General features: G+C 36.3%; 1 protein-coding gene across 1 annotated transcript; it reads right to left on the bottom strand.

Moving 5' to 3' along the window:
* Window positions 1-37,633: 37,633 nt before the first annotated feature.
* rab11fip2 (RAB11 family interacting protein 2 (class I)) lies at window positions 37,634-66,458 on the bottom strand. Its single transcript, XM_030156325.1, has 6 exons — window positions 66,301-66,458; window positions 64,011-64,583; window positions 55,447-55,856; window positions 50,223-50,580; window positions 48,255-48,327; window positions 37,634-38,421 (listed from the first exon to the last, which is right to left on the bottom strand). Exons 2-6 carry the CDS (start codon window positions 64,361-64,363, stop codon window positions 38,197-38,199), a joined length of 1,419 nt encoding a protein of 472 aa, XP_030012185.1. The 5' UTR covers window positions 64,364-64,583; window positions 66,301-66,458; the 3' UTR covers window positions 37,634-38,196.
* Between the last annotated feature and the right edge of the window lie 5,631 nt (window positions 66,459-72,089).

The following is a 72,089-nucleotide window of genomic DNA, read 5'->3' as shown; positions in this document are numbered from 1 at the left end:
CCCTGTTTGAATTCCAGGCGACCCCAAGCTTGAAAAACACCGGTCTAAATGGTGACACATTTCACATGGGATTAGGGATGTAACGACTGCTGATATAACGATAAAGTGTGTGTGTGTGTGTGTGTGTGTGTGTGTGTGTGTGTGTGTGTGTGGGGGGGGGTATTTGATGTTTACATGTTAATATTTTAATATTTCTGCCAACAGCAAGTACATTGTGCATGTTATTTATTTATTTTTATTTCTTTAAATACAACTTGGTTACATTATTTCAGTGTGTAATAAGTACTTTTTGAACATTTTGTGCCCATTTCAACAATACTGTGATAATAATGATAACCATGATAATTTTGGTCACAATAACCGTGATATGATATGTTCATATCGTTACACCCCTACATAGAATCAAAAAAATGTTTGTGTTTCACTGTTGTTCACCACTCATATTTTTTTCTCATAGTAGCAGGGGTGGGATTTTACCTCTATATATGGTGTTAATATAAAACAAAAACGTGCCATCAATAACCTGAGAAACAAACTGATGATCCCTAATGAGGCGTCTATCACTGACGACAGGTTTTAGTTTATGTTACGTAGTCATTGTAGTACAATCACTACTGCGATACTTCCAGAAGAAACTCCTTTTGCCGCTCACTTAAGTAAAACACGTGCTTCTTCAGTTCCAGAAGAATAAAACAGACATGTATTTATATGAAAATGTCATCCATTACAACTTAAGTAACTCATTTGTTTGCATTTGCACAGACTTAAATCCACCACTTGCAGGTTCTGAGATGTCAGGGTCTCTGTTTTCATGTTTTTACAGTTTATTAAAGTACTGTCTTGCCGATGCTATGATCTACGTTTCATCAAACAGGTCTGACCATCCTTCTCTCTTGCTGTTGGCTCAAAGAGTAACAGACAGCAAGTGATTACCTCTAAGGGATAAAGACATCAATGTCATCCATCTGAGGGAGTGACGGCATAATGTTATGTGTGTCAAAACTCAGGCGACATAATTAATAGCAGCACTCCCTGAACTCACAGAGACTCGCAGAGCTTTACCCACACTTTTTGCCAATACTCACTGCCACAGCTATATCAAAACAGGGAGACAAATTGAGCTGCACAAGTCTCCAAAGCCTGACAACTCATCTCACTTGCAAATTGAAGCGTTTTACCCCCCTACAAAGACGTCTGCAGAGGCTAGCCGGGTTCTCACCAGCCAAGCCTTGATCGGTCTTCATGCAGCTACGTGACACTCTGAAAACAGTGGAGACATTCCATAATAGTGCAGGCTGGAAAAAGATCATGCAAAGGCCTAATGATGATAGTCCATATGGCAGAGAGCACAGGGCTGGACACACACTCCGAGCTGTTTGGAGAAGTGCTGCTCAATTATTAGCAGTGAACTTATACATGAAAAACAAACCAGGAATAGTATGGCCAGAGGCGTACAGTGCGGATCATGACTCAGGGATGTTGGTGTTCCCTGTGTAAGGCTCATATGTGACAAAACATACACAAGCACAAGATTTCACCTCAAAAAAATGGATTTTAGAGGAAGAAGAAGGCAAGATCTCCATCACTGGCTGCAACAGTATGGACAATGTAATTAAAGAAGAATGCGGAAATATTAAAATGCACTTCATTCACTGTTGACAGTATAAACACCACTTATTTCATGACTCGTGGTATTTAATTTGTAAATACTAATCTGTTGTTGACATTTAGGCAATGGCTATAACAGATTCAAGACTAGAAGAGCACTCGGAGAGCACAGACCTCCGCCAAGGCAGATCAGCCCCCCGCCCCCCAATCAATACCAAAATTTAAGCATTTGTTCCTTATTTCCTGAAGATTTCATCAAAATCTGTCCATAACTTTTTGAGTTATCTTGCTAACAAACAAACAGACAAACAAACCCAGATGAAAACATAACCTCCGCCGTCCATGGCAGCGGTAAAAACAGTTGTAACAGTAAAGTATTGATAATATTGCCTGTTCTTTTTTGCAACACTTAAAAAAAAAAATTCATGGAGTGAAAACATCAAGTGATTATATGTTATTATTTTGACTAGGGCTGGGTAAAAATATGTATTTGATTTCAATTTTGCATTATCGATTAGTAACAGTGGATGAGATCAAGTTTTCGGAGCAGAATTGTGAGTACCTGACCCAGGTACCCCCGACGCGTTGCTGGCTCCATCCCAGGTCCTCCCAGCCTCAAACTCAAACCCACAGTGTGGACGAACTGGCCGCCTGGACCGTCTGGTCAGCGAAGGCTCTCTGAGGCAGGTCGCGGAAGCCGGTCGTTCTGGGAATATCAACTTGGATCCACACTCAGCCATAGGTGAGTGTGGAGATGGAGGAAGAGTAAAGTGTCTTCAGTTTCACTTTCTCCTGCACCGCTCTGGCAACAATGGACCGCTGGTATTACTAAATGAATCTGAATCAATCAATTAATACTGAATCAAAATCAAATCAGAATGAATTGTGAGCATTTGATTCAGAACCTTATAAATCAAAAATCAAATCAATTAAGGAAAGTGGCCATGATACCCAGCCCTAATTTTGACTCATTCCTAAGGTGTGTAAAATATTATATTAAAAGTAAATTTTAATGTTGCTGCACTCTCTTTTAATTAGCATTTTTCTTACTGTTCCATTAATTTAACTAATAGCTGAGGTTGTACACATTCATAGGATAAGGTTAGTATCATTTGATCTACTTCACAAACTGTTCATTTCGGACAAAAAGTATTGAGACTAAGAGCCACAATGAAATAGTTGTAGACAGTTGTAGACATCTTTCTTTTTTTGGTTAACTTACTGCCTTCAGTATTCTAGTGTTCCCTTTAAATTTGTAATTTCTCTTTGCATTTTGTTCACCTTTACATTTTATTTCTATTAATGTTCTAAACCATGGTCCCCCTTTACTACATCAGTACCATAAATATCTAGAAACCTTGTTAAATAGAAAACTGCCCTACAAACTCATGCTACACCCCCCCCCCCCCCCCCCCCCCATCTGCTTCTCCTCTTAAAGCAGATTGAATCATTACAATCCTCTACACTGTCCACATTGGATTACAGAGATATCCTGTATGCTAGAAGGCATCAGCGTGTATTTTCATCTTTAAGCCGCTGATATCTAAAACTGCCAAGATATTTAACATCTTTAGTTGAGTTCAGAGCTCGTCGTCATGATAGGAGATTGCAAAAGAGACTGGGTTCCCTATACAGGTGTATTATATGTCATCCATACGGATCCATGGCCAAGCATATGAGTGTTTAATCATCATAGTGTGAAATATAGTTTTACTGCAGCTGTTAGCTTTTAAGGTACAGTCACTGCAACTACGAATAAGTCACTAAATTTGCAGTGAAAAGACACAGATGCAGTTGAATGCAATGAAACAGAAGAGGAAGTTGAAAAAGCTTCTGCACAGGAGCACTTTGGCTTCATGATGATGGAAAAAAGAGAGGAGGGACAAAACTAATACAGTAAGGCGAGCAAAAAGTCATATGAGAGCATTAGTACATCAGTGTCATGGATGCATATCTCACACTTAGGCCTTTAGTGGTGTTCTACCTGACTTAATCCACCTTTTAATATCAATATTGTACCATCACTACTATATAAAATAGAGACTGAATGTCATTATTAACCCTTTCATGCATGAATTATGAGAACCTTAGTCAATATTTTTTTTCTTGAGTGTTTTTATTCCTTTTTAGGCATGAAAAAAACAACACAATTGAAAAATTTTTTTTTATGAATCTATTTTTCGTGGAGTTACAAAAATGTCCACTCAGCTGGACACCATGTGTTTAATTTTTGAAGCAAAGAAACATGTATTTAAAACTCATCAGAAAGTGATTTACTATGTGAAAACTATGAAATAAAAACCTTTTTAATGCCACTAATCTGACTTTTTCACACATTTTATCATATTCTAATACTAGTCATTACTCATTTCATGAAGATAATATGCTCCTGAGACCCGAGAAATTGACAATTTTAGCTTTTTTACATTAAAAAATTGTCTTGTTTGGAATCTGCATAATGCAAGTTTTTTCAGATATATTTTAAAACTCATTTTTATTTATTTATTGATTTTTTTAATGGAATGTCCTTTGCAATGGACAGCATTTAAGTTAAATTGTCAAACTTTTGTCCCCTATAGAGGACAAAATGCATTGCTGGGTCTAAGGAGGATATGCAAAAAAAAAAAAAATTGTTTCAGAAAACTGTTGATTACAGCCTAATAACAATTAGCAACTGATTTCCACTAAACCATGTTACTGCAGATCAGGTTTATCATGAGCAGCAAAGTTACAATAATTGTATGAACTGCAGTGTTTGGGATGGTGCATAAGCGTCCACTGTGTCAGCTGATATGGAACTAAAACAACAAAACCCATGAATATACAATAGAACAGCTGCAGAATAACTGTCCACTGTAGCGACCACTATGCATGAAAGGGTTAAAGCCAGAAACCCAGGGTTGTTAATGTTTTTCACTTTTTTTTTTAAAGGACAGTTTGTCGATGTAAACTGTGGTCTTTTTTTTTTAATCACTGTATTATCTCCTATTGTTTTATGCATATTTATGGTACTTGACTAACCTGTTTCTATCTAATAATTTAATCATGCTTTTAGAGGTAAAGCACTTTGGTCTTTTTCATGTTGTAAAGTGCTATATAAATAAACTTTGATTGACTGATTGTAAACATTTTAATACTGTAATTTACCTTTTTTTCACACTAAAACATTAGATAAAAGTTTGGAATTGTTATTATTGTTATGTTATTATTTTACTGGTCCGACCTGTTTAAGATCATATAGGGCTGAATGTGGCCCCTGAACTACCCCCACCCCTGTTCTAATACGTTCTACTTTCACTACTACTGGTAACTCTTTTAGGATATGTTGTTTGTGTGTGAATGAATTGTGTTATTATCAGCGTGTATATGTCGCTACACATTTGTATTTGTCAAATTGCCAGTGACATGCTTTGACGTAGTGTGTGTTTTCAGAGTATTTATGGCCTGTAGCCGAGCTGTCACCAAAAACTGCAAAGTTATTATCATTATCTGTTCTCTTACTGAAATGCTGCCTCCACGGTTCTTGTTTTCGCTTAATAGAAACGACACAAACTTCTAAAGATCATGAATCATGACGCTGACAAAACCGCAAAAATCTTATCGCGCGCTGCCTGCAGCAAAATGAACGAGTTAGGTGTCACTGCGATATAATTTAATGCGTGTTCTGTATCGAGAAGGAAACATAAATCACTCATTCATTCAGTCATTGACAGTATCCGTAAGGCTATTAAAGAACATCTGCAATGTTGGGAATACTAAGATATGTGATTTTGAAACCCCACGGTGTACTGTAGTTAATGATACAGTCTAGAAAATGGATCAAGGTGAGATTCCAGACGACTACACCAGAGTATGGAATACTCTGATTACTACCTTTATAGCACTTTGTAACAGTAATCCATGCCTTTGTGACCACTCGGCTGGATTACTGTAATGCACTTTATGTGGGGGTTAGTGGGTCCTCCATCGCACGCCTTCAGAACGCAGCTGCACGATATTGGAAAAAAATTATATTGCAAATTTTTTTAACCATGCGATATATATTGCAATATGAAAAAATACTCAGTAACAGTTGTTGTAACTGCAACAGATTCAAAAGAAGAGCTGTACCAGTAAAATACTGATAATATTGCCAGTTCCATTTATAATAGTTAAAATGTTCACGAAGTGATGACATCAAGTGAGTAAATGGTTCAAGTGTTAATTTGTCCCATTCTTAACTCTTTCAGTGCCATGGGCCGATTAAATCGGCTTTACGAAAACAACCTGTAAAGTGCCACGGGCCGATCAGATCGGCTTTGGAGAACATGCCACATTTGTGGACAAACAAACCATCCACCCCCATTTCTTTCTCACATTTCGATGACGTTCTTTCTGTGTCCCCCTTTTGAGACCAAGCAGACGGGAATTTGAGGTCACGCGACCGAATAATATTTTTATATCTTTTTAATGTTTCTTATTCTCCGGTGTTTCATCAGAGGGAGCCCTCCATGCCGGGGGGCGGCTGTGGACTCCGGGGGCTGTGGCGTCTTCTCTCACTGGGGTCCGCTCCTTTCTGGTGGGTGGGGGTCCCAGTTGGCCCTCTCCCACTAGTTGGGATGCGGGGCTGTGTTGCTGGTGCCTGGTCGCCGGGGTCGGCGGCTGCCTCCTGGTGCGGATGGCTCCCTGAGACAGCGCCTCCTAAATTGATGTTTTACTTTTACTTGTACATTTTTGTTCTGGTCTACCCGTGCTCAGTCAGTCTTCTTAAGTATGTGTGAGCTTGTGGGTTTGCATGTATATGTGGGTTTGCATGTGTATGTGTGTGTGTGCGGGTGAGTGGGTGGGTGGGTGTGGGTGGGGGGCGGTACTGATTTTTAAACTGATATGTAAAGCACTTTGTGCTACAGTTTTTAATGTATGAAAAGTGCTATATAAATAAAGATTATTATTATTATTATTATTATTATTATTATTATTATTATTATTATAAATTATGCAAATTACAATCAATAATGAATCGGCTGCGTCCGGTGCATTTTGGATCTAATCAGCAATCGGTCGGATGTTACTGAGCGGTTTCCTGCAGGATTCTTCAAATATTATAAAAACGACACGAAATACTGAAAAACGGCCAAATTTTGTGGCACTTTTAAGGCTTATTAGCCCCTTAACTGTCTGGCACTTAAAGAGTTAAGGTATACAAAAGTACAAAATTTTTGTCATTTAATATTGAATGTAAATTTTAAGAGTGTTGTGTTGTCTTTAAATGAGCATTTCCAGACTGTTCCAGCTATTTCTCATTTGGGGTTGTATTTATGTAATTAATTAACCAATATCCAAAGTCATATACATTCATCAGACTCATCTGTTGTAAACCAGGCTTTCATTCTAACCTCTGAACTGCAAAACAACAAAATGAGTTCATTTCACAAGAGCTCAATTTTTTACTTAAATCAATAAATCAGCACCATAAATATCTAACAATCCTGTCTAGAGCTGCAACCGATTAATTGACTCAAAGTGATCTAAAAAAAATCATTCAAACACAGTTCTCCTGAATCAAAGCTTTGTTTCCTTCATTTCTCTGCTGTTAAACATTGGTTCCACTGTTGTGTTTCACACGGACACTTATTGTGACGCACAAAGAAGCTTCAATGCAGGAAAACTGTGATAGAATATTTCCCTTCAATCAATTCGAGTCGATTACTCAAATCCAGAATTTTTCCATTCACTTCAAGCCCCAAATCGATTAATCAGCTGCAGTTCTAATCCTGTCATACATTTCAACTGGGATTTTATCTGGTTAAATAAAGATTAATAAAAAAAAAAAAAAAAAAAAAATTAAAAAACTTATATAATTGAAGGAGAAAGTTTTACATCAAAACATAGTGATGATGATAAAAACCAGACAGTGCACAGACAGTATAGTGATATCCTGCTGTGAAGACAGACTTCAACTGGACTGAAATAAAACCTTTTTGGCCGAGACCAGACTAAAACCTTCTAAAAAAGTGTTCTTGAGACTGATCTGAAAACCAAGACAGCGTCACACCTGTCAAACTAAACTAAACCAGTAGACTGAATCCTACTCCACAGAGCAGTAACAGTGTCTAATCGTACCACGGTGATGTCACATCCTTCAGGTGGCGTCGCCTCCTGTAAACTGTCAGTTGCCACCGTTTGTGCGATGACCGGAGCACGAAGCTCAACAAGGAGCTGTGTATGACCGACGGTGAAGCCAGACACTCAAAGGCATTGGCAGACATCGCTGAGCTCAGCCCAAATGTACCACAGTCTGCCCTCAAACCTGGGCCTGTTGAGCTGCTGGCACCCGAAGGCGTCAGTCAGATGTACGCCAGCTGAGCTGAAGTGGGCCTGCAGAGTACACACTAGTACACACTGCAGCATCACCAGCAGCGCTCCGGCTCTCACCTTGTCTACCTTGGCACTTTCTGAATTCGATGGAAAAACATGGCCCGTTGCAAACGACCAGTCAAGTGCCAGACAGCATATTTATACATCAAATTAGCAATAATGGAGCCGATAGCTGCCAGCGATCTGATGGCAGCGCTTACATGTCTGCTCGACTAGACTGTATGTCTGTTGTTTGCCTGCTACTTACATGAGAACCGCACAAATAAAAGACATGAAAGGATTCTGTGTGTAGCTAAGACCATTAGATCTGATGACAAACATGTAATGATGACACATCCTCAGAGGCTGGAAGAGGATTCAGCCTGAGTGGGTCTGTTACAGAATATAATGGGAAGGAAAACCCTGCAGACGGCAACACACTACTATTGTACTACTATTATTATTATTTTATACTGCTAGTATTTTATCATAGTTTGATTTTTGCACTATATTTATGCATCCACATTTTTTCTTGCACTTTATTCTGTCTAATCTAATGTAATCTAATACAATCTAATCTAATATCTGAGCCTGTATTCACCAACAGTCTGACAATCCTCTCAGAGCTCCCACTTAGACCCTGTTCACCCTAAGATGTTCTTATTTTACAACACATATCTTTTATTCTATTTGCTTGGCACTCAGCCCTAATTCATGGACTCCTACATGTTATATTTATCTGATAATATTTTGGTTATTAACTGGATATATCAACTTGTGTGCTTCCAGGTAGTTAAGAAACATTTTCCCTCTAAGACTGAATTTGTTTCATTACCTCCGCCAAAGAGGTTATGTTTTTGCCAGGGTTTGTCTGTCTGTCTGTCTGTCTGTTTGTTTGTCTGTCCGTTAGTGTGCAACATAACTCAAAAAGTTACGGACAGATTTTGATGAAATTTTCAGGGTTTGTTGGAAATGGGATAAGGAAGAAATGATTAAATTTTGGTGGTGATCGGGGGTGGGGGGGCCCACGGGGGGGGTGGGGCACTGATCAGCCTTGGCGGAGGTCTGCGCTCTCCGAGTGCTTCTAGTTAAGTAGTGTAATAGGGTGTTTTTAATGCCTTGGTTTTTAACTGTCCGACAGCTGTGAGAAAAGAGAAATTTCTATTTTTACTTGAAACAGACTATCTATCTATATCTATCCCCCTCTCTCTCGTGGTTCTTCCACCTTAAGAGCTTCCCTCAGGGCTAAATAAACAAATAGCATGTCTTCACTATGACCAGGTCTTTAATTTTTTTTATATAAACTTCATAATTCTATTAATTTTCTTACAATTGCATCGCTGCAAGCTGCTCTTTGTACAAGGAAACTCCTGATATTTACAGAAAATAATGAATACCCACATGTTGATTGCTATCTACTTAAAACAGTTTGTCATGTCAGAGATCATTCATCTCAGTTAGACGTGCCAGAACACGGGCAGGCACTAAAGCGGATTCTCATGATGTTTTGTCGAAGTCTGTGTGATTCAAGGCCATGTTTAGATGCCAGCGTGTTTAGATCTGTCCATAGTGATAGGTTGGAGACATTCTTTATGGAGGTAATGGAAACAAGTTGGATGGATTTGAAATAGGCTACAGCCATCCTCCTGACGTCGGGATTTATGGCCTGTAATTCCCCTCTGGAGTAATTTGGCTGGTACATCTGCAGCTTAACAGCATTCCAGCAGAGCTCTCCTGTGCTGTGAAGTCAGGAGATGACTGATTGATTGATTGTATTACTCCAGTTTTAGCATGGCTTTACGGAGCTATGGCACTGAAGTTCTAATGTGATCTATCCACTGCAAACTACTACCGGAGGCTGTAAGCAGAGAGCAGCCCGCTGTGACGATCACAAAAAAATAAATGTGATACAATAATCCACTGGAACAACAGATGCACAGATACCTGACCTTCTTTCACACGGCAAAAAATATGCAGCTTCATTAAAATGTACTGTCATAGTTCATTCCAAAGCCTCCCCACGAAATCTTGTAAAAGTTAACTTTAACGGTGTAACGCCAATCATTTCTTTGTCATGTTTATGTGTTGTTTTTTCCACTGTTCATAATAAGATGAGATTAGCAGCTACAGTTTCTCACGGTGTTCACACTACAGCGATGTCTCCACAAGCTCATTGTGGTGCCAATTACAGGCTAAAAATGACTAAATGCAAACCTATGGTCTGCTGACAGCTCATGTTTCCTAGCTTTTAGGTGATAAGTCCCAGTCAGACGCTGCACAGACAGTGATAATGAGACCAGACGCTCACCAAGCTGAAGACAGACTGTGGTCCTGGAAGAGCTGGGCTGGACCTGATCCTCCAAAGACCCTGAAGAAGACAAACAAAGAAAGACTCTCTCCAAAATACTAGTTTATATGAACAGGTAGGGAAATAACAAGACATAAAAGTCACTGGGGAAAGTTTGCAGGTTTGTCATGTGAATGTGGAGCTTGAATTAAAGTCTTTGGGCACATCAATTTTATTATTTCAATTACCTCAGCCAGTAAAAGGGACAAAACAATTCACACAGTTTTTTAAAAATCAAATTAACAGGTAATATTTTGCTGATCTATTAAGGTTCAAGGATTCTTTATCATTCCATCATTAAGCCATGAAGAAAAGAATATTGTAATATTGTACTCAGGGCTTAGAAAAGAAAATCACTGTAATTTTATATTTATTAAATTGCTACATTTTTACAAGTTTTATCAAAATTAAAGTGCATAGAAGTTTTATAAAAATTGCAGCAGAGGAATATCCATTTAACAATTCAGAAAATAAATGTTAGTTACTAGGAAATACATAATGCAAACATTACTCTCCTGTTTTACATTAAGGTATTTTAACTACAGAATGTATATTAAAAGTTTTTAACCTTTTTCAATTACTTGTTAAATCTCTTGACATTAGATGTGTTTTAACACAGCTAGCCAAAATTAGCTAACATGTTGGTTTAGCTTACATGCTAGCAAACCATGCTAGGTAGTTATATCATAATAAACTTATCATTATTAAAAGGAATAGTGTGTCAAGACATTGGGCATAAAATATAACAGTAGGTATTGACAGTATTTTTTACATTCGTTGTATAAAATAGTTATTTTTCAATTTTAACAAGACATAAAAGCCACTGGGGAAAGTTTGCAGGTTTGTCATGTGAATGTGGAGCTTGAATTGAAAGTCTTTGGCCACATTAATTTTATTATTTCAATTACCTCAGCCAATAAAAGGGGCAAAACTATTCACACAATTTTTTAAAAATGAAATTAACAGGTAATATTTTATAGATTATCAAGATTCAAGGATTCTTTATCATTCCATCACTGAGCCATGAAGAAAAGAATATTGTAATATTGTACTCAGGTCTTAGAAAAGAAAAACACTATAATTTTATATTACATAAATGTTCAAAAGTTTTATCAAAATTAAAGTCCATAGAAGTTAAGCTAATTAAAATTGCAGCAGAGGAATATCTATTTAGCATTTCAGAAAATAAATCTTAGGCACTAAGAAATACATAATGCAAACATTATTCTCCCGTTTGATATTAAGGTGTTTTATAAGCTGTATTATTATTTACTATATATTAAAATAGTTTTTAACCTTTTCAATTAATGTTAAATCTCTTAACGTTAGACATTTGTCTGAACACAGCTAGCTAAGATTAGCTAACATGTTGGTTTAGCTTACACGCTAGCAAACCATGCAAGGTAGTTATATCATAATAAACTTACCATTATTAAAAGGAATGGTGTTGGACATAAAATATAATAGTAGGTATTGACAGTATTTTTTTTTTTTTTTTTACATACGTTGTCTAAAATAGTTATTTTCCAATTTTAAGGAACGGCGTAACGCTAACTAAAAGTCATAGCCAATTACTAGCTTGTTTCGCTAATGCTATGCTAATAAACTGTTGCATTTCAGACTCAAAAGCTGCTTCAGCAGGAAAATAACAAAATACAACCCAGACAAATTAAACTGAACGCACTGTACCTTAAGAAGAAGCGGCAGAGCTTCTCACAGGAAACATCCTGGGTCTTTATGGCAGAAAATGAACAGGTGTAATTACTTTAAATCCAAATGGCTGCATTCATCCCGTGCAGGTGAATCAGTTCCAGGGTTTTGGTTTGTACATTTTGGCTCAATGACACACAGCTCTGGGACATTAAATGGAACAGATCCATCATTAATGATGGTAGAATCACCTGTGTTTTTTCAGCACAGACAGCCAGTGTGTTTGTAGTCAAAGCTCTAATAGTTCCATGGTTTAAAGGCAGTAAATGGAGGTTTGGGCTGATGACATGTCAGCTCTGGATCCTCTAATTTCACTGGAATAAAACCTGCATCTGCAGCTATATTTGACTTATTCTGTTACAAATATACACTATAAGCTGAGGTGGATTTATTTAATTCCATCAGGGTTGTTGAAGGCAGTTTTCACTCTGAAAGAGCTGGAAAAATAGAAAAACTACAATTTAAGAAACAAAAAATAGAATAAATAATGTTCACATTTTATGAAACTATAATAAAATTCAAGAAAAATCACATATAACAGGAAGTTACTTTAGTATCATTATTACTATTTATTGTCATTTTTGTCAATTTGACAAATTTTCATATTTTTAATTTTTTTTATTGTATTTAATACAATTGATGATATTTAATACAATTGTGCTGCTGTACATTTGAATTTCCCCCGTGAGAATCAGTAAAGTATATCTTATCTTATTAGTTTAGCTCGCAGGTGTCAAACATGCGGCCTGGGGGCCAAAACCAGCCCACCAAAGGGTCCAATCCGGCCCCTGGGATGAATTTGTGAAATGCAAAATTACACTGAAGACAGGTCAATTCAATCTGAAGTGGATCAGACCAGTAAAATCCCATCCTAACAACCTATAAATAATGAAAAAAAGTGTCAAAAAAAAAAAAAAAAAGAAAAAGTGAAATTACACAAAAATGTTTATATTTACAGACTATCCTTTTACAAAAAATGTGAATAACCTGAACAAATATGAACAATATGAAATTTCTTAAGAGACGCATGTAGAATTTTAACAATCTTCTGCCTGTTACTAAATATTTTGGGTATTTGTAGATCCACTGAGATCTGCAAGTTGTGATGCACATGTATAAATGATAAAATAAGGCGTAATATAGTTAAAATTGCACTTATTTTTCTTCAGAATTTTCCGGTTGTTCATATTTGTTCATGTTATGTTCAAGTACAGTTTGTAGACGTAAACATTTTCACTACGGAATTTAACTTTTTTCACTTTTCACACAGAGAAAACTTTGGTGTGGACATTTTTTTATCAGTTCTTATCCTATTATTTATATTATTTTACAGGTCCGGCCCACTTTAGATCATATTAGGCTGAATGTGGCCCCTGAACTAAAATGAGTTTAACACCTGTGGTTTAGCTTATGAAAGTGTTGTTAATCTTAGTGGACAATGAAAATGGTGGAAAACATACAATGTGTGATGACATGGTTGGATATGCAATGATGCAGTTTCTACCAAACTGACTGTATTTATTATGTATTATATGTATGTATTATTTTATTTAATGTGGGGGTTGGTGGTTCTTCATCGGACTGGACAAATGTTGTAAATGCACGTCCAACAGATCCAAAACTCCATCAGATAGTGTCACATGCTGAGTGTATAAATAAAAACATTTTACCTGTTCATCACAATACAGGCAGTTTTTTTTTTTTAGAAGTATTTATTGCACATTTATATTAGGTTGATGATGACATGTAGTATTATTTGCAGTCTATGGTATTAATATTTCCTGTACCCTCATTGTACTGACGGACTGAATGGTACTCCAGATAATACCTTAGCCTGTTTGTTTATTTATTTAGATCCCTTTAAGCATTTGCATTGCAGGATCTATTCTTCCATCCCATTTACATGGAGACCAAACACAATACATTAATGCATATTAATACTAGAGCTACACAACAAACCAACACTCAGTTGTAATTGCAATATCAGCCCATGAAATTATATTACTGTAAAAGGCTTTCAGATTTAGGTGAGATTTATGTATTCAGATTTTATTTTTTTATATTAAGTAAATAAATAACATTGTTATTTAATCAATTAATAACTCATGATAACCCCCAAAGACCTAAACAGCCACCAGCGACCAAAAACATCTACTGATCTGAGATGTTTAATACCTGTTGATCCACTAATCCTAAAAATCCATGAAAATATTTGGTGTAAAATACAGTTATTCGTCTTTTCATGGTCATCAGATACGACCCATTTGGACATCCAGAAGAAAATATTAGATTTTCACTGAAAAACCCAAAATGCAGAGGATAATATTCTAAAACACTGTAAGCCTGGGTAAGTTGAGTTTACATTAAAAAACTGAGAAAAGTGGTTGCCAGGAAAAAAATTAAGTAATGATTAATTAACTTTTTAAGTACATTTGCATAGTTATTATTTCTAAATATTTTTACTAAATATTTTTAGTTAAATCAGCTTGGAATTTAGTGCATTAGACTTAATGATTTAAGTGTAATAACTATGCAAAGCAGTTGATATTACAAAAGATTTTAAGTTAAATGTACTTGAAAAGCTCAATTAATTTTTTTAAGGCAACCACTTTTAAGTAAGCTCAACTTATCTGGGTTTACAGTGTAAATAGTGATAAATTATGTTGGAAAGGGTAAATGTAGACAAGTCTAGTTGCAGGTCTGTAAGGGTTAATACTTACCATAATACAATAATATTACACACCATTATGCACATCAGTGGAATTTAAACACTAAAATCAATAATCAGGCTTTGAATCTATTACGATCAAACAGTTTAACCCATAAAGACCCAGTGCAACTTTTGTGGCCATTCCTAAATACATTTTTCTCAATATTTGACCTTTTTTAAATGATTTATCACTGTTTATTGAAATATTATCCTCTTTATTTTGCATTTCTTCAGTAAAAATCTGGCATTTTTCTATGTTTCATTTACTGATCATGTAGATGTTCAGAAAATCTCAGAGTAAATTCAAACATCATTTTATCAGAAACAAGGAAAATGGAAGATTAAGTGACTTTTTCAGCAAAATGTATCACTAACTGAACATAAACCCAGTGTGTCCATCCACTTTCATTGATCCAACTCCATGAGTTTTACTAGTGAATCAATGTTGTAGAAGATGACGGTGTTTCCACGGTAACTACAGAGCCTCTGAACGTCTAAATGGGTCATATCTGATGACCATGAAAAGATGACAAACTGCATTTTAAACCAATTATTTACATGTATTGATAGGATTAATGTCAGGATCAGAAGGTATTAAATATTTTAGATCAGTAGATAGTTCTGGAAGATCATGGATGTTTGGGTTTTTATGGGTTAATGTCATTGAAAACCTACTTCAATTTCCCTCAGGATTAATAAAGTATCTATCTATCTGTCTGTCTGTCTGTCTGTCTGTCTGTCTGTCTGTCTGTCTGTCTGTCTGTCTATCTAACCATAAAGCCCAGTGCTACTTTTCCATCAGTTCCCAAATAAATTTCTTCTCTCTATTTAACCTTTCTTAAGTGATTTATCCCTGCTTATTATAATATTATTATCTGTATTTTGTGTTTCTTCGATAAAAATCAGGTATTTTCCCATACTTAATTCAAGATCATGTAGATGTTCATAAAAATGTAGATTAAAGTTGATTGTCATAATATCAGAAACAGAAAAATTTTAAAAATGTGACTTTTTCAACAAAAGTTGTCATTAACTGAACATAAACCCAGTGTGTCCATCCACTGTCACTGATCCAACTCCATGGGTTTTACTGGTGAATCAATGTTGGGGAAGATGATGGCGTTTCCATGGCAACTACGGAGACTCCGAATGTCCAAATGGGTCATATCTGATGACCAGGCCAGAAATCTGGGTGTAATGATGGACTCAGACCTAAATTTTGAAAAACACATCAAGGCAGTCACAAAATCAGCCTACTATCACCTTAAGAACATCTCAAGGATAAAAGATCTGATGTCTCAGCAGGACCTGGAAAAACTAGTCCATGCATTCATCTTCAGTCGGCTCGATTATTGGAACAGTGTCTTTACAGGTCTACTTAAAAAATCTATTAGACAACTGCAGCTCATTCAGAACTCTGCTGCTAGAGTCCTCACTAAGACCAGAAAAGTGGACCACATTAGTCCAGCTCTGAGGTCCTTCCACTGGCTGCCTGTCCGTCAGAGGATAGACTTTACAGTTCTGTTGCTGGTCTATAAAGCTCTGAATGGTTTAGGACCAAAATCCATCAATGACCTCCTGACCCAGTATGAACCCACCAGACCCCTCAGGTCATCTGGATCCAGTCTGTTGTCAGTTCCCAGAGTCAGAACCAGACACGGAGAAGCTGCGTTCAGCTTCTATGCTCCACATGTCTGGAACAAACTCCCAGAAAACCTCGGATCAGCTGAAACACTCAGTTTATTTAAATCCAGGTTAAAGACCCACCTGTTCTCAGCTGCATTTGAATAGTTCAGATTCATCGGTTCAGATCTGCACTGTTCCTTTTAAGACAAAAGTTTTTATCTGTTTAATCTGCTTGTCTCTTTTATCTGTTTATCTGTTTTACCTATTTATCTGATTTTTGTTTGTTTTTCTCATGCCTTCTGCTGTAATGCTTTTAATGTTTTATGTAAAGCACTTTGAATTGTCTTGTACATGAAATGTGCTACAGAAATAAAGCTGCCTTGCCTTGCCTGCCATGAAAAGATGACAAACTGCATTTTACACCAAATATTTTCATGGATTGTTAGGATTAGTGGATCAACAGGTATTAAACCGTTTCTATTGGTAGTTGATTTTGCTTGCCAGTGATTGTTTGGGTTTTTATAAATTAGGGTGAAGCCAAAGTGGAGGGCATCAGTACTGACTAAACCTTTTCTGTCTTTTTGCAGATCCAGTCGTTCAAACCGTCCCCAGATGACTTTTATTTTTAAGCCTTTTGTCATTCATTCCCACATTTGTACACAGATATGGAAATGATGGTTATACTCGTCTAAAATACGACCCACAAACCACCGGGCTGTGTGTCTACGTCGGCCACTAACACACTGTGTGATATTTTAAAACTGTGATTTCACAAACTGAGGGTTGGAGCTGTTTTTATCAGGTCGTGAGGAAAATATACGGCAACACTGTGACATGTGAATGACTAAAAAAGAAGAAAAGTTTTCTCTGGAGGGGTTTAATAACTATCACATTGATAATACAGTGCTTCTCAAAGTTTTTACAGTGGGGTACCCCCTGAAATATATGTTTTTTAGCCGTATCTAATACGTACAGTCGTGGAAAAAAATATTAGACGATCAAAAACAATGGTTATGCAATCCAGTACTAACTCCTGTGTGTATCATGTGACTGAAACAGACAGAAAATAAACCATGGAATGTCTAAAAGCACTGTTTTTGTCAGTACAACGCCATAGCTATTGACGAAAGAACTGAAGTGATTTTGGTTATTATCAAGAAAACATGTTAAATGGATAGATATCAGCTCTGAAATTAAACTACTATGAGCTGTTTTTGTTGTTATCATTATATTTGTCCAAACAAATGTACCTTTAGTTGGACCAGGCATTAAAATGAACAAGAAACTGAAGAAAGCAAGGGTGCGCTGCAAAAATCTAAATCTGACCAAGTGCATTGTTCTCATTTCTAGTCCAAATATCTCATCACACTTAAAATAAGACATAATCACCGAAAGAGTAACTTTTCAGTGAGATATAAAAAGTTATTTTTAGACAATAGATCTGGAAAATCTTATTTCAAGACTTTTTTTTAGCTTGAATTAAGCAAAAAAAATCTTGAATTAAGCAAAAAAATTTGCCAATGGAACAGGGGAAAATTAATTTGTTAACATTTCTTGAAATAAGATTTTCAAGATCTATTGTCTTAAAAATAAGTTCTTATAGCTCACTGAAAACTTACTCTTTAAGTGATTGTCTCTTATTTTAAGTGTGATGAGATATTTGGACTAGAAATGAGAAAAATACACTTGTTCAGATTTAGATTTTTGCAGTGTGATCTAATAATTTTTTCCCCCGTCTGTATATTAAGAACAACAATCATACAGACCAGTGCCATCTCAAGTCAAATAATGTCATAATAACCTAGATATAATGACAAGTCCAAATTGTTCTCTTTTAGTGTGAAAAAGTAAAATTACATGAAAGCCATTTTTCATTAGAGAGATGTTTGTATATTTAGAGCAAACCCAAAATATATTTGGAACTGTTTTAATGCATGTGGTTCACTATTGACTGGAAAAACACTTTTATATGAACAGAATCTGCCACATTGAAGCTTTATTTTTCTGTTTTTTTGTTTTTTTTTTACATCTCTTTCTTCTTTTTCTTTGCCACTTGTTCAGCCATATTTGAAGGTATTTGCTGTCTCATACATAGTATCCCATGATGTATTGTGGTTCTAATTTTGAACATATTGTTTATATTAATGCCCTGATGAAGACTCTGTGGCTGAAAAGCATTGGTAATGGTGTTCCTTTAGATCACTGGTGTCAAACATGCGGCCCGGGGGCCAAAACTGGCCTGCCAAAGGTTCCAATCTGGCCCGTGGGAGGAAAGTGCAAGTTAGGGCATCAAATTAAAAAATAACATCATTATAACCTATAAATAATGACAACACAAATTTTTCTTTTTGATTTAGCGCAAAAAACATAAACCCTTTCATGCATAGTGGTCACTACAGTGGACAGTTACTCTACAGCTTTACTCTTGTATATTCATGGGTTTTGTTGTTTTAGTTCCATATCAGCCAACACAGTGGACACTTATGCATCATCTCATAAACTGCAATTCATACCATTATTGTAACTTTGCTGTTCTTGATTGGTTCTTGAGTGGAAATCAATTGTTAATATTTATTTTTTGCATATTATCTCCATGAAGTGAGTAATAACTAGTATTAGAATATGTTAAAATGTGAGAAAACATCAGATTAGCTCCATTAAACATGGTTTCATTTCACTGTTTTCATATCACTTTATGATATTGAGTTTTAAATACACGTTTCTTTGCTTCAAGAATAAAATTCATGGTGTCGCTGAGTGGACATTTTTGTAACTCCATGAAAAACAGGTTGATTTAAAAAAAAAAAAAAAAATCTGTATTTGTTTTAGTTTAATATATTCCCTGCACTGGTAACATAGTAAAACTCTGTCAGTGTAACCGGGCAAAATGTGTGGTGGAATGGATAGAACCACGAAGTCCCGGGCATAATTTTATTTGTGTACTTGGAAAGGAATGGTCATTCCCTAATTTGATTTAAAGTAAAAGAATGAGGATGTCTTTATCTCTCTCTCTTTTTTTTTTTTTCTATATTTTCTATTGTTTTTTTTGATTGTCATGTTTAATTTAAAGGTATTACATTTGGAGGAGAGTGGAGAGAGATGGAAAAAAAAAAAAAAAAAACTCAGCCATTATGTACCAGCTGTATGTGGAATGTATTTTATAATGTTCAATAAAAAGATAATTAAAAAAAAAAAAAAAAATTCAATCACAGTTTTTTTTTCATGCCTAAAGAGGAATAAAAACACTCAGGAAAAAAAAATCTTGATTAAGGTTCTAATAATTCATGCATTAAAGGGTTAAATTATGAAAATGTTTACATTAACAAACTATCCTTTAACAATAAAACGTGAATAACCTGAACAAATATAAACAACCTGAAATGTCTAAAGAAAATTAAGCGCAGTTTTAACAATATTCTGCCTGTGACTAAAAGTTTTGTGCCTTTGTAGATCTGAGCTGTAATGTATGTGTAGAAATGATAAGTTGAGGCACAATATTGATAAAATTGTACTTGTATTTTTTAACAAATGTCATTTTTTCAGGTTATTCACATCCTTTTTGTTTGGATAGTTTGTAAACGTAAATATTGGCATAAATGAGTGTCATTTTTTGCTCTAAAACCATTTGGAGTTGTTATTATTTACTGGCTATCATGCTATTATTGTACTGGTCCGGTCCACTTCAGATTAAATTGGGTTGAATGTGGCTGCCGGAAGAAAATGAGAAAATTGACACGCCTGTTTTAGATCTTTCAGAACTCTCATTTTTGGATCAGAGGACCTTGGATTTGTTTCCGGCTGATACTTATTGAACACTGATGATTGATATTTTGTAAAAGGTGATTTTTTCCCCCTTTGGTTTTCAGATCTGTTGGAGGTCTGGCCTCCAGCTCGGTCCCCGTCGGCTCCGCGTTGACAGATTCTCGTCGGTCTGTTCGTCATCTGGCTTCGTTCACCTGATACCAGACGCGTGGCAGCTATCAAAGCCAGACAATGACATCCATCCAGAGCACAAAGCCTGGACCTGCAGCACGTTTGACACCTGATTTATCTCAAGCACCTATTCAGATTAGATATGCAATAAAGAGTGGGGCTTTAGAGGAGAGGGTGTGGTCCCGGCCTCTGGGGACTTCGCAGGGTTAACCTTGACATCTGGCCCGCGATCGTCCAGACAAGTTGAGGCCAGCTGCCCCGAACAGGCCTGCTTTTCCCCTAAAAACACCTCATCCATCTGCAGGTTTCGGCGTGGTTGCCCCAGGCGCTTCCATTGAGACGCGTGCGTGGTGACACTGATCCCCGATAGGACGCCCATCCATATTTAAAGGCGGTGCAGATGACCTGTGGGTGGCCCCCTTCACTGGCACCGGCGCCCTCCTCTGCGCCCACACACCCTTACAGAACACATTTGGTGGAAATTTCCTCAAATTACAGCAATATGATATAATGCGCAGTGAGCTAATGGGCCACTCAGGTGACACGTGCCGAAGCCGGACAAAAGCTGCGACCTGTGACATTTAATCTGTCCGTGAATGTGTGAGGATGACAATTAGCTTATGAATACAACAGGTGACACCTACATAAAGCCCAATTACACACTTATTTGTGTTCAGCGTCGTCCACGGCAGACTAGAAGTTAACACTGGGAGATAAAAAATTCATGGTGACGCGTGCTGCTAATCCCCAAACCACAAACAACAGTAACTTTATGAGCACGGCTGCACACACGTATTAAAGACACTTCAATGGACCCGAGTGTGAAGGAAACCAGGTGTGTGTGGATCAATACTCAGGTACCGATGCTTCAGACCGCAGCAAATACACAGGGTGTTTGGTTTTTATCCAAATAAAAATTACCAGACTTTTTCAAAACTGCTATTTTTTTCCCCAAGAGCTTGACTTTAGCTGCGTTCAGACTGCGCCAAATCCAAAGTTTTTTGCCCATACTAGAGGCATTGTACCCATGGAGCCATTGTGTGAAAAGTGCCTATGCATTATTGTGAATGGACACAGCAAGAGCAGCAGCAATTTTGTAAAAAATTGTCAAGATGTTATTTGTTTACATTATTTGGGTGTGGATATTTAAGGAATATGTTCAAGACACAATTATGCATTTAGGCAGTTTGCTTAGTTCAGTACCATCAGTTTATAGTATATGCAGTGAAATACTGCTTATTTGCATTCTTCAACATGGAGTATGGCGGCAGGGATGAAGAATTCAAAGTAGAGAGAGGCTGAAATGGCCCAGCATACCTCACAACATTTGAATATGGACATGAAATTGCGCCTCGTAGATAGTCAGGTAATGTTTCTATTCATTTGGCGAGTTTGGCGGCGATCAGGCCTGTGAAGGCTGAGGAAAATCTGTACTTTGTATCTGTTTACCCGTTGGATGTATGTTTGTCCCTTGGTTGTTTTTTGTAAAGCGTCTTTGAGTACTTAGAAAAGCGCTATATAAAACTGATGTATTATTATTATTATTATTGTTATTACAAACGCTCTCCTGTGCTGCAACATCGATCGATGGGACACAGAACGTGTATTATATAGTAGGATGGGACCTGTATCCGATCTGTTAAAGACAGTTTGAACTGCACAAATCTGACCCAGACCACTTTCATATGTGGTCCTAAATCTGATACGTATCTGATATTTCCCTCCGCCAAGGAACGGCAAAGGTTATGTTTTCATCGGGGTTTGTCTGTTAGCAAGATAACTCAAAAAGTTATGGATGGATTTGGATGAAATTATCAGGAAATGTTGATACTGACACAAGGAATAAATGATTAAATTCTGGTGGTGATTCAGGGGCGACTGATCTGCCTTTGTGGAGGTCTGTACTTTCTAAGTGCTTTTCTAGTTTGCAATGCAACTTCAGTCTGAATGGCCAGGTCGCATTTATCCGACCTTTACGCCATTGAAATGCGACAAACGTCACAATTCTGCATCCCAGGAGGAGGGGCAGCCGGAAAAAAATATTTACTTCCATAAACATAGTGTGTCTGCGTGGTCACGTATTACCTCAGGACCACTTTTGCATATGCGGGTCACTTCAGGGTCACATTCAGTTCATATTCAAAACTGATAGAAGTCGCATTTAATGTGTGACATGAACGAGCACACACAAAAAATCTGAATAGTGCATTGAGACCTGCTGTCTGAACAGCCTTTATGTACTTTTATACCTGCCTTCCTACTTTTTTGGTTGATTGTACCTGTTGTGTGTAGTAGAAAAGTTCATTTTAATCAATGTATGAATGAATGAATGAATGTATAATTAGCAGTAAATTATGTTTTACTGACACAAACATTTTCAAAATATATGAAAAATCACAAAAGTGCATAGATATCACATAAACAAGCCTCACTAGAATCATTCCATTACCGACCGGTTTGTGAAATCAGATCCACATTTTTAGATGCTTTCCACATGTATTTCCTATTTTACAAGATTATGCGCCTTTGATCATACCCAAAAATTCCACTATGAGAGAAACTTTTTTACATACTTATTAAGACTTTCACACAAAATTTCAGACTTTTCAAGGTCTGGAAAACAGCATTTCAAAATTCCATACTTTTTAAGACCTGCGTAAGCACCCTGTGTACAGCAGGGGTGTCAAACATGCATTTACTAATGAAATAAATAAACACCAATGCTGTAAAAAGTCAGACTGGGGTGAATTAATATTTCATAAACAAAACAGTTACTTAATAAATCAGGCTGAAGGTTTAACTGCTTTAAATCATTTATTGGTTAAATAGAACCAATTTCAGTAGAAAAAAAAAATCTAATTATAGAGTTAGTGACCTTTAATAAAACTAGTCTTAATTATTTTCCATCTCCACCCTCTGTTTGTTCATGTAAAAAAATAAATCTGTGAATTTTATATTAGTGAAAATAAATAAAATATGACAAAATTACATTAAATGTTATTAATATAAAAGGAATATAACACATGAAACTTGTGTTTTTCTGTTCATTTGTGATTTTTTAAATTTTTTGGTGATTGTTTTTTGATCATTTTTTTCATCCTTTTAATTATTTTTGTTCATTTTTGCACTTTTTCTTCATTGTATTGCCTATTTTGTTCTTTTAGATTTATTTACTGTTAATTTCGTTGAATTAATGATCATTTGGTTTATTTTCAGACCATGTTAGAGTTCAATGTTCATCTCTATTGAACTTTTTTTGGCATCAGGAGAAAATACTTATTCATGTGAAAATGCCTGATCAATGATATTGTGTATATTTATTGTATAACTCATAAAAGTATGTCTGTGACTATGTATGTTTCACACATCACTCAAGAAACATTTATGTAAATTACAATTCCACTCTGTTGTAATTAAGTATATAGTCTGTATGGTTGTTATTATTATTATTTTATATTGTTTCTTTTATGCATGCACACTTTGTCTTGCACTTTATTCTGTTGCTGCATTGACTGTTGAATTTCCTCGTTGTGGGATCAACAAAGTCTAATCTAATCTAATCTAATCCAAATATTCCGTCAGTCCCAGTGGTTTGTTTCTTATTTTACTCTTAGTTGTGACTGTCGGCATCCTCCTGGTGTCCTTGGATATGCTGCGTTGCGTCTCTTCAGGAACTAGACTGAGGTCACGGTTTAACCTGCGACGTGGCAGGGGTGACGGGGAGGTAACCCCCCCCACACACACACACACAAATTATCCGCCGGTAAACAACACAAGTGTTTCTTGTCCCAAAAGGTTTCACACAGCCCGTCTGCACACATAAGCAAATGAGAGTGGAGTTTTAACAAGCGATCTGCTCCTCAGTTGTCAAACGATGCCTCTCGTCTTTTTGTCAGAAAGCCATGGGAATTTCTCCTGTTGAAAAGGAAGAGCCGCTTCAAGAGGCTGGAAAACAATAAACCCAGGTCTAATCAGCCGGAGTTAATTGAGAAAAGCTTTTTAATTTAGCCATAAGGACGATAGGACAGGTGTTCCAGCTGAATAGAGATCCACTTTACGCCAGATTTGCATCAAATTTACAAGATTATCTGCGACAAGATGTGAAAACCGGCTATTTTTCTGAGGTGAAAATCACGCTTCAGCTTCACAGGAAAAACAATGCAACGCTTTAATTTACAGTGAGTTTATTGAAAAGTACAATACAGTCTTACTTGTGCCTTTCATCCAGTGGTGGATTGAAATCTGATTATGACGGCGATGGGTTCAGAGAAACATTCAGGGGGAAATGATGGAATCTGTTTTTTTCTGAGCTTCTGTTTTTGCGTTTGTTGGCACATTGTTGGCGTACAGTCGCTGTGTTTCACATCCTGTTCCACATATGGCATCGTCCAGACCCCACTTGGTTTCCGCATGTACAATATTATAAAAAGAAGTCACTCATTCTGCAACATCCACATTCCACAGATTTCTTGCATACTGGCTGCGTCGGGGGGGGGGGAAATACTTAAAAACGACCACTTTCCGGTCTTTGAAAGTACACTTGTTAACAACTTTTACACTGTACAAAAGGATCATGAGATGAGGAGAATCCGATCCAGAGCAGGATACGAGGCTTCGAGAAAAGTATCAAAACAGCTGATTGACATGCAGTAAGAAGAACCCAAACGCTCCTGGTTAAAGCGGAACTATGCAAGATTTTTACTGTCATTAAACAGCTTTCAAGTAATCGTGATGGTTTAATGTCCTGTTAGGGGGAGGATGGAAGCATGCCCCCCCCCCCCCAAAAAAAAAAAACAAACTGCTTTTATTTGTATGTTTGTAGTAGATTTTATATATGATGTACAGATTGGATGGCACATGTAAATTTTGTTGGACTTGTTACAATGACAATAAAAATCTATTCTATTCTATTTGTTGGAGCCAAAATACATTTTTGTTTGTTTATTTCTCTTTTTTATTTTTGACCTTAATTTAATTATTGTTTAGTGGGTGTGGCTGTGATGATCGCCACAGATGCATCTCATCATGGGTGTTGGTTTGGGTGTGGCAAACGTACATATACCTGCTGTGTGAGGTGGGCGGTGCATGAGGACAGCCCCAAACAATTTTCAGACCGTGAAACTGTGAGATAGAGTTGGTCGGCGTTTTCAGTGTTTTCTTTTGTGTTAAAGAGCCTATTTTGTTTATTTGTTGAAAGAATGTGGAAAGACAGTTGTGACTTATTATGAACTCTTGGACTTAATATCGCTGAATAAATGGATTGGCATATCCAAAGAAGACAAAGAAACCCAACCGGACAGTCATTTATGCATGCGCCGAAAACACAACAGGTTGAACCCTTCCACACCGTAGCAGTGGCTAAAGGTAAAGCTGTTACACTGTTTTATTCAGATGGCCTAGATCTCTTCTCTTGCTCGAAACGGCACAGCCTCTGCCTGTATTTAATCATTTTATGAACCATGCTAGCTAGTGGAGATGTTAGCATACTCACTAGTAGTCCCGGTAGTTTGTGTCACGTAGGTGTGTGTTTGTTTCGTGCCTTTTCGTTTGTTTGTTTCATGCCTTTTTGTTTGTTTGTTTCGTGCCTTTTCGTTTGTTTCGTGCCTTTTCGTTTGTTGCCCCAAAGCTGTGGAACCAGTGGCCTTTAGATGTTCGACAGGCTCAGTCTCTGCCTGTTTTCAAATCACGTCTAAAACCGCACTTTTTATCGTTGGCTTTTAACCTCCTAAGACCCAGGAAATGTCAACAAAGTACACGCTTTTTTTGTTTTTTATTAAATCAGTGCCTATATTGGAAACATCATGATGCAACAGTTTTTTCAGATGCAGTTTTTAAAGTTTTTATGGAATGTCCTTTGTGGTGGACAGTTTTCTTTTCTTTTTTTTTGTATAAAGTCGTGAAACTCACACACAAATTTGGACAGAAAACCCATAGCTGGGTCTGAGGAGGTTAAACAATGAGTGAGATGTTTTTTTCAGATTTTCTATGTTGTTTTTACCAGATTTTAATTTGTCTTTGTTTTTATTGGTTGGTTTATCTATTGGTTTATTTTATGGCTGTATTTTGTTGTTCTTAGCTCGCTTTGCACCCTGTGTCATCACTGTTTTTACTTATTTATTCCCTTGTTTTATGATTCGTGTACTGCACTCTGGCCAGCTGTAAAGTTCTTAAAGTGCTTTATAAATAAAGTTGGTATGGGTATGGGTATGGTTTACTAGATGGCCCTTTGTCTGCCTCAGGAGTGCGTTTTTTTATTACTAGATGCAGAATTTTGTCAGTTGAATCTAGTTTTTGTGAGATGTACGTAGTTCATTAAATCGTTGCTGTCAGGTGGAAACCTCGTGAGTCCATTTTTGGTCTTTTTTTTTGGTCATAAGATGATTCTATTGGTCAGTCTTCACGTTGATGTGACTGCTTTGGAAATATTTAACCAATGAAAAGTGTTGCAAACAGCTTGTGACTACATCTCGTAACTCCGTTCATTTATTTAGAATGTACAGTTTTTCCAGTTTCCTGAAAAATAACTGTTTTGGACATAAGAGGTTTCCACCCGACGGCGACAATATGACTCATGTTTATAAGGATTGCCTTCAATGTAAACAAATGCACATGCTGTGGGTTTTACAACAGTGAATATGTACTTTGAAACTGTAGGGGGCGCTCCACAGAGAAAAATGTGGCAAAAACAGCAAAAAAGAATAAAAACGGTAAAATCGCTGGAAAAACATCATAAGATTTTTTGTCACACCCATTCAGAAGCGACACCGAGGCAGCGGGGACACTTGTTGCAGATTGTGGGTCTAATGGAGCCAACCACTTCCATACTTTTTGGGACTGTCCAGTTATAAGACCTTACTGGGAAGAGATTCACAAACATATACAAAATGTATTTAATGTCAACATTCTGTTGAAATGTGAAACCATGTATTTGGGTAATCTATCGTTTAAGTCATGGAACATTAAAGACAAAAAATTATTGGCTTATACTGTTGGCAGCCGGTAAGAAATCAGTTCCAAGGAAATGGTTAAAAGTAGACCCGCCCACCACTGATGAATGGATTGGAACCGTCTATGAGATCTATGTTATGGAGAAGATATCGTTTTCCCTCAAAGTTGAAATTTTTTTTTGTATAACATCTAGTCTAAATGGACTGAGTACGTAAAACCAACCAGTGCTGATTCCATTTGATTGTATTCATGCTTTGTGTTAATCTACCCGCTTTTATGTGAGGTTATGATCGTATGAGGTGGTGCGTTCCCCTGTTCTGTGTTGTTGTATTAATGTTTCAACTAAAATTAAGGTTCCGTAAAAAAGAAATTACAGAAGGGCAATATGGATATAATGACCTAAACTTTCCGTATCCATCCTATTGTATTTTTTTTTGAATGATTATGTAATTAATATATGTGACGGACATTTGCCTTTCTAATAAAAACATAATTAAAAAAAACAAAAAAAACGGTCAAATCTTGCATATTTCCTCTTTAAGCGCAGAACATGATGATGCATGTGTGACGATAAACTGGGAAGACGCTCGTTAGTATCAAAATGTTGTGTTTGTTCTGGGCCCTGATGGGACACTAGACCTCAGATGGTCTCCTCTGGAACGCCGTCAGCCTCTGTGAGCTCAATGAAGCTTTACTAACCGGCCAGATCTTTTATAAACAGAGTCATCATTTCCTTCAAAACTGTGCGCCACATTACAAGCACCGTCGGGGGATTTAACCGCAGCTTAAGTCTGGCTGTCTGGCAGCTGGATGTGGCCTATGGCGAAGCAGCGTCGTATTATCAGCACAAGACTTCCAACACCGCCAGAGGAGGACGGGGAGATCCGAGAGAGAGGAGCTCCACGCTGCTGTCTGCGAAAGGCTCCACGTTTATTTGGAATAAATGAAAAAAAAAAAAAAAAAAAGGCCATGTGTTCTGTACTGGTTCATTCAGACTGTGGCTCCGTCTCAGATTCATGTGCAAAACAACCCACACATGGACTGAAATTATAACCCAGGCCACGGACAAGTTCTACAGGAGCCCTCCGCCTCAGTGCATACTTACATTTTGCATATTTATACACTGGCATTAACGTGATGAGAAAATTATGCAAAAGAGGCAAAAGGAGGAAGCTGTTTTTGTGCGACGCAACAATTTACACTGATGTGCTGGAAAATGATTTGAAAATGCTTTTCATTCAGGTCCCATCCACACTGGAACTGATATTTACTTCTGTCACTTTTTTAAAAAATTCACCTAAAGAAAAAAATAATAAATAAAATTCTGTCCACACAACATTCTCATTATTAAATATCTCTGTCCTCAGGAAAAACTAGAGTTGTTGTCCAACCTGTGGACACCATGGATAATACTGGACGCATCAGACGCAGAGGCTTTAATCTGTCATGAAGGTGTAGTTCAATTATATGAGGAATAATGGACAGCTTTAACCCTTTCATGCATACTGGTCACTACAGTGGACATCTATTCTACACCTGTTCTCTTGTATATTCATGGGTTTTGTTGTTTTAGTTCCATATCAGCCAACACTCTGGGCGATTACACTGGGTTACAAAAAAATGTTTTTTGTAAGTTGTCTAGGTTTTTTCAACTGAATTAGGACCATTTTGCACCGCTAAATCCAAAAATGACATCTGTTTTTCTCAATCAGGTCAGGTTTTTTTGCTAATTTGATTTTGAAAAATTTGATCTTCTCACAAAATTGATTACATTTTTGTGACTTTATCAGTTGATTTTTTATATAGTTCTCATCCAAAATAGGTTTTAAGAGAAAAAAAAATCATTTTCTAACAGGATGTATTTATTATTTATTACGTATTCACCGCAGATGTAGCAGAATAGGTCAGGCTTATTTTTGCAAGATCTTCTAGTCGAAGCCATTTCATTCACCTGTAATATTAAAAAAAACATTAATCATAAATTGGCAAAAGTAAAATCTTCAGAACTCGTTTATTGCAAGAAATATGAAAGAATTTTGTATCATATGATGTGAAAATGCCCATAAATGTAAGCAAAAATGTTAAAAAGCCAATATGTAGCATAGTTCAGAAAGTTGACCTGATTGAGCAAAATTAATGTGAGTTTTGGATTCAGCACACCAAAATTATCCTAAATCAGCTCAAAAAACTTCAACAATAAATTTGTTGTTGACCAGTGTTATGCATCATCCCATACACTGCAATTCATTCCATTACTGTAACTTTGCTGTTCTAGATAAACCTGATCTGCACTAACATGTTTGAGTGTAAAAATGTTATTGTTATTAGGTTGCAATGAACAACCAAAAGTTTGGTTTTTTTTGGATATTATCTCCATAAATTGAGTAATAACTAGTATTAGAATATGTTAAAATGTGACAAAACATCCAATTAGCAATGTTAAAAAAAAAAAAGTATATATTTCATAGTTTTCACACAGTATATCAGTAAATACATATTTCTTTGCTTCAAAAACTATATGCATGGTAACCAGCTGAGTGGACATTTTTGCAACTCCATGGTAATGTAAACATTTTCATGTAATTTTACTTTTTTACACCAAAAAAAAGAGAAAATTTGGGATTTTCATTATTTATAGATTATTATGACAATACTTTAATGACCTGACCCACTTGTAATCTAACTGTACAACTGTAACTATAACTGGACTGTATGTTGAACCTGAATTCATATGATTTCGACACCACTGATTGTTAATATCTTCAGTGTAATTTTTGCATTTCACAAATTCATCCCATGGGCCGGATTGGAGCCTTTGACGGGCCGGATTTGGCCCCCAGGCCGCATGTTTGACACCTGTGTTTTAGTGTATGTAATACTGTGTTTCATAAAGTTGCACAGACGGTGATTTCCCAAGTACATCTGAGGAATATATTGAACATATTTATCCCTCGTCAAATGAAAAATGAAGTTAATTCCCACATTTATTTTCTGCTTTCTTGTAATTGGCTGCTTTTCCTACACTAATACATTGTCCACTTTAATATGGATACATTTCTAAGTAGATTTTCATCTTAGTTTTGTTCTCATCTGTCCACACGACAACACAAAACCGACTCCAATTGTGTCCAAATGCTCAGACAAACCATAGTAGCTGTCGTCCAAGCTGTGGACAAAACCACACAAAGGTTTTAATCTTGTAAAAAGTTGTGATACTTTAAGTGTTGGTTGATGAAGTATATTCTTTACATGATGTGGATTCGTCCATAACACCGGTCCAGTCTATCTCCCAAAGGTATCGGTGCTGACCTCCATCTACTGCAGGTCATACACTGATGTATACACCTGGATTTGATGTTTCAGGTGCAGCTTCACTACGTCCACTATTATCCACAGGTTGGACAACGACACCGATGGTTTGTCTGAGCATTTGGACATATTTGGAATTGATTTTGTGTTGTCATGTGGACAGATGAGGACAAAACAAGAATGAAAATCTGTTGAAAACAAGTCAATTAAAGCCAATAAAAACAAAGCAGAAAGTAAATGTGGGAATTAACTTCCGTTTTTCATTTGAAGACACACTATATGGACAAAAGTATGTGGACATGTTGAATACAGGTGTTTCTTTTCTAACAGGGGTCTGGGATACAAAACAATAATGACAAATATCATAACATAGTTTTATATTGGGATAAATATAATTGGATTGTATAAGGAAATATTGATGTTTATAAACTATGTGGACAAAAATACTGGGACACACCATGTCTACAGCTATAAATGTGCTGTTCATGCAGATTTGAGACATAAATGTCAATATTTCCCTAAAGTTTAATGGGAGATTTAAGAAAGTAGATGGTTAGTTGTGGTAGAAAATTATTATTTACAGTCAGAGCATGAAAAATATTTTAGAAAATTAAAATCATAGTCATGGATTTAAAAAAAAAATCAATGTTGAGACAAATTTTGAGGCATTTCGGAAGCAAAGATAAAAATTTAAAACAAAACTAACCTATGCAATGATTATTTTTAATTTACTGAAGCTATATTTAACCAGGAAATATGACAATATAAAACTATAATATGATATTAGTTATTACTGTTTTGTATCCCAGACCCCTGTTAGACAAAAAACACCTGATTTCAACGTGTCCACATACTTTTGTCCATGTAGTGTTCGATATATTCCTCAGATGCACTCAGTAAATCGGCGTCTGTGTAACTTTATAAAACACAATATTACACACACACATTTAAACACTGGCAGTAAAAGAAACTGTGATTATTAGATCTCAGTCAGATGAACTAAAGTAAACTAAAATAAGGTGAATATATTTCTTTATTTGCGTTTCCTCTTAAATTTCAATCGGTCGCATTTTCAAACCTTTTCCAGCGCAGCGAGTGATATTCCAAAGTGCCTGTACAGTATTTACAATGGAAGCAGTGAGAGTCTGAAAAGGTCCATAAACAAGCGTCTAACTACTAATACAGACTAGTTAAAGCAGTCGCTAAAGCCCGTAACACGAGGAGACGGAGAGTTTACACTTCAACACATGTAGAAGGCAATCAGTGAGAGGCTTTTCCGTAATGAAAAACAGATCCTTCTCCACACGTCGGCTTAATAATACTCACATTTGAAAAAAAAAAAAAAAAACTGTTTCGATTCGGTTTTGGCTTCGCAGAACAAGTGCTGTCAGAAAACAAAAGCAAATAACACGAGCACAAAGAAATTCATCCCCAGGTCTGCGTTATATCATCACACAAAACTATGCACCAACAACAACTGTGTATCCATAATGGACTTATCTGTTTTTAATGCGCTTTAATAGAAAGAAGGAAAAGGGGGGAAAACAGTCACACAGATGAAACGATCTCTTTGGAAACGCCAAATACTTTAAAGGCAAGCGAGGTTCAGCGGCCTTGGTAGAACATGTTCTTAAACGCAGGAGAACGGTGGGTTTCAAAGCCGACCAGAATACATTCAGTTAGAGGAAAATTTTGGCTTCGAATCCCCCAAAAAACAGATCATGAACCTTCAGGAAATCACATTAAAGCGGCAGAAAACAAATAAAAATGTAGATGGAGACTGTGTTTGTGAGTGAAGCGACGTCGGTGAAATCAGATCGGGTGAGTGTTTGACGGGTGACATTCCACAGATGCACAATAGCACTTTGTCTCACCTGTGATTTGGTTTCATACAGTGTCAAGGTCAACTAGTCTGAAGGAACGGGAATGAAAGGTAGTGACAAAGAAAAACAACATTTACATAGCACAAAAAAAAAATAATCCAGTTACAAGGTGACACTGTGGTTAAAGATGTTAAAGATAAATCATAAACGTGTTGTGTGACGTTGACTATAAGACAGTTGGACCCCGTTTACATCTGGTGTTAAAATGTGATCAAGGAAAACTGGTTAATGTAAGGTACAGCTGGGGGGGGGTATGGCCATACTTTCAATGTTATGGACAGTTTACGGCACAGGTGTCAAACATGCAGCCCGGGGCCCAAATCCGGTCTGCCAAAGGGTCCAGTCCGGCCCGTGGGATTAATTTGTGAAATGTAAAAATTGCACTGAAGATATTAATCATTTTAGTTCAGGTTCCACATACAGACCGATTTAATCTCAAGTGGGTCGGATCAATAAAATACTATAATAATAACTTAGAAATACTCATAACTCCAAATGTTTCTCTTCTAAATGTAAACATTTTTATGTCATTTTACTGTATTTACACTAAAAAAAATCATTTCCCAAAAAAACACGAATAACCTGAACAAATATGAAAAATTTGAAATACCTGAAGTGTAAGTTTACCAATATTCTGCCTCTTTATTAAATGTTCTGTGTGTTAGTTGATCCGCTGTGATCTGTAAGTTGTAATTTACATGCGTAAATGATAAACTGAGACCTAATATTGTTGAAATTGCGCTTAGTTTTCTTAAGAATTTCAGTTTGTTCATGTTATTCATATTGTTTTAAAGGATAGTTGTCATCGCATAATTTTACTTTTTTCACTTTAAAACACAGAAGAAAATTTGGAGTTGACATTATTTATATATTATTATTTCACTGGTCCGGCCTATTTCAGATCAAATTTGGCTTGATGAGGCCCCAGAACTAAAATGAGTTTGACACCCCTGATTTACGGTTTTCTGGCTGTAAAAACTGATAAAAAACACATGATCAAAACACATTCCTTCTTTACTAAATCTATTTTCAGTAAATAACTGGAGAAACACTATCACAGTTAACCCATAAAGACCCAGTGGTACTTTTTTGTTAGTTTCTAAATGAATTTTTCTCTGTATTTAACATTTCTTAAGTGATTTTAGGGCTGGACGATAAAACAATATCGCAACATAACTTTTCCTCGATAGAAATATGAGACATGCTCGATACAATTTTGGTAGAATTCATTCGTATATGTACCTGTTTTATTATCTGAAACAGCTGTATAATGTTCTTCGGTTCAACCTCTGACAGAAAATAAATCATTTAATTCAAAAATAACCTTCTGATGTCTTCACAACTAATTTATGAGTAACGGAAAATTTAAGCTTGACAAAAATAGTGATTTGATTTATATCGTGATACATAGATACTGTCTGATATGAAAAAAATTATCATGATATGATTTTTGTCCATATTGCCCAGCCCTAAGTGATTTATCACCATTAATTATAATATTACCCTCTGAATTTTGGATTTTTCACTGTAAAATGATGTATCTAATTTAGATGTTCATGAAAACTTAGTAAATTCCAAGGTTATTGTATCAGAAACAGAGAAAACAGTAGAAAAAGTGACTTTTTGGGCAAATATGTCATAAACCCAGTGTGTCCATCCACTGCCACTGATCCAACTCCATGGGTTTTACTGGTGAATCAATGTTGTAGAAGATGACAGTGTTTCCACGGTAATTTCAGAGCCTCTGAACGTCCAAATGGGTCATCTCTGATGACCATGAAAAGATGACAAACTGTATTTTACACAAATTATTTACATGGATTGATAGGATTAGCGGACTACCAGGTATTAAACAGTTTACACCAGTAGATGTTTAGGTCACTGGTGGATGTTTTGGGTCTTTATGGGTTAAAATATTAAACAAAGCAAACAAGTTGTATTGTGAATAATCTCAATTTTACACTTTTGATGTTTTTTACAAGTTTCTGAAATCAAAACCTAAATAAATCAATCTAAAACGCTGTATGTGTGAATGTGAGTGGATGGTTGTTCGTCTGTTTCTGTCAGTCTTGTGATGAACTGGTGACACATCCAGGGTGAACCCCACCTTCACCTGCTGAAGGGCCAAGAAAAAATGCCATTTTTTTCAAGTTATTCAGATCTTTTTTGTTTGGATAGTTTGCAAATGTTAATATTTCCATAATTTAATGGGGGTTTTTTGCAGTAAAACAAAAGTAAATAATTTGGAGTCATTTACAGTTGTCATTATTTATAGGTTGTTATGCTATTATTTTACTGCTCCGGCCCGCTGGAGGTCAAATTGAGGTGAACGTGGAAACTGAACTAAAATGAGTTTGACACCCCTGGTCTAATCTGACAGGGAATCGAACACAGAAGTTGAGTTGTGAAGTGTAAGTGTTACTTATATAACCTCTATGTACCTGTTTTTGTTGGCCGGGAAAAGCCCAAGAGAACAGGTAGTCAAACAGAAAGGGAATGGGACCTGCCTGGGAATCAAACCGAGAACCTTCTACCTGTGAGATGGAAGCGCTACACTTCTTCTGTTAATACATTCATATCTCATAGTCATTATTCTTTTCTGACATAACACTTAGCACCATTATGTGGTGAGAGCAAAGCAAAACTGGATGGTTTCTACAACAACAGGTGCATTTATGGAAACGTTATGAAACTAATGTGGACTCATGTGGCTGCGACGCTGACAGAATGCACATCTGAAATAAGGCTGATCATAAGAATAAAAAAAACAATAAATAAAGTCCATATTTTATGACATAATCTGACCATCCAACACCTATGGACAGAGGAAAGACTCTGAACCACAGGTGTCAAACATGCGGCCCAGGGGCTAAAACCAGCCCGCTAAAGGGTCCAATCCGGCCCCTGGGATGAATTTGTGAAATGTAAAAATTATAATGAAGATATTAACAATCAAGGATGTTAAAATTATTTTAGGTCAATTCAATTTAAAGTGGGTTAGACCAGTAAAACACTATCACAATCATAATAATCTATAAACAATAATGAAAAGTACAAATTTTTCTCTTTGTTGTGTAAAAAAAAAAAAAAAAGGAAAATTACACAAAAATGTTTACATTTAGAGACTAGCCTTTTGCAAAAAATGTGAATAACCTGAAATTTCTTAAGAGAAGTATATGGAATTTTACCAATATTCTGCCTCTCTTACTAAATGTTTTGGGTATTTGTAGAACCATTGTGATGCATATGTATAAATGATAAACTAAGACATAATATTGTTCAAATTACACTTATTTTTTTAAAGAATTTTCAGGTTCATATTTGTTCATGTTATGTTCAGGTACGGTTTGTAGATGTAAACATTTTCATTACAGAATCTGACTTTTTTCACTCAAAAACATAGAAAAAACTTTGGAGTTGACATTATTTATAAGTTCTTATCCTTTTATTTATATTATTTTACTGGTCCGGCCCACTTTGGATCATATTAGGCTGAATGAGACCCCTGAACTAAAATGAGTTTGACATTCCTGCCTTATACCAAATAAAGGTCCTCTTGAATGGACCTGTGCATTTACAGACTATCCTTTTATAAAAAATGTGAATGACCTGAAATGTCTTAAGAGACGTATGTAGAATTTTACTAATATTCTGCCTGTTACTAAATATTTTGTGTATCTGTAGATCCACTGTGATCTATAAGCTGTGATGCGCATGTATAAATGATAAACTAAAGGGTAATATTGTTAAAATTGCACTTATTTTTCTTAAGAATTTTCAGGTAGTTCGTATTTGTTCATGTTACGTTCATGTACGGTTCGTAATGTAAACATTTTCAGTACTAAATTTTACTTTTTTCACTCAAAAACAGAGAAAACTTTGGAGTTGACATTATTTATCAGTTCTTACCCTATTATTTATATTATTTTACAGGTCCGGCCCACTTTAGATCATATTAGGCTGAATGTGACCCCTAAACTAAAATGAGTTTGACACCCCTGCTCGAAATGATAAATGCTAATGCTAAGGCTAAAATGCCACCACTTCAGACGACGTGCAAACTACCAGATGAAATCCCACACTGTTACTTTTCCAAACACGTCACATTTTTATCACCAGGGGTAAACCAGGGGTCTTAGTCACCGTCAGTTCAAAACACGTTCTAACACTGTACATACACGAAGCTGCTTCCCATCGACAGGAAATAATCACAAAATGTAAACTAAACAGTAGTGTTCTATCTAACACAAGTCAAACCCTTCTCTTGTTGAGCCTAAAAGCGTTACATGTCATACTTCGTCGTGTCGGTGCCGGCGGTACAGCTGCCCGGTAGCGCTCTCAGCATTCAGTTACATCCAAAGAAACACATAAATTAACAGAATAAAAAGAGCTTTTTCATTCAATCAACATGTGCTGTTGTGACACTGGCTTCGCAGATTCAGACGCCAGTTAGCTTCTGACAGAAAATATTGTTTGTGAAAAATGTTATTTGTGACCTGAATAACACCCGCTGGCTGTTTACCTTGAGCAAATATAAGCTGATTTTCACACACACGACATATTAACAATATGAGAATTAGAATTTGGAATGAGCGATGATACAGAAACAAGGTAAAGATGAAATATACTGAGGCACAGTACATAATGCATTTGTGATTGGAAGTACATTAAAGGTAAACATATTAATAACGATGGGACTTACATATAAAAGGCATTAGTATTAGTCCTAAATACATGAATACCTTCAGTTGTTGAGTAAAAAAAGCGAGTTTGTATCTTTAACTGTACAGTGTGAATACAGCAGGTGGTGGGAGAGGGGAGTGGGATACAGTAGAGTTAAACATTAGTGTACCTTACAAATACATTAAATTAATATTATGCAAATGAGCCATGAGAGCCATATAAATAGAGATTGTTCAGCAAACGCCCACATGTGCAGCTCGGTACCGCAATACGATCATACTCACAGCAAAGAAGGCTGTAAAGACACCTCCCAGCTTCACTAACACAAAAAAAAAAAAAAAAAAATCAACATTAAGAGATGAAGGATGCGATTAAAATGTAAACAAGATTACCAGCAGAATAAAGCAAGATGCTTAACTTATGATTATTGCACTTAAAGTCAGAGAAATGATAGTCTTCACATGTAAAATATATTTGAAAAAAAAAATAAGGGTAAACCAAAACCAGTAACTGATAAAAGAAATGTGTATTTGTTCTTTGTTTTTTTTTCTGAAAGATACATGACTCAATAAGTTTGAGATTCACCAGACTTCCAGATACTGTCCAGTGACGTCTAGTTATTAAGTGTACCTATGAATCATGTAGATGGGGGAGCACGGTTCACCCACATCTGCCTCTGCTAAACGTGTTTTACAGCTTAAGACTTGTGCTCCAGTGTAAACGCAATAATTACAGCTTCATCTCATCGACTACTTCGGCGCGCAAAAAACATGACTACAGCGTGTGGTAAACGTTTGGCTACATTTCCCACCTTTACCTTCGCGTGGACAGAGGCAGCAGTTGGACCTCCGCCGGTTCACAAGTGCATTCTTATCGTCTTATTTAGTTTCAGTACCCAAAAAAAGTCATAAGGAATGTCAATCTTGCCAAATAAAGAGGCTGGAAGTTATGTTCGGTGAAATAACTAAAGTATTTTTAAAAAATGACTATGAAACTACAAATAATTAAATCATAAATTTGGCTTCCATTGATCCCATTTGTTCCTGCTTATTTCAACCGTGGGTTACCGACACGACAGCTACCTAAACCTAAACCTTCGTCGTCTACTTTTTACCAAGTTTACCCGCCTTCTTTTTTGGCTCGTAGGGCGTCCGTAAAATGCTCGGCGTCTCCTCCATGACGCGCACCAGCAGGTTGTCGATGTAGTCCTCCAGCTCCCTGATGTGGGCGTCCTTCTTCTTCACCACCTCCTTCTGCTTGATGAGCTCCTGCACCACTTCCTCGAAGGATAAGTTCCTGTACGCCGCCACGCTTTCCTGCGTCACCTCCTGAAAATGGAAAACAAGAACATCATGCTCTGTTCAACCGCAGCTCCACTTTGCGATTACAACACAGGTAGGGGGTGAAATCTTAACCCGGGGAATCGGAAACCGCTCCTCGGACTCTTACGGCATCATAATACTGGGGTGTGATGCAGATTAGATTACCGACATTAGCATCTCCGTAGGTTTGTACAGGCTTAGGTGGTGTGATGGCTTTTTTGTTGTTGTTAATTGGCTGAAAGTATTGGATTACACACATCATTTTGGAGTGTTCCTATTACAGTATGTAGAAAACAGCTCAACACAATGTTAACACTGATGAAGTCAATGCAAAATTACAGTTTTACAAATAAATAAATAATAAAAAAGCCCCACTTTTACAAGACTTTGCCCCAGGACAAAAAAATAGTTTTTAGCTTAACCCCTTCATGCATGAATTATGAGAACCTTAGTTGAGTTTTTTTTTCCTGAGTGTTTTTATTCCTCTTTAGGCATAAAAAAAAACAATGCGATAGACATTTTTTATGAACCTATTTTTCATGGCGTTACAAAAATGTCCACTCAGCTGGACACCAATTTTTGAAGCAAAAAAACATATGTTTAAAACCCATCATCAGAAAGTGATAAACTGTGTGAAAACTATGAAATAAAAACATTTTTCATGCAGCTAATCTGATGTTTTCTCACATTTTAACATACTCTAATACCAGTTATTACTAACTTCATGCAGACAACATGCAAAAAAAAAAAAAACCTTTTTGATTAAGAAAACTGTTGATTACAGTCTAATAACAATTAGCAATTGATTTAACACACGTTACTGCAGATCAGGTTTATCAACCTGATCTGCAAAGTTACAATAATGGTATGAATTACAACGTATTATGGGATGATTCATAAGCGTCCACTGTGTCGGCTGATGTGGAACTAAAACAACAAAACCCATGAATATATAAGAGAAGAGCTGGAGAATAACTGTCCACTGTAGTGACCAGTATGCAGGAAAGGGTTAATATACACTATATGGCCAAAAGTATTGGGACATGTTGAATTCAGGTATTGTCATAAATATCATTGCATTGCTTAATTTTGTTTATGGGTCAAAACACGGTGTTTGAAATCTCTAACAGGACATTTTAGAGACAATTTGACAGATTAGTGTTGCTAAATGACCCATATTTTGTACTTTTAAATTAATTTTAAGGGATTATCCAAAACAAGGAGCTATTTTATATTGAAATAAATCTTGGAATGGCAATCAATTAAAGTTTGCTCTCTGACAGGACATTACTGCGTTTTGACCCTTATCAAAACCAGAATCAGAATGTCTTTATTGTCACTGCACCAAGTACAATGAAATGAAGGTAGAGCTCTCAGGTTAAGTGCAAAGAATTAAAAGGCAAACAACAAAACATTGCAAACTATGAATATTTGTAAAAAAAAAAAAAAAAAAAAAATAGAATTTAAATAGTGCACATAACATGAGAAATAGTGCAATTGTGATGAGAAGATAAAGAGTGTGAGATAAATAGTTTACATGATGTTTCAATTTCTAAAGTATTTTTCAAATCAGTATGAACAGGACATCTTACAGCTGTAGCCATGATGTGTCCCAATATTTTTCTCCATATAGTTTATAAACATCAATATTTCCTTAAAATTTAATGGGAGATTTTTCTTCTTAAGTGAGATGTGAAGAAAGTAGATGGTTAGTTGTGGTAGAAAATTATTATTTACAGTCCAAACGTGAAAAATATTTTAGAAATTTCCAGGTCGAACATTTAAAATCATCCATAAAGTCCATATATGACTTCCTATCAGTGCTCAATAGTAACTATATTGATATCTCTAACCGTCGACATGTTATAAACCATCAAAATATGGACCATTATGAGCAAAGGCAATTATTTTAACATTTCAAAAACTTGTAAAACATTTCTCAAAACTGTGAACAAAGTTTGTAGACAATGTCCAAAGGAAATTACAAATAAAATCTGAAATTAATCTAACTAGTAGCTTTGTTGGAGGAGATGGGTTTTTTTTATATATTGTTTGTAACTGTTTTTTAAAATAGCCAACTTACAGGAATACAAAGGAGAAAAGAAATTGATAAATACAAAAGACGGAAAGAAAAATAAAAATTAAATGGGTGTACAACTCAAGATGATAAGGTACAGGATGTTGCATCACTAGTAAACAGGCTGGATTCCACACAGATTCCTCCAAAAACAGAGAGGTGAGTGGCATGTTATGGACCACTTCCCTGGCCAAGGTCTTCATTGGTTTGAGCCATAAGGTCCAAAAAAAGCTGCCAAATTTTACAGAATGTCTTCAGATTATTACTCATGTTGTATCTGATCTTCCATTGGAGAAGATGTTTGAAGAAATTGCTAACGACGATGCAAGACGCAGCTCGTTTCCTATTGGGTGGTGAGATAAAAAAGACTAAGGCCCAATCCCAAATCACCCCTTAGCCCCTCCCCCTTACCCCTCCCCCTTGGCCCTTGCACTTGACACTACTCCTTGAAATGGAGCTGCAAGGGGTAGGGGTTGAAACATTCTCCTATTCTCCGACCTGTTACGTCATCATCAGTCATCGATGCCGCTATTAACAGCTGCGACAACCAAGGTTCTAATAGTTTTAGATTTTTCATTATAGTTTAGTTTTATTTAGTTTTGACTTTTTTTCTCTAATTCAGTTAGTTTTAATTAGTTTTTAGAGCAGGTTTGGTAGTTTTTATTAGTTTTCATTTTTTTCTAAATGCTTAGTTATAGTATTCATTTTAGTTTTGTCGAATCTTTTATCTTCCTCTCCGTTACATTCCCATAAATCCCAGACTTTCTCCCAACATTAGTCTCCATGTTTCCAGGTAGAGTGGGGACCAGAAGACGACTGTAAACCACCAGTGATGACAAGTGATGGACCATTAAATATCATATGGTGCCAGCAGCTAAAATTGCTAGAGCAAATTAAATCGATTTCATATCAATCCGACACTGACAAAGACAAAAACGAAGGGAATTTTATCCATAATTTTCATACGTTTTAGTTAGTTCTGTAAGCACACAATACAGTTTCAGTTAGGTATTGTTTTTTCTTTAAATTATAGTTTTCATTTATTTCAGCTAACGAAAATGTTTTTACAATTCTAGCTTTCGTCATTTCGTTAGTTTTCGTTAATGATAATAACCTTGGTGACAACTTTGTTTCCGACAGTATTCCCCATGCCGTCAGCAGCTGGAACCGTCTCTGTTCCATGGGCTTTGGTCCTCGTTTTATGGCTATCAACTATAAACTGCAGAAATGCCATCTATAACACAATGAAATAGCAATAAACGGTTGATCAAATGATTAAGTTGTTTACAAAGAAAATACGAACATTTGTGTGTTTCTTTCATCACACTGCTGCACTTTTTTGGCTGTGTTTACCTCCATTTTGTCAATGACTCAAAGAGAATTAAGGGAAATTTCTCCTACCCCTCTGTTCGTAATGTGGTCCTGGAAAATCTGTGTTTCGAGGGTTATGCTGCCCTCCGCCTTAGCCCTTCCCCTCTCTTTTTTTTTTTTTTTTTTTTTTTTTTTTCACTTGTCTTGTCCAGCATCAAAACAGCAGAATGGTAGTCTGGCTCCTTTTGGTGCTGAACAAATTTGCTTTGCCAAGGGAAACTTCACAAAGTATATGAAGCTCCATCAGTCAACACTCATTGACTTTGGATTTTTTTTTTTTTTGCTTTCAATCATTTATTTATATGGGGGAATATGTTGCTTATTGTTTGATTTATGTAGAGTATATTCTTAATTATTGTGTAATATAAGGTTCAATAAAGATATTGTTTTTTAAAAAAAAGTATACGAAGCTCCCCTTGATATTCTACCATCTTTATTATTACTTTATTATTATTTATTATTACATTTTGATGCCGGACCTGACATGGGGGGGGGGGGGTGAGTGAAGGGGGGAGAACAAGAAAGGAGAAGGTGGTGAAGACCTTCACAAGAAAGAAAGATAAGTGCAAAAATAAAATTATTCTGCCTCAGCATATCATTTCTACATGTGCATTATGGATCAGATCTACAAAGACACTAAGCGCTTAGTAAGAGGCAAAAAATTGTTAAAATTGTGCTTAATTTTCTGAAGACATTTCAGGTTATTCACATTTTATTGTTACAGGATAGTTTGCAAATGTAAATATTTTCATAATTTAATGTTATTTTTTGGACTAAAACAAAGACAAAAATTTGAAGTTGTCATTATTTATAGACATAATGTTATATTTTTTTCACATCAAACCCACAAGAAAATATAGTCTTTTTTTTTTTGGAGGATATTTTACTTGAGATCATATTGGTCTGTATGTGGAACCTGAACTAAAATGAATCTGTGGAATTTTTGCACTTTGCAAATTCATCCCACGGGCCGGATTGGAACCTTTGGCGGGCCACATGTTTGAGACCCCTGTATTAACCCTTTCATGCATAGGTCACTACAGTGGACAGTTATTCTACAGCTGTTCTCTTGTACATTAATGGATTTTGTTGTTTTAGTTCCATATCAGCCAACACAGTGGATACTTATGCATCATCCCATACACTGACATTCAGACCATTACTGTAACTGTGCTGTTCTGGATAAACCTGATCTGCACTAACATGTTTGAGTGTAAATCAATTGTTATTTGTCTAGACAAAAAGGCTTTTTTTGCATATTATCTCCATGAAGTGAGTAATTACTAGCATTAGAATATGTTGAAATGTGAGAAGACATCAGATTAGCAGAATTAAAAATGTTTTTATTTCATTGTTTTCATATCACTTTCTGATATTTGTTTTTTGTTTTTGTTTTTTTAATTCTCTTTATTGAGTTTTTTTTTCATATAGCAACAAAGACGTGTTCATATACATTCACTATGCTCAATGCAAAAAAAAAAAAAGAGAACACGTAGTAAAACAAAAAGCGCACAAACAACAGTAAACAATGAACATAAAAAAAAAAAAAAAAAAAACTGAGGACATCGTATATCGCCAATTTTAAGTTGTTTACACATTTGCATTATTAAAATAATCAATGGAAGGTTGCCATGTTAAGTGGAATGCATTTAATTTCCCTTTTAATGAAAATTTAATTTTTTCCAGTTGTAAATGTTTCATTACTTCTCTCATTAAGGCTGAATGAGCGGGAGAAGTTTTTTGTTTCCAATTTAATAGGATTAATCTTCGCGCTAGTAACACCACAAAACATATCATATTGTTTTGGTTGTTGGAAAGTTCTACAGCAGCCGGCTTCACACCAAACAAAGCAAAAACAGGATCTGGTTTAAGTTGTTTTTTTAAGATTTCGGATAAAGTCTGAAATATCTTGGTCCAATATATTTTAACACAAGGACAGTTCCAAAACATATGTGCAAGCGAGGCCCTGATATTTGGTTTTAAACACATTTCTTTACTTCAAAAATTAAATGCATGGATATTTTTGTAACGTCACAGAAAAAAAAAACCTCAATCACGTTGTTTTTTTCATGGCTAAGGAGGAATAAAAACACTCAAAAAAAATAAATCTTGACTCAGGTTCTCACAATTCATGCATGAAAGGGTTAAATGATGAATATAAGAAAAGAAAGCTTCCCCTCCATCTAATCGAGAATCGGGACAACACTACCCCTTCAGGTGTACGCGCAAAACAGAGGGGTAGGGGTAGAGGTAAGGGGGAGGGGCCAAAGGGTGAATTGGGATTCAGCCTGAAAGAAAAGAGTGTATAAAAAAAGAGCACGCCTTTGTCCAAACTTGTGACTTTCAGGGTGTTGGTGCAGCTCTGAGCTTGTTGTTCTTTCACATAGACAGAAGGCCACTCACAGTGATAATACGCAGATAAAAGGAAGGAGAATAAAAACAGAGAAACAGAAATATTCACCTTCACTCTACCAGAGCCCATCTACACAAACACACGACCGCTATCATTTTACAGGGAGTTTTATTTGCTTGATTATTCGCAAAGACATTTACATTTATCTGCTTCTTTCCTAACACCGGTGGCCGTGACTGCTTCGGTTCCCAAAGCATTCTGGGAACTCTTTGATAGAAATGCAACACCCCTACCCTACGTGGAAACGAGGGACCGGCCTGGGGGAGGCTGTGAGTGTCGACACATTACACACTTTGCACAGATCCGAGACAGATGTGTTTGGTAAAAGTTGTTTACAATGGCTGAGCAGATCCCCTTTTAGAAGACGACAGCATCTGACAACAAAGTCAACTGCGAAGATACCCGTCAAGTTTACTCACGACGCGAAAAAGAGAGAAAACGGTCTAATTAGTCGTGTTGGTCTAATGAGATATAGACTGTCATGTGTATGTCTGTTTCTCTCTGGCGCTAATAAAGGCTAATTATGCGTCGTCGAGATGAGACTGGGATTTAGCACTTCCACTGACATGTCAATAAATCCTGTGGCAGATGTTATGATCCGCCATTGTCCAACAGTACGTCTAATGAGTCAAAAACAGTTTAACCGCCCTAATGGGACGAGACTCTGACACTTCAACATGCCGTCAACATCTTGAGACAACGGTGCTCCTTTTCCTCCACTTACATACATCTGAAAGAATAATCGTTCTAATTACAGGGTTCGTACACATTTTTCAAGGTCAAATTCAAGCACTTTTAAGGTTTATTTTCAAATTTTGCCAGCACAGCACCTTATCACCGGGGTAAAACACATATCTAGAGGAATACATATGATTGTGATTATTTTTGTCACTTTTTTATCACAATCACATTCATTGTATTACACTATAGACATCTAAAATTATATTTCATAATTGCAAAACATTGAGAAGTTCAATGAGAACACAAAGTTTTATCCAAAAAAAGGGAAGCCACTTAGCGACAAAGATAAAGATTAAAAATGGACCTGGACAGGGTTCCTACAGGTTTCTACAAGTAAAACTTAAAGGGCTCATATTTCTCTAAACCCACTTTTATTAGTCTGTGGTTCATTTATTTGTGTATTTGGACCCGAATAGTTCATAAAGTTTGAATTTGAACCCTCCAGGTGCTGCAAAACTATCTTTATATTAATTTAGGCAAAAATCAAGTGGATTTCTACACCCCGTTTCAATTCCTTCTTAATTTGTTACGTCTATAACTAGTTACGTCACGACATTTGCACATATAAGGTCAAGACTTCCCACAAACATTTCTCCGAGTACGACATAATTGTTTGTCAGCAGCAGTGGTTGTAGTAAAAACTGAAAATATGTCCAAACTTTGAGCCGATTACCTAAAATGTTCAGTTGTTGGTTGAACGGGACAGAACGGCACAGCCAACAACCTGGAGGGGGCGGGGCTTGAAGTGGCTCATGCGCATTTAAAGGGCCAGCGCTCCAAACCACCTTTCTGGTGTCATTACTCAGAAATAGGGTTGAAGATGGACCTGTGGAGTTGAATGAATGAAGAATTCAGACCCAAGCAGAGCATTTACAGTTTATGGAGACCACAGGGAAATGTTTGAAAATGCATAATTCCATTTAAAATAAATAAATATCTCTCCTTTAAGGGTTTTTAAGACTACTGAGAACAGAATTTAATACTTATTTGATGGCCATACAGGCAAAAGTTTGTGACTCCTAGAATTTAAGAATTTAGGAAAATGTATTTATTTACTCCAACGCCTTGATTCCCACCATTCTGAGTCAAATTGTCGGGTTGGAACAGGTCAAACTGAGTCGACTAATGTTGCTTTCTTTGCGGCTTGAACATTTCCCAGACACATTTAAACACCTTTATGGCAGTTTATGGCAACAAAACTTAACACCTACCATATCAAATTTAATACCTTTTAAAGACTTTTTTAAAGGTATTAAAGGCAGATTTGTAAATTCATGACATTTAAGACTCTTTAAGACCCCGTGGGAACCCTGCTGGAGTCAACCTGATAGAACCTGCTAATGTTCTTTTTTGACATAAAGTTTTAGTTTTCAAAATGTATCACCTCTGTGGTATGGCGTCCAACCTGACATAGTTAATATTAAAAATGAATAAATCAATCACATCATAGAGTTATGATCGCAAGCACTTAAACTGAAATTCAAGTACTTTTCAGACCTTGAAAACACAACACTGAAATTCAAGTATTTTCAAGCACTGGTACGAACCCTGTAATTAGAAAAGGTTCAAGCCAAAACTTTGACAAAGCTGCAAAGACTCCCCCCACCACCACCACCACCACCACCACTAAAAAAATGTTTTATGGGGAAATGCCAGGCTGCGTATTTCTGCAATTAAAGGTCAGGCTCATAAATACCAAAATAAGGATGCAACCCAAGCCCAGCTTTGCTCTTTGAGGACAATCTATTTGGGCAGCGCAGTGTGGTACGGTATGTGCAGATCGTATTGCGCGGGTACGAGAGGAGCTGTAATCGTTTTTAATGAGGGACCACTTTATCGCTTCAGTGCTGGGCATCCTCCCCCAAACGGATAGAGCAGCAAAGCCTTCACCCTGTTTAAAATACCACACTTATCAGCTTCCACTCCCATGCACCATTCAAGCCTCTATTGCTGGGCAAAGACAATGCAGAAAGAGCTGGAGCGGGACTGCTCACCAGGTATCTTATCGCCCCAACAGCAAAAAAGGCTACTGTGTATATGTATGTGTGTGCGTGTGTGTGTGTGAAATGAAATATTTGCCACTGAGATTAAATGGAAGGAGGGTTTTGAGAACAGAGCTCGCTCACCTGTTCCACACATTAAAAAAAAAAAAAAAAAACACCATGTGAGTAGGAATACGAGAGCTGACGGCAATATGGAAGTGGATGTTGGTTTTATACGCAACCATGTGTACGTGCACATGCTCGCTCGCTTCCTCCGTCGTCGTCCGCTCTCTCACACACATACACTCACGGCATAATAATCAGGAGCTTTAGTGGCTGGTGACAAAGGCCTGGAAATGACCATGAACTGGCAAAGTAATGATGACCATTCTTCTGCGATCAGTAGTGAGCAGGAGATAAGGCACACACTTGGCATTCTCCAGTTGTGTCATTACAGTTTCTAATGAGCTCAGCTTTGAGAATCTAAAAGCTCAGTCCTTTGAAATCTCTCGCTGCCCTCCCTCCCCCCGTGTGTGGTTAATTAGGGCCTTGAAGCAGAGGAAAGAGCTGCCATTTCTGCGAGGCACTGCTGCATGCACAGGGCACATGTGTGGATACCGACAGCCCTCAACACCCACAAAGAAAGGTGAGGAAAGCCATTATCAGCATTCTCCCTCTCATTTAGGCATCACTTTAGCTACTGCTTCCACTACTAACTGGTAAATACCAATTTTGCTGTGTAATAGCTGTCAAATTTTTGCTTTTCTGAGAAGAAAATAAAGATTTTATACAGCAAGGAAACTACAAGGGATAAAAAAAAAACATAAGAATTTGTATTGAAAGGAAAGAAAAACAGATATTTATGTCCAGTTTTGTCTCAAAAAGCTCCAATTACAGAAACAGTGAAACACAGCACAAGAAGTGACCTTCAGGACCGAAATTTCACACCGCTTCAAATTATGATCAGATGCGACATATGACCGATGTGCAGCTGCTAATTAGTTGAGTGGCACATCTGAATTTTCAGAGGCCTCAGAGATCAGTGTCACCAGCTGCTATGTCAAATGAAACTCCAAGTCTGCAATTAAAAATCTGCAACATTACACTTGAAGTAATGACACGCATGGAACTGTTGGGGTCATCTGACCTATGTTTTTTTTCTTTCAATCAACTGTCAGGTAAAACTGACACCGTCTCGCAATATTACCTAACAGATAAGCTGCATTAATGAGAGGGCTTATGTCGTCTTACTTACTTTTTTCTTGCCATAGTTGTCCGTCTTTCTTTGTCCGAAAGTGATATCTTCATTTCCTGTTAGCTTTTTATCGCTGTAAAGCAACCAACAGGAGATCATTACACAAAAGAAACCGTTAGACAAGTGTAATGTTTTACTACAGCATCCGTATCCGGCTCTGGTTTCAGTATTTAAGAGAAGATGATCGGTAAAATCAGAGTTTAGCGGCATGTTTGGATGCAACAGCGACAACGTTAATCAGTAAATGTTGTACTTTCAAGCACTCGTCTGTACTCGCCACATTATGAATGACCACTGAGCTACTGCATGACAAAGGCAGCAGTAAAGATGATGGACTAGTGCCTTCAGAGATAAGTGGTTAATTGGGTGGTCTATCTCTGCAGTGGATCTCATTACTGTAGCTCAGAGGGCCTTCTTATCGAGCCTGGGCTCTCTAAAGAGCCACTAATGACACCTTCTACACTGATAAACCAGAACTTCGCCACAGTGCTCACCAACTCTTTATGTAACGCAGGAAATAGATGGAACCGGCTCGGTGGAAATGTTTGAACAATAACACTCGACAACAGAATGAGAGGGAAGGGCTCCATCAGATAGCAGATCTCAATCAACAAGGTATTCACAACTTCATGAGAATGCTGTAACTTATATCTTTGAGCAGAGGGTCGGGCCCCACGGGGGAGCTAGAGCACTCAGTGGGCATGTGATGTAAAAACTGAAGCGCAGGAACTTGTGGTTGAGAGATACGACCGTATATAGAGTGTGATGGTGGAAATTAGATAATATTATTTCCACCTGAAGAGTTGTTTCTTTGTCTGTAGGACATCTCAGGAGCAGGCTGTATGAAATCAGGGCTGACTTCTCATGTGATCTCAAATTCAGCTGCTTTGTAAGGTCATGGGATTTGACAATGGAAGATTTATAATATGTTTATGTGAGATGAGTGCAACAGTTGGTTGCATCTATAAGTTGGTTGGTAGTTCAGCAGTGATAATAATTGGATGTATGAGTAATATTGTGCTCATTATATGGACAAAAGTATGTGGACACGTTGAATTCAGGTGTTTCTTCTCTAACAGGGGTCTGGGATACAAAAATCAATGACTATTGTCAGAATATAATTTTATATCGGGATAAATATCATTGTAATAGTTAATTTGGTTTAAATTATCTTTACTTCCAGAATGCCTCAGAGATGGTTTTTATTTAATTTCTCTTAACATTGATTTTGTTTTTTAATGATTTTAAATGTTCTACGTAAATTTCTCAAATATTTTTCATGCTCCGACTGTAAATAATAATTTTCTACCACAACTAACCATCTACTTTTTTCACATGTCACTGAGAAAGAGAAATCTCCCATTAAACTTTAAGAAAATATTGGCGTTTTTAATCTCAAATCAACATGAAAAGGTCATCTTACAACTTTAGACATGATCTGTCCCGATATTTTTGTCCATATATTTTATAAACATCAATATTTACATCAAGTTTAATGGGAGATTTTTTCTTCCTCAGTGAGATGTGAAGAAAGCAGATGGTTAGTTGTGGAAGAAAATTATTATTTACTGTCAGAACATGAAAAATATTTTTTTAAATTAGAGGTAGAACATTTGAAATCATAGTCATGAATTTAAAAAAAATCAATCAATCAATGTTGAGAGAAATGAAGTCAAAACCGTCTCTCAGCAATTTAAACCAAACTAACCAATGCAATGATATTTATCCCATAATATAAAACTATATTCTGACATTAGTCATTATTGTTTTGTATCCCATTTTGTATTCTAACCCCTGTTAGAAAAGAAACACCTGAATTCAACATGTCCACATACTTTTGTCCATATATTGTATGTTTTACACGCACACTAATATTCCACTATTATTCCAAACATGACGGTTTGACAGGACATTGTGTGAACAGTATATTCCCTTTGGCCCCGCCCCTTCCTGTTCTACAAACTCTACCTTGCTTTGTAGTTGGAGCTGAAGGGGTTAGTGTCTCCTTGTGAGTCGTTGCTGAAGGGGTTGGGGGATCGCAGGTCTCCGGAGCTACCCGAACGCCCCCCGTTGCTGGTCTTGCGTCCTTCCTTCTTCCCCGTCACGCGTTCCAGCAGGCTGACCTTCTCCTTTTTCTCCTTCCGTTCGGCCCGGTCCCACAGCTGCTGCCCGGGCTCCCCCTCGAACGGGTTGCGGTTGCGTGGGAGCGTGGCATACTTCTGTGGCAGGGTGTCAGTGATATCAGGGAAGGGGTCACCGTGAGCCTCGTCGTCCTGGTAGCCTGGCACCTCGCTCTGGGAACGCCGATGAGGGCCGCCCCCACTCCCTGGAAGACACACCGAAAGCATTACGTCACCTCATTATGGTCAAAATAAAAACCTAGAGACAGAGCAAAAACACACTGGGAAATATGCGTGTTTTTTGGGGTTTGTTTAGTTAGGCTCGACTAATTATATGTCATTATAGCGGCCAATTTGTAGCTGATCAAAGTCTGGGATCTGTTTTAGATAAAGAGATAAAAGAGCCTCAAACACGCACAGTTTGGGTTGAGTGTTCTGTTGGTTTTTACATCTTTACTGACTAATTAATCACTGCAGTTTTATTATTATGCCTTTTACTGGGGATTACTGATTTAGTTGAGCATCATTATTCCCTCTAAAATCTGCAGTAGCATCATTCATTTGAACTTTTCACCTCCTTGCTGCTTCTCTCTGTGCTCACAACACCGCCTGGAAGATAAAGTCAATCATCATAATATGACTGTGTCTAAGAGGAGATCGCATCAGTTAAGACAGAGCAGCTTATTTTAAGTAATATTTGTCTGTTGTGGAGATTTGTTTCCTTGTTGGTGAATCTAAACAGAAAAATAAAAGAACTTAACTCTGGTGAAAGCAAAATTCACTGTTCTGAAAGGTTATATGACATTTTTCTGGATGATTCTGCTCATGGATCTACACCAGTGGTTCCCAACCTTTTTAGGCTCATGACCCTATTTTAACATCACAAATTTCTGGCGACCCCTGACATTCAAAACAAGCACTTTTTTTTTTGGTAGCTAAAATTAATTTGTTTTTGATCATGTAATAGTTTGCTACACTATGTTGCAAATAGACGTTAATTTTAAACGACATTCAGTCTATATAATGTATATTATTATGGACTGAGGCAGTAAATCCAGGTGTAGATTACTGCACAAAGTGAGAATTTGATTTTCCTTGGTCAGGATATGTACAGTCAGTCCGGCTTGGATTTACAAGGCTGACAATTAATACTGAACAAACAAGAACTCAAACTATGAATTATGAAAGAGCTGCAGCATCTGAAACTGACCACAATGAACATTTGACAGATAAACAGAACCACAGTGCTGCAGTTTCAGCTTCAGAGTTTGTCATGTCTTTTATGGATTATGATTGTCTCTGTCAACTCACCACATATTTTTTTACTAGTTAGCTTTTCTTTTTCATTTTTATCAATTACTAGAAATTCCAGTGACTCCACAAGGGGTCCCGAACCCAAGGTTGAAAAACACTGATCTACACATTCTGTGACTGTATCTGTGTTTACCAGCCAGAGCTCAATAAAAGTTGTGGATTAAATAAAGGACTGACAGTGTGAGCGCTATTGGACTGTACTGATGACCAACAGAATCCAAATGTTTAATTTAAAGGTAAAACATTAAAACATTTAAGGAAACATACATAATGCAACATAAGAGATGAAAAATACCATCATCCAATCTTAAGCAAATTAAAAATAAAAGCAGCAGTCCCTTTTTGGATTATATTGGACTGGACCTCTCTTCTACCCATTAAAAGGACTGATAAATGATATTGATAAATGTGACTCTTGTATATTGTAAGTCTGACCCACCACCCTCTGTATTAAGCCATGTTTTTGCGTTTTTATTTCTCATGTAGGAGTTGTTGTGTATGTTTTGTTTTGTGTCTAGTGTTTAGCAGGGGTGTAAGAAAATATCAGTTCCGCAATATAGTGCGATATTTCACTTCATGATACTGTACTGATATTAAAAAGTACTGTATCGATATTTTTAAGTATTTATTCAAGTGCAGACATGGCGGAGATTCATTTTTGTTTTTCTTTTTTGTTTATCATGCTCTTTTATTTATACATTCACATTATATATGTATATATGAGTATTTTGCTCTGGTTGTATACTACAAAAGAAGTATTGTGATATTGCAGGTAGTTTTTTGACATCGATAATAGTAATTTCAAGCATCCTAAAAGCACTTTTTAATGTCTGAAAGAGGCAAATGTTTGGTTTTTTTTTATTGGAAATGCACAAAAATAATGCTCTGATGTTGGATGATTCAGGGACTGAACACTATGCATTCTTTTCCTAAAAGAAAATGCACTTTTAAACATGATCTTAAACTGTAATCTCTGCAAAACATTATTTATTTATTTCGTTATTTATTTATTTGTGTAATTTTTGTTCTGGTAAAGCCGCATGTTAAAACTTTACTTATGCAAATGCTGTACTATAAGTTTTTCCAGGAAATAATCTTTTTTTAAATAAAAGAAACAAAACAAAAAATATCACCTTGTTAACAGTATCATGATATATACACCAAACCTGGGGGGACAGAGCTTTCTCCATCGCAGCTCCAAACCTCTGGAACTCCCTCCCACCTTCTATCCGACCCTGCTCCGACCCCAACACCTTTAAAATCCCTTTTAAATACTCATTTGTTTAAGATCGCTTTTAATGTTTAATCTTAATGTTTAATGTTTAACTGTTTTACATTCGTATACCTGCCTTTTGAACCTGCTTTTAATCTGTTTTTAATATGTCTGTTTCTGTTTTTATCTGCTGCATGTAAAGTGTCTCTGAGTTATATGAAAAGCCCTATACAAATAAAATGTATTATTATTATTATTATTATTATTATTATTATTATTATTTTATTGCTATATATCACATTGTGATCCTAGTATTACGATTTGTATCGTATCGCCAAATTCTTGCCAATACACAGCCTTAGTCTTTAGAAGACACTGTTGTTGAATGAAAAACAAAAAATTACAATAAAAACAATGGGAGGAAAAAAATAAATAAATAAAAGCAGCACTGACTTCATAAAGGGGGGTCGCTGCTGTTATTCCTTTAAGCGTCATCTTACAAACATATTAAACATACAATACCTGAAAATGAAATACTCTAAGAAGCAAAGGGTACCCAATAAAAGCCACTACAAGGACAACAGTTTGCTGCACAGAGATGACAGCTGAGTAACAGGTGAAATCCTCCTCATGTATCCCATATAAAAATTAGAAGACTGTAAACGTAGTATTCAGAACGTCTATTAATGTCTATTAGAAACTGTTGGAATGTACATCTAAGTCAAAATGATAAATACTTCAAGAAATCTGAATCTCTGTTCCATCTAGATTTGTTTATGGTTTGTTTTGATGCACAATTTCTACTTTTGAGCTGTTATTTCTCCTTTACAGTCAGTACTTCTGCTTGTATCAGCTTGACTTGCTTCGGTTCAATGTGATTTTTTGATATTTACCTGGTACAATCAGAGGCTATTTCTAGTGTCACCTTTGCTCTGAGTGAGCTTAAGTGATACTAAACCTTCTGTAAAATCATGCAGATCATGGATTGGTCGATACAGAATTGTAGCTGTTAGTGTTTATGTGCATCATCACGTTGCGACATGTGACACTGATTTTTAATCGGCTCTTATCTTGATGAATCGACCACGGATTTGAGTCAGAGCAACATTTAATGTTTTATTTCAGCAATTATAACTTATGAGGTTAAAGATTCATTCTCCTCTGCTGCATCACTTGTAGCTGCAATTCACTAAAGGTAACGCTACAGTCGTTTACGCTGCGTTGCTACGACGACTAGCGACATGGAAGTAGTATTTTACCTGCCGAAGAAATTTATCTAAATCTAGTTATTTGTCTGTATATATTGAAAATGCAACACACACTGAATCTAACCCTCTCTATATAAAGGCAATATACTTATTTACTTAAGAGTAGTAGAATTAAAAGTATTATATTAACTAATGATGCTTTGTGGGATTAATCAAGTCTGAACTAATCTGACTAAATCTAATGTCGAAAAAAAATCATTATTATTTGAATGTTGTATAAAATAATAATATGTATTTTTCTTTAATACAAACTGCAACTTTTTTCTTTTTTTTTTTTACAACCCACATTTGTACCATCCTCTCATTCTGGTATAATTTAGGGCAGGGCTGTCAAAACTCATTTTAGTTCAGGGGCCACATTCAGCTAAATTTAATCTGAAGTGGGCCGAACCAGTAAAATAATAATAATATAATAATATGTAAATAATGTCAACTTCCAACTTTTCTCTATGTTTTAGAGCGAAAAAAGTCAAATTAAACAATGACAATGTTTACATCTCCAAACTATCCTTTCAAACAATGTGAATAAAATGAACAAACTGAAAAAATAAGTGTAATTTTAACAATATTCTGCTTCAGTTTATCATTTCCACGTTTATTTTAACTTATAGATCACAGTGGATCTACAAATACACAAAATATTCAGTGTCAGACAGAATATTGGTAAAATTGTACCTAGTTTTCTTAAGACATTTCAAGTTGTTCACATTTGTTCAGGTTATTCAAATATTTTGTGAAATTATACTTTATTTTAATGTAAATACATGCAAAGATTTACATTTACCAAGAGAAAAAGCTGGAGTTGTGAGTATTCATCGATTATTATGATAGTATTTTACTAGTCTGACCCACTGGAGATTGAATTGGTCTGAATGTGGAACCTGAACTAAAAGGATCGTTAATATCTTAATATCTATTTTTGCATTTCACAAATTCATCCCAAGGGCCGGATTGGACCCTTTGGTGGGCCGGATTTGGCCCCCAGGCCACGTTTGACACCAATGATTTAGGTTTTTTGGGGTTTTTTGTAATTTCTTTAATATTATTTGTGTTTTATATAATGAACATGGCCTCAGTGCTCTGCAGACATGGAACTCAGTGCTTTTTATGATGATTCCCCTAAATCTCAATGCACCTGTTTTGGGGTTTGGGTTTTTTTTTCCAGAAGATATATATATATATTAAAATAATAATAAAAGGTAATGATATGATCTTTTGACAAACTGAAATCCGAGTATAAATCCCCTCTGATTCACAGTGGGAAGCTGAATTCTCACCTCCAGTCTCTTCTATTGAGTTCATTGAATCCAGTTTGGGTCTGAAATGTGTCCCGATGAGATCCGACATGGAATGAGCGGCCGACAGCTTGTGCGCCCCGGCCAGCAGAGGTCTTTTCACCTTGGCTTCGGGCTGCCGTTGTGGTTCTGGGGCGAATGATTGGCGGCCGGGTTCTGAATCGCACACGGCGGACCGCGGCAGGATGGCGGAGGACGTGTCGCTGTAACCGCCGTCGTGCTTGCGACCTTTCATCTTGTCCTTCAGTTTGGAGAAGGGCGAGCGGGGCTTTTCCTTCATGGAGAGGTCAAACATGCTGGCGGTCATGTTGTTCCTCATGAACTGGATGCTGACTTGGATGCGGCCTCGTTCTTTCCTTTTCTTCCCCGGCTTCGAATCCAGTGAATACCAGCTAAAAAGGAGAGAGGACGGAGCTTATGATGAGCAAATTCAATGAGGCAATTTCTGGAAAAGGAACGGGGTTTATGAAAATCTTCTAAGTTGATTACACCATTTGCAACATAATTCAGTCGGACAGGTATACAAAATCGGAGTGTAGTAAAAGTCCTTACACTATCAAACAATGTGACAAATGGAAAAAATAGCCCACATTCTTCTAATGTGCTCTACCTACTTCTTTGTGGACAACACTGAAAAGGCTAATTTGAGCAGACTAATCCACTCGCTTTACAAAAATGCAGAGGCTTAAATCGTTTGAACTTTTTTTTTTTTTTTTTTTTTTTTTTTTGAGAATACAATTTATCATTCAGAGGATAAACATTCTTCTTTGCAAAACTGAACATAAGAAATAGCCCGCCGCCGAATAATATAGACCATTTCAGACTGCTTTTGGGCACCTATTTGTTTAACCTCTCTGCTTTTCCAGCTGCAAGTAATGGGATTTGTGCCTTCACTCTGAGCAAAATAAAGTGGCATTTGCACAAATCTGGCCTTTGTTCAGAAACGCAACGACAAGCAATTGGGAAATTGCAAAGCCACGTCGCAGGGCAACCCAACAGTTCATACATGCTAATGAGACATATCCTCTGTGTTATAGGGCCTGTGAGAGTGTCCTTTAGGAAACCAGCATCAGGATGAGTCGAACAATGGATTCTGTCTGCAGCCGAGTCAAATTTAAGTCCATGTGAAGCACTTATGAATGTGTTTGGAGTTTGTCACACCACTGAAGAATGTGTTATTAACCATCCAGATGAAATTGGATGATTAAAAAATTGCCAAGTATGTGGAATTGTTGGAGAAAAAGCAGTGTCCTTTGCTCTGAAATTCTGGAGGTGTGAAACCACAACCCTCACCCACTGACATCTCTCAAGTGTCAAATAACACCAAACCTGATATTTGGGGTTTTGGAAGCAAATGGACTAATTACCGGGAATGTAAGAAAATCTGCAGTGTTTGTGATACAACACTGATTCTTCAAAAGTTTTTTAGCACGAGACCCAAAAAGACAAATACAGTGTTTCCTCACAACCCTAAATTCATTATGAACTCACATAAGACCTCAATTTCTCCCCCAAAAATGAATCTACAGCAGAACATTCTTATAGTAAAAATGAAGATTGAATTTAGTCTGTTTATGCTGATTTAATGTTGTGGAAGACAGTGTGTAACATATAGAAATTAATAAAATTATCAAGGAAATGAACAAAAAACACAATAGACTAAAAAAAGATTAGGAGCTTGAACAAAAAAAAAGAACAAAATGATCTAGAAAATGACAGGAAATGAACAAAATTAAGAAGAAATTGAACAAAAATGAATAAAATGATCAGAATAATAAAAATGATGAAGAAAATCAACAAAAACCCTTAAAAGAATCAGGAAAATGACCAAAAAAAAAAACCCAAATAATTAAGAAAAGAGCAAAATTAACAAAATTAACAAAAAAATGATAAAAAAAAAAAAAAAAAATTATGATTAAATAAAACAAATCCAGATAAGTAAAAAATGTCAAAAATAAATAAGAAAATGGACCCAAAAAAAGAATAAAATGATATCGAAAATGACGGGAAATGAACAAAATTATGAAGAAATTGAACAGAAAGGAATAAAATGATCAAAATAATAAAAATTATAATGAAAATCAATAAAAACCCTTGAAAGAATCAGGAAAATAACCAAAAAAAAAAACAACAAAATAATTAAGAAAAGAAAAAATGAACAAATTTAACAAAAAAATGTGATAAAAATGATGATAAATAACCAAATCCAGATAGTTAAAAAATGTCAAAAATAATTAAGAAAATGGACCAAAACAAAGAATAAAATGATCTAGAAAATGACAGGAAATTAACAAAATTATGAAGAAATTGAACAAAAATGAATTAAATGATCAAAATAATAAAAATGAGATCAAGAAAATCAACAAAAACCCTTAAAAGAATCAGGAAATTGACCAAAAAAAACAAAAAAAAACTAAATAATTAAGAAAAGAAAAAATGAACAAAATTAATTTAAAAAAAAAACAGTAAAAATTACGATAAAAAAACTAATCCAGATAATTAAAAATGTCAAAAAATAATTAAGAAAATGGACCAACAAAAAAAGAATAAAATGATCTAGAAAATAGAGAAGAAAATGAACAGAAATTGACAAAACAATGATGAAAATGAAGAAGAAATTGAAGAATGTCTCCCTCACAGCTAATGTCAACTGCAGTGAAACACCAAAGAAGAAGAAGCTGCTGTCCAGACTCAACAGGACACTGGACAGACATGTTTGAGACGCCAGAACCAGGGGTCCACTTTTTCTTTTTTTCTGCTTTTCTGAAGCCAAAAAAACAGGACATGGATTAAACCGTGTGGGAGAACTCACTCACAGTTGAATCCATTAAAGTTACTGATTATATACAGACTTACAGAGGTTCATCACTGATCAAGGCCAAAGAACACAGGCCAAGAAATAACATGCACTGTATGTTTTAATTTGAGAATCTCTGAAAACTCCTCAGCTAATTAACGTTATCTAACTTATCACGCAGGTTTTACATAACAAAGATATCACTGTCATGCACTCAACGTCAGCGGTGTTTCTTTTATGTGGTTTATGTAAACTGCTCTGACACAAATGGTGCTGATTTACACAAATGTGAGAAAAAGTGTGAATAACAAAAACTGCTCGCGGAAGGGGAGGGGCTTAGCAGAAGGTCAACTCAAACCGACATAATAAAATGTATATTCGCATGTTTTCACTATTATTCTCTAACGTGTACAATGTGTTCATAAACAAATATCTGAATTTTCTTTATATGGATTATAAATACAGTATGTAGACAAAAGTATGTGGACACGTTGAATTCAGGTGTTTCTTTTGTAACGGGTCTGGGATACAAAACAATACTGACATATACACGTCATAATATAGTTTTATATTGGGATAAATATCACTGCATTGGTTAGTTTGGTTTAAATTGCCATCTTTGATTCCAAAATGCCTCTGAAATGGTTTTTATTTAATTTCTCTCAACACTGATTTAATTGTTTTTATTTTATTTTATCCATGACTATGACTTTAAATGTTATTCCTCTAAATTTCTAAACTATTTTTCATGCTCTGAATAATTTTCTACCACATCTAACCATCAACATCTCAATTAAGAAGGAAATATTGATGTTTATGTCTAAAATCATCATGAACAGGACATCTTACAGCTGTAGACATGATGTGTCCCAATATTTTTGTCCATATAGTCTATAAACATCAATATTAAAGACAACAATTTAAACAAAACTAACCAATGCAATGCAATATTCACCACAATATAAAACTATATTATAACATTTGTTAGTGTTTTGTATCCCAGTCACCTGTTAGAAAAGAAACACCTGAATTCAACGTGTCCACATACTTTTGTCTAAATAGTGTAGTTTTCAGTATATTCACGTTTTCACAAGAGCTGAAATGATTAATCAACTCAAAGTGATCCCAAAAAAAATCCTTCAACCACAATTCTCCTGAATCAAAGCTTTGTTTCCTTCATTTCTCTGCTTTTAAACATTGGTTCCACTGTTGTGTTTCACACGGACGCTTATTGTGACGCACACAGAAGCTTCAATTCAGGAAAACTGCAATAGAATATTTCCCTTCATTCAATTCGAGTCGATTAATCAAATTGTGAATTTTTGCATTCGCTTCAAGCACCTAATCGATTAATCGGTTGCAGCTCTTGTTTTCACTACCATTTTTGATTTATTATTTCAAATGTCAACATTTAAAACCAATATAACAAGAAAAATCCATATAAAAATCTATATAAAAAAACGGAAACGTTTGATTTTCTAACATGTACAATGTGTTCATAAACAAATATCTGAATTTCCTTTCCATGGATTACAGATACATCTGAAACCACTTCTCATGCATTTGTTTAGGTTCAATTACTGTCATTTGTTTGAGACTTAAACGGACATTTGTAGCATCCCTTAAATTAAACCATAAAACATCGGTTATCGGTCGAATCCGAAGGTGTTGCTGAAGTCTGTCTAAGGAGCGCAGCTGTTTGATGGAATTCTGAAGCGTCTCGCTCGTGGCCCAGGGGCCCTTCATGAAAGGCCTTCCTGGGTCCGATTCCCATGCTGCACGCCGCGCTCAGTCGGATCAGCAGCCACAGCACGCCGCCGCCGTGGGGCCGGGCCTGCACCTCACGTGTGTCTCAAGGCCAAGATAAACCTTCCTGTGCTTGGAACCACAATCCTCCCACTCGGGCCCGGACCGCTGGGAAACTCCTCACAATCAACAAACACAGGTGTGCGATAATTATGGGCTGCCTACTCAGATATCAAGACGGGCTTTCCTCCCGAATATGTCAGTTCAATAACATTGCGGATGGGCCACAGCGAACACAGACCCACTGTGGAGAGTGGATATAGTATCTAGGGTCCTGCCGTCATTGTCGAGTATGCCTGCAGTGTGGGATTAGGCCAATGAGCAACCAGGGCATATCTATTACAGAAGCTCTGCTGAAAAAGAAAAAAAAAAAAAACACAGCCTCAAGGTGCATCAAGCTCCTAAAGCAAATACAAGCAATCCACGCTGATTATAACATATTGTCATTCTCCGTACTGATGGGCACAGAGGAAGTGTGCTAATGTCGTTCCATGTTGAAATGTGCAGTGGGCTAATTAACACCAGATCCACTTTGGTCACTCGGTTCCTGTTTGCTTAATGTTCGCTTGAGCAACAGCATATGTGTATGTGCTGCACTTGTATGAGAAATTAAAACACCTGAAGACAAATTACAAACAAAAACAGGCAGAGAATCACACAATAGTGCATTCACGCCTTAGACAACCATAGGGGTAACCAACTAGACATGTTTGGCCAGCTCCACTAGTTTCAATTAGGCTCACAGGTGCTCACTTTGTCAGCGATCGAGCTAAAAATAATCTCCGAACAATGTAGGCCATTTCATCGCTAAGCCTCCGACAATAGAGGGTTAACAAGATGGAAAAATCCTCCTTCAGTCACTAACTGAGCACTAATCTGTGGTAGTTTTATTATTGGAGTGACTTAAGGGAGAAACAACATGGCCTCTCTGTTGGACCGGTCCATCTGCCCGGCTTCAAACAAATTCATTTCTGCGGTTTCAATTAGAACAGACCTAAAGTTAGTAAAACGGCAGTAAAATGTGCTTCTAAAACAAATGCATGAAGACATTACATGACAATACAATGGTGTTTCAATCATCGTCCCACAAAAAAAGGCCATACAGACTGTAACCCACAAACCCATCACTTCACCATTAGGTCCAGATACGTGGCCTAATATAGAAATATAGACAAAACACATGCAGTAAATGTGACACATAACTCAGTTGTCCCATGGTGTCATTCACTTCTGACTGGAATATGTCTGCAGACTCTTTCCACTTCCTCTCAGGGCTCTGTTGCACACAGATGCATGACTGGTTTCTGTACTTCAGTAAATCATTGTATCATAAGAAAATGAGCAATGAGCATGATCAGTAAAATCAGTACTACAGTTAGGTAAGATAAGTTACTGAACAATAAAATTCAGTGATTTATGCTCTAATTTTAAACTAGTAACCTGTGTGACATGACAGTGTATATCATATAACAACAGAAAAATATCAATAGTGTCATATTGTGTTGTATTGTATGTTTCATGATGTCAGTGATCACTCTGTATAAGGGAATACTTTCATTGGTTCATTAGCTCGATGCACTGATATTGACCAGTATCGTATCAACATACAAGACTTCTTTTTAGATATTTATCTGTCTGTTTATATTAAATATATTTCATAAAAGTGTATGTTTTAACCTGCGTTCATTCACAAACAATGTAATGAGGGACTAAAAGAGTTACAAATAGTAATTTTTTTTCTATTTATAATGAAGATTTCTTTGTTAAGGGGATAAATAACTATAACAAACAACATAAAGAAATAGAAAATAATGTCAGTTTCAGCAAAAATGTCATCTTAAATATGAGTATTGGTCAATTAGTCAGTGCATCCCAATTACTTTTTTCTTCCAAATGGCACAGAAGCAGAGTTTTGTTCACTTATTACATTATTATTTATTTATACTGTTATTCTCCTTTTCCTGTTGTGGTTTAAAAGGTGCAATATATAATATTTAAGTAGTAAAACAATGTATGGACCAATATAATAAGAGTTAGAGGTCAACAGATAGTGGATATTTTAGTGTTTGGAGCAGTAAAAAGGATAAAAATGATTTTATCCCTGCGCCTTCATCAACAACCTGATACTGAACATGTATGATGCATGTCTGAAACTAACTCTTACTTTCATTCAGAGGCAGATTACTCTTAAACTGAACCAGGGTTTCTGCAGGTATCAGCATCTAATTTAATGCTTTTTAATGCCCTTTTTAATGCCACTGTAAACACATTTAACGCCCATGTCCAACTGCAGATGCAGTTTCATATATAGTTTTATGACAGTTTACTGTCCACAGGCTTTAACCAGGTTCTGAACAGTTCCTCCTCCAATCACTTCTGCTGAAACTTGCATTTTCCCATTTTTCCCACATTTGCAAACATTCCCTCCGCTCTTTCACCACAGCATGACCACACTCACAGCACGTTGCGTTCCAGGCATCTGGCGTTGTGACCTTGTGTATCGGCCATAAACAATAGCCAATTAAAGAGTTCCACCTGTTAATCATCACACTATTAGTCTGATCAAAATTATTAAATGTTTATCTAATCAAAATAAATCATAAATAACAATGCTTTTTTTTCCATCAAGTGTATTTATCTTTTAATGCCTCTGGACATTGAATTTAATGCTTTTTAATGCAATTTAAGGCCTTAATTTTCACAAAACCTATTTAATGACTTTTAAGGCTTTTTAATGACCTGCAGAAACCCTGTGAACATTCAAGTCAATGTAACTAATACAGAAATAAATAAATCTCAATCAGCACAAAGTAATGAATAAAAAATGTATATCACCTTAACTATAATAAATCTATGCAAGATAATTTTTTAAAATTAATTTTACCCACAAAGCCAGTATTTGTAATTTTCGAAACCAGATATTATACAATGCCAACTGTTTATAAAGCATGAAATCAGCACCAACTTATCAGTCTACCTCATACTACTGTGTGTGACTGTGTGTTTACCTGCTCTCTGCCTATATTTTTTTTTAATTTTAGCCATATTTTGACATGGACAAGACATTTGTGTGTGTTTAAACTCAGACAATGAGTGTGTACTTTGAGCCAATAACAGTCTTGTGGTAAGCTGGAGGGCAGGTCTATAAAGAAGTAGTGACTATGACTACATCTCCACTCTCTGCTCTTATGATTTTCAAATATATCAACACTAGTAAACACACGCACACAGACAGAGGGAGGCGTGTATTCAGGCTGCGCTTCCTTAAAACCTTGCCTTGCAGCTATAAGTGTTTCTGTGCTTAGAACTTAACCACTGTGGAATGATCTAAACGGCATTTTATTTCTCTACATTGGAGCTTTTCTTGCGACTCACGCATTTACTTTACATTACGCTCTCCCCCATTTGTTGAATGAAGACAAAAAGACATATTTTACCATTATTTTACCATGTTTACATTTGGTATCTTATAAAACTAATATTTATACAAATGTATTCGTCTGGGTTTACTGCTGTTGAAAAGCGACATCATTTTTGACCAAATTCGCATTTTTGGAATATATTCATTTTCTTTGTAACTACAATTTAAAAAGTCATAGGTTTATTTACCTTTAATACTTATTTTCTATGAAACTATAGTTAAAAACTCTTTTCATTTACCTGTTTATTTTCTATATTGATCGTTTGTCACATGCGTAAGTGAAAATTTGCACAATGGTTCAAAATAAAAGTACACAAAATAATCAAATAAGTGACTAATTGTTATTTGTAGATATGTAGCGTACAAATGTTATAAGAAATCGACCTTGTAATATAAATTTGTCATTGAATTTATATAAAATGTACTTTACTGCAATGAGCATCCTTTTCTGGATATGAAATCACCTACATCCAGATGATCACACAATCATCACTGGATTGGACTAGAGCTTGTGAGACTTACTCTGTTTTCTTTCGCTCCTTATTATCGAAAATTTCGTTGAGGTTGATGCATCTCTGACCCAGAAACTTGTCCATCCCGACCAGGGACCGATGCATCACGATAAGGCAGAGCTCATACACTTCAGGGTTTCCCTCCAACAGCAGCCCAGGTAATTCGAAGGAGGCTTCTTCTCTCCAGACGGGGTTGAGTGTTTTCTCTGCCACCGATGTTGAGTACTTTTCTTTGCCCAGCTGGATGATAGTGTAGGCATCGTTGGTGCCATTCTTGCCCTTGGGCTGTAAACCGGTTGCTTGAAGAACAGTGGCTTGGACATGGGTTGGAAACCACTTTTGAGACTGCTCACCCAGTGACATTGTCAGCGTTTAACTCAAACCAAATAAGAATTTATGCACTTAGTGTTTGTTAGTGAGTGTGATGTGCAAAAAGCAACAAACATGGTTCACTATAGATTGTCCATGTTAGTGTGGTGTGTATGGCTACAGTAACAATCATTACAAGCAATGAAAAGCCTGACAAACTGAGCAAGCCTCATCTTCTGTCAAATCACAGATGTCCAAGCCACTGGTGAGTCATCTGAATAAAAAAAAGAAAAGAAATCAGAGGGAGAAACAGTGCAGCATCAGTATATTTCCAAGAACCAGCATGAGTCATGTGGACGCACAGGAGGCACTGATGTCCAGCCAGATTTGTTAGCAGTTAGCTGCAGCAAAATGAAATTACAAGAAAAACAGGACAAGGCAGAATTTAGATTGGAAATGTAAAACTACAAAGGGTTCTACTTGAACTCTGAATTAACACATATTTCACAGAAGGGCTCAGGTTTCCTGATTGCAGTATAATGTTTACCTAAGGTGGAAATCAGAGAATTAATCTTTATCTGATGATCTCATCCAATGACACATATTGCAGTTTATTACAGTCACAGGACTGGAGTCTGAATCACTAGAAAGAAAGGATTGGTCCTTGATATACTCCTGTAGAGAATGTGTATTTCAATGCCAAGTTTTGGAATGATTAGATATCTATAATCTCATTCCTAAAATAAGCAGAGGGATATGTGTTTGATTAGAAGACCTTGTACTTTATCGGAGTATTTTCATTATATTTAACTTTACACTTCTACTTCAGGGTTTTCTCTTGCTTTTTGGAGGTGCTGTCTGTATTCCAGGAGGTGCTGTCTGTATTCCAGCATTTTTATTTAGTTTGTGGAAGATTTAAGCACATGTATGGAAGAGTCTGGGGGTAGTTTTGGAGCAGATGATAAATAAACAGCATCCAAAAAGCTGATTTTACTTTGGCTTAGGTTGTGGCCAAAATGCTTTGGGTGTTGCACTTAAGCCTTTATAACAGTAGGGAAAACCTTGTACTCCACTACATCCCAGGGGAAATACTGGACGTTTTACTTCATCACATTTTTTGTCTAACAGTTTTAGAACTTTTCAAATTAGAGTTTTTCCTCCCCTTTCTGTCCACTGAGAAACTCCTATTTCACGTGTGTTGTTGTTGACAGTGATAAGGTGAAGGTTTATATGACTCCTTATGGGTTAAGAAAAAGCAAGAGGCTCTTTAAAAGATCCTCCTGGATTTACTAAAGGTATGTCTGTTTTTGAGTTTAAAAAAAAGCTGAGTATTCAGATACAAGGCTCTTGCAGGACAACAACAGTGCAAACATATAGTGATCTTACGAAACATGATGCATTACTGTAGATCAAACAAATGAGCTCAATCGTCAACGTCTATAGAGGGAATATGCAACATATACATTAATGTAGCAGTAATGTCAATCAATGTAAACATACATAACAGCTAAACATCATTTTACAGCACCATGAACACTCTGGCTTTACACACCAAGTACTTTTGACTGATAATACTCACATAATTCTAATTTAGTGAGGTTTTAGTGTAGAGCTATTACTTGTGATTAATCTTCTGCCCTAATCACATCTCTACAAGGTGGTTTAATTTGAAGTATCACTGAGATTTACACACAAACTATGTAGCATTTAACAGTAGTGACACACGCGTGACTTCAATTAGTTCAACCCCCTTTAAGTTAGCATCTCTCCACAGGTTAGTCAGTGAAAATGAAGCATGTATTTCACGAAGTCCTACGCCACTTACGGGTTAAACCCTCAGTTTTTAGTCTGTCCAGGCAGTAATAACCGAGTGTCAGTTTTCTAAAAGCGTTGTTATTCCTGTCGGGAATACTGCAGCAGGATAACGTTAGCTTCGCATGGCTAGCAGCAGAGCTAACAGGCACAGACACATCACAGACACAGTTTCTTACCTCGGTGTCATTTTCACCCACACTTTGAGGACATTCAGCTCTTCAGCTCAGCACAGTCTGCCTTCAAAAGTCACTACATTCAGTAATAGTTTCGGAGGCAGCTGCCACCTCGTATATGGTTAGTTGCAGCGGCTGCATTTACTGTCCATTGCTTTACTCTGAACGGAACCAACGGCAGCATTATTTCCGGGTCTGACGTCACTTCCTGTTCACCCCGTCAAAAGTTCAAGCATCGTCTGAAATCTGACAAATAAAAACATAAGTAGTCAATTTCTTTTATTATTTTATTTTTACTTTTTTTCAAATAAAGTATCTTACTATGGATGCAGTGATGTGAAAATGCGAGGGCAAATAAATAAATAAATAATTTTTAATCAGTAAATAAACACACATAGGACAGCAAGCTGGGAATAACATCATAAAAAGCAAATAAAATCAGATATTTTAGATAACTACATGTTTCTGGTTGCCGTCAGTGGTGTAGGTCTGTAATTACAATTGTCTATGATGTATTTATTTAACCACTACCTGTCTGACGACACCTGTGATAAAACAAAACAGAGTCCACATAGGTTGGCTGAATTCTTGTTTCCTCTTAGACCAATTGAATCACAATATGGATTTTTTTCTTAATAATGCCAAAAAATAACTATCAAACACTGCAGCTTTAAGTACATTTTTCAGGTGTCTGTAAGCTACTTGAGTATTTCTTTTTTCTGACATCTTTTACTTTTACTCCTGACATTTTCACACAAATATCTGTACTTCTTACAAAACAGGCCCCTTAGTTTAGTTGGAATGAATCGCAGGATATTGTAAACTATTATTTAATTTTTGTCATAGTGCATCTTCTCACCATCAGGACTGATTTCAACCTACACAGATGGAAAAAATAACACAAAAATAAAAGACAGAAAATATAACCCACAGTGTATAGAGCAGACAGTCAGTGTATAAAGCATGGAACAACACAAAACAGTTTAGAGAAACATGTTGTCTATGTAGTCTGCATGGAAATAACTCATAGAAATGTAAAGATACTTTTACTCTCTGAGCACCTTTCAGAGTGTGCACTTTTACACTTACTTTAGTTAAATATTGTAATTTTTTACACAAAAGGAACAGACTTTCTGTCTCTGTGCAATCTGGTCTTTCATCACTATATGCCATATGTTATTTTCTGTTCATTTATTTTGTTTTTGCTGTTATTTATTCCCCCATTTTGTGCCAAGAAATAATTGTGAAGTCTTTGAATGGGCACAAATTGAATTAAATAAAGTTATGATACAACTTTTTATATAACACAGCACATGGTTTCATTTTAATACATGATCAAATCATCCAATATCTCACACAAAATCAAAGATTAGACAAAAACAAAAACTGAAAACAGATTTTTGTGATATAGTGTTGTCGTTTTTCTCTCATTAATCATATGATGAGCCTCATATTTGTCTTGTGTCCCTGGATATAAAAGTAAATATGAAATTATTCAAACCACATCCACACTCAGTAATATGATGACACAACACAGATGAGTCAATATTAATAATCAAATATGTCACATATCATAGAACACCAGTCAATGGGACAAACCAGGGCTTTCATTTTAACACTTGTCCTAAATTCTGCTGCAAATATATATATATATATATATATATATATATATATATATATATATATATATATATATATGTGTGTGTGTGTGTGTGTGTGTATCTATCTATCTATCTATATATATATCTATATATATGTACACATATATATCTATATATATGTACATATATATATATATATATATATATATATATATATATATATATATATATATATATATATGTATATATATATAAATGCTTTTACTTAAGTAGGATTCTAAGCAAGAGTTTTACATACGCTAATAGTACTATTACTTGAATACTCCTTCCAAAGGTGCCTGTCTTTGTTTTATGGCGAAAAAAAACATAGCTTTGAAAAACAGTTGTGCTCACATGTAGGAGTTTCCATGTACGTAAATAATGAAAATGTTAAAGGAAAGGAAAGGAAAGGAAAGGAAAGGAAAGGAAAGGAAAGACACAGAAAAGACAATATAATGCCCAGGGTACAGCCCTGAAAGGAAGCAGCAAAGATATAACGCCACATAAAATTTTTGAGGTCAACATTTGTGTAATATAGATGGTTTATTATGTGTGTGTGTGTGCGTGTGTGTGTGTGATTGTGTGCTCTGGGGTGCACTTTCCTCGAAAGAGGTAAATCATACAAACATGGGAAGTGCTTTTGTCTCATGAGTGGGACATGGAGGTTCAGATAAGGGGTTCACTTGAATGAACACAGACATGCTTGTCACCCCACTTGACAAGTGCATCTTAACCAAACACACCTGCCGATGTTGGTTTTATCATTCTGCCGCAACCAGTGCAGTATGTACACACCGCGGGCCCCGGGCTCCGGCTGGGCCATCCATCAAACTGAGATTATTGCACTTATCTAAAGTACATCTTTGAATGAAATGCTAAGGCTTAGTGAAATATTAGGGTGCACAAAAATGTGAGTCACATAGACTCCAAAGTACATAAAGCTCAGCCTTATGTTTTACATTAATGTTCGGTGCAGATAACAGATAATTACTATTATTAGATAATAACATTAGAACAATGTAAAGATGGAGCCTTTTTCCTTCAGTTTAGTTCACCAGTTAAGTAAAAGCTTTAAGACATGTATTTTATCAGTGTAATCCATGCTTTGCTTCTCTATTCAAGCTTCTATCAGTTTTAATGTGAACATATGCCAGAACAGTGTATTCATGAACAGCAACTCCTCACATCACACTCGAGCTTTTTTTACTTAGATGTTCACTCTTATTACAGAAGATACAACAAAGACTCACTGTCTGTATCAGAAGAGCCCAATTCATTCTTTTTGGTAGGTTTTCTTAATTATTCCCAGAATCAACAGTTTTTTTTTTTTATTATTATTGTTTTCTGGTGTTTTCTTGGTGAGTTTAAATTAATGTTATATATACATAACGTTTAAAGGAACATAGAGGACCATATAGACCACATGTAGATGCTTAAGAACACCTGAAAAGGTCTCTAACTAGCAAAAATTTCTACAACCTTATCGAGATGTAGCTCAGTTTATAAACCTCCATTTAAAGTGTATTTCTTGGATTGAAACTTTGATGAATTACAAGATATTTTGCACAATGTTCAAACTTTTTTCAAGATTCTTACAGTTTTTTTTAGATATATGTGCCAATAACCACATGAATAAATAAAATATTTAGCCTGTGAAATAATCAAATGTAGGATTCCATACTTGATGAATAAGCAGTCTTTAAGGTCCTTATCACAATTTAATACCATTAGAATTATATCGAATAATGTTGACAAAATGTACAAATTGACCACGTTTTGTGCTCATACAACAGGTTTTAATATCCCTGGATTTATTAGGCCAATGCACATAATATTTAACAGTTGAAAGTTTGTGATATTTCTTCAGAATCAACTTAAACAGACATTTCTCTACAGCTCCACATTAATACACACCGATAAATCACATTTTCATCTATATTGTGCATGGATATTCATAATAAATGCATCACAATTTACTGCTTAATTCATGATCAATGACAAAACATTTTATTTATATGTGGCATGTGTTCACACTCATCATGTGACCATTTGACCAATCAGACGAAGCTGCAACTCGGCATCAGCCATTCAGATTATTTGCAGTGAACCGTTTCTTTGAAATGTTACTGCCTCATATGGAACTGCATATGTCATATAAGGATTTAATTTATGCTTCTTAATTATTTTTATAGCATTTATTTCACACAGTTCAATGTTCCAGCATGACTTTGTTCCATCTAGTGCATAAAAAGAATACTACAAGAATGAGCTCGTGCTTCTGACATAACTAATGGCACATTTTCCATCGTTTTTTTCTTTGAGGACGAGGAAAATGAAGCAAGTGTAACACGGCTTCCTCCGCTGAAGATAATAAAGATAATAACCCTTTTGATTCTACTAATGGAATAAGATGAAACGGTGGTGAAGTACGTATATTTGCATAGCGGCGTGTTGTGATTTATCCACTTCCTTCTCCACTCACATTCCTTTTCCAGAAACATTTTATCGTCTGATGTTCGCAGTGTCAGCATAAGTTGAATGAAATAACGACCAGAGCCGTGCGTACTCACCACCAGGGTCACGACACTCTTCCTTAATTTGACAATAAGTCAAACACTTTCATATATTACCCTCTATAGGAACATAATACGGCTGCAGTGCTCCTCCGTGAGATAAAACATGAAAGACGCTGCATTCCAACATCAGCTGTGGCCTTTTATTACTCTTGTCCAGTACAGAATACATCGGTGCATTAAAAAACAAAACATCACATAATAAATTAGAGAGTGGTAAAAGTGCTCTGTCGGCTGCTTTCCTATTGCAGAACGCAGAAGGTCATAAACTGCCCAACATGTAAGTGAACCTGCCTCCACGGCCGAGTCCACATGTTGAACCATATTAGCCGTGGCCCCTAACGGCCGCCATACACCCCATGCACATGGTTCTGGTTTAGGCCCCTTTCTTCAACACAATATAGGTTGTATTACATTTATTAAACACTTTAAAAAATCTCTGGCTGGAAGATTGTCCATCTGTTGAGGACAACAGAGAATATATGAAATAGGCATGAGGCGCTGCAGGGAGAGGGGAAACAGTCGTGATGTCAGAGCTGGTCTTAATGTGGTGCAGGTCTAAGTTCTGGACGGATGACTGATTTAAAAGGCCGAGCTTTTAGTCGAGCGAACAGTTAGATCACATGAATTTTAATAAAAAAAAGCAGGAGAAAGGCACACAAATCACCCCTGCTTTGCTCTCAGGAATGTTTTTGTGCACAGCTTTGATATATAGGTGCAGATGTGCGACTGCAGCGTGACGAGCGCAGCTAAAAAGGGCTGCTAAGCCGGGGGAACATGTCAGTCCGGTGACTCCCTAAAGGCCTTGATTTCTTCCTCATATCCTTCAGAAAGAGTAAGTGAAAGTATGACCAGCGAAAACATCCACAACTCAAAATTTCAGTGGCAAAAGTTGAGTTTATTTCAAAGTTAACATTAAATTAAAAATTATATTCACGTGTGAAGTCGGTGTCGTGCTAAAAACCAATCATTTGTTAGCATTAGTGGATATTTCAATGCTAACGGTAGCTGGTGTTGCAGCTGTAGATCACAGACTGTGGAGGCAGGAGTTTGCATCTAGGAAAGAGTATCTTAAAGCTGTAATACCACTGGTGACCACTGGGGTTGGCTCACATACACCTACAGAGAACATCTCTTTCTCATTTATTTGTTAATTTCAAGTATTTACAGAATACATGCAAGTTCAAAAATTCCAAAATCATTCATTTACACTCAAAAAGGAGTGGGAAGCAAGGTTATAACAGTTTTGGATTTTTCATTATAGTTTAGTTTTATTTAGTTTTGACTTTTTTTTTCTAATTCAGTTAGTTTTAATTCGTTTTTAGAGCACGTTTGCTAGTTTTAAGTAGTTTTCATTTTTTTCTAAATGCTTAGTTTTAGTTTAGTTTTATTTTAGTATTAGTTTTAGTTTTGTCGTATCTTTTATCTTCTTCTCTGTCATATTCATATAAATCCCAGACAGGACTCTGCTGCTTTCTCCCTACTTTAGTCTCCATGTTTCCAGGTAGAGTGGGGACCAGAAGACGACTGGAAACCACAAGTGACAAGAAGTGATGGACCGTGATGGACCGTGAAGTAC

Source organism: Sphaeramia orbicularis, chromosome 15, assembly GCF_902148855.1.
Source record: "Sphaeramia orbicularis chromosome 15, fSphaOr1.1, whole genome shotgun sequence".
NCBI classification, from domain to species: Eukaryota; Metazoa; Chordata; class Actinopteri; order Kurtiformes; family Apogonidae; genus Sphaeramia; species Sphaeramia orbicularis.
The sequence above is the reverse complement of the archived record's forward strand: the minus strand, read 5'-3'. Positions and strand labels throughout refer to the sequence as shown.

What these genes read in the sequence shown, in the direction of transcription:
- rab11fip2 (XM_030156325.1), bottom strand. Translation starts at nt 64,363, where the DNA reads ATGTCACTGGGTGAGCAGTCTCAAAAGTGGTTTCCAACCCATGTCCAA. An exon ending in CTCAATAGAAGAGACTGGAG is followed by an intron (nt 50,581 to 55,446) that starts GTGAGAATTCAG and finishes TGTGTCTTCCAG; the next exon opens with GGAGTGGGGGCGGCCCTCAT. An exon ending in AGCTCCAACTACAAAGCAAG is followed by an intron (nt 48,328 to 50,222) that starts GTAGAGTTTGTA and finishes GTTGCTTTACAG; the next exon opens with CGATAAAAAGCTAACAGGAA.